The sequence below is a fragment of the Haemaphysalis longicornis genome, unplaced genomic scaffold (genome assembly GCF_048455015.1).
Source record: "Haemaphysalis longicornis isolate Haplotype H1 unplaced genomic scaffold, Haemaphysalis longicornis Haplotype H1 scaffold_14, whole genome shotgun sequence".
In the NCBI taxonomy this organism is placed as follows: Eukaryota; Metazoa; Arthropoda; class Arachnida; order Ixodida; family Ixodidae; genus Haemaphysalis; species Haemaphysalis longicornis.
This window is the reverse complement of record NW_027526245.1, coordinates 46,425,980-46,498,068: the sequence shown is the minus strand read 5'-3', so window position 1 is coordinate 46,498,068 and position 72,089 is coordinate 46,425,980.

Below are 72,089 nucleotides of genomic sequence, written 5' to 3'. Positions count from 1 at the left end.
GATAATGAACGCCATCAGCAATCCTCAACGCGCACGGGTTCGGGCGCATGCGCCCACCCGTGCTCGCCGCTCGCGGATCCGCCTATCAGTTCGTCACCCAGGAGCGCGGCAGCCAAAGGGCACGGCGGCACCTTGGCCATGCGGATCCCTAACCACTTCGTATTCCTTGTGCAAGTAAGGAAACGTTTCGGTAAATGCATCCGCTCTACTGACTGATACCTGTTGGTGCTGCCGTGCCCGCGGCTGTGTGATCTGTTGTTTCAATTCTCATTGTTCGTGAGAAAATTGTTGTTGCTTGGTGGTGATGTTGAGACCAATCCCGGTCCTGAGCTCGCTCAAATCATCAAGCAATTCAATGTAATTTCCGCAGACAAAAAAAAATAAAGGAACAGAGACTAGCGGATATTGGAAACAAAGTGGACGCTCTAGGATCACTCGAAGAAAAACTTAACGCCTGCAACGATCAGGTTTTTTCCATGAATAGCACAATTCAGACGCTTGAGCAAAGAGTTGAGAAGCTTAAGAACCGCAGCCGTCGGTCAAACTAAATTATTTGTGGCCTGGAAGAAATGAAAGACGAAACAGGTGATTAACTGGAGCAAGCAGTTAACAAAGATATCATAGCAAGTGTTCTTGAGCTGGAGCTGGTTCAAATCGAAAGCATTCCTAGATTAGGCAGATATGCGCCAAACAAGACACGGCCAGTGATTTTGAAGCTTCTTGACTCGAGACAGAAAGGGAGTATTCTGAAGAAGGGCTTCAAGGTCAAAAATACTAAGCTCTCTATACGGGAGCATTTCGCTCGCAAAACGTGTGAGACAAGAAGAACGCTTTGGGACAGCGCCAAAACTAATCCCAAAAAAAGACAAAGTTGCACTATCATACACCAAGCTTTATATAAACGACGTCGCTTTTGTCTGGGACGATGAAAGAGTGCAAGGGTACCAGTAGAAAAAAACGGCACAGTAAACCGCCGAAATACCCAAAAACACGCTCAATCGAAAAAATAACGTTACTAACCGTAAACGCACGCAGTATACTAAATCAAATAGCAAGCCTTGAACAACTACTGCCTGATCTAGAGCCACACATAGTCGCAATCACGGAAACGTGGTTTACTCCTGGTATCTCAAACGACGAATTCGCTCCCCCGGATTACGCTGTAATCCGGAAAGATCGTCCCACACGTGGTGGGGGTGTGGCCCTGCTGATATGCAAATCAATTCCTTTTGTCGTGCTTCCTAATATTATGGGCGCAGAGGCGGTATTCTGTAAAATTCATTGCGATAGAATTACCATAGTGACCGGGTGCGCTTACAGAAGCCCCTCATCAGGAAACGAATGTAACATTGAGATCCAAGAACATCTTCAAAGTCATGCCCACAATTCCCGACAAATCATCTTGGGTGAATTTAACCTTCCAGGCATAAATTAGAACAACATGCAGTGCACGTCACAATCATCGGAGACACTTATTGATTTACTTTAGATTTCAACCTACAACAAATAGTGCTAGACCCAGCACGTGTGAAAGATCAAACAAAAAGCATACTCGAACTTATATTGATTCGTGGCCAGTTCCCGCTAAATAAAACAGTTGTCAATGTCATTCCAGGGATCTCAGATCACCGCATACGACTCTGTCAGCTCCAACAAGGATATGACTTAACACCACGTTCATCAGTAACTGCCGTACAAAATTTCCCTAAAGGTGATGATGCTTGCATTGTAACCTACTTATCTCACGAATTTGAAAACTTTTCCAGCTTTGCTATCCCTCCAATGACTGATTTATATCATCTATGGTCGTGCTTCAAGACTGTTGTTGTGTTATGCGTTACCCACTTTGTGCCACTGAAAACAAAAAGGCAAAAAAACAATCCTTGGAAAACCCACGAAGTTTTACACGCAAAGCGAAAAGTTAAGAGGCTACGTCAAGCAATCAAAAAGAAAGACAACATTCGAGTAAGCGCATCTAACCAAGCACGTGCTATTACAGAATTCAAACAAAAAGCAAACATCGCCAAAAAGCAATATTTTACTTGAATGCTTCCGGGTTAATACAAATCAACCCTCACCGATCCTGGAAACCCTTCCGCCCTGCCACTGAAACAAAGTCGTGTTTAAGCGATAGCGATAAAACAAACCAGGCTAATATCTTCAACGAATATTTTCAACCTGTCTTTACTGATGACAATGGCACCACTCCTGCGGTCATGTCTACAGCCCGAATGCCCATTGAACAATTAGTTATAAGCGACTCCGGGAATCTTAACCTCCTTTGTAACCTAGACCCGAAGAAAGCCAGTAGCCACGATGATATTGCAAATGCATTTCTTTTCCGATTCGCAAACTTGTGCAGTCAATACCTCGGCATAATTTATCGCAAATCTATAGAAACAGCTAAACTGCCATCGGAACAGACAGTAGCAAATGTGATACCCATGCACAAAAACCGGAGATACCACAGTTCCTTCTAATTTTAGACCTATATTTCTCACCAGTACGTCATGCAAGATACTCGAGCATATATTCTTAAAGCATTTAACTATTTTTCTAGAAAACAACAATCTTCTGTCCCACCATCAACATGGCTTCCGGAAAGGATTATCAACAATAACGCAGCCTGCCGAGCTTGTCCACGACCTTGCACTTGGTGTAAACAACTGTGGCCAAACTGACATAATTCCGCTTGCTTTATCAAAAGCGTTCGATCGAGTGTGTCATACCAAACTGATTTCGAAATTGCAGAACAATATTGGGTATGGGGAAGTTACGAATTGGGTAAGAGGCTTTCTCATAAACCGGTCACAGTTCGTGGTTTTCGAAGGGCCATCGTCGTGAACGGCTCCAGTTAAGTCAAGTGTTCCCCAAAGCTCCGTCCTAGGGCCGTTATTATTTCTAATTTATATAAATGACATCACTGATAACATAGGCTGCAAAATTTAACTTTTCGCAGATAACTGCATTAAATACAGTGATTAACCGTTCGGATGACCATTTAGCTTTAAATCTTTCCTTGAGTAAGATTGCTCACTGGTGTGAGCAGTGGCAAATGTCAATTAACCTAACAAAAACAGTTTCCATGAGCGTAACAAGAAAAAAAGAACCCGCCGAATTTACCTATACAATTAACGGTGCACCTTTACAAAGTGTTGCGCAGCAGAAATATCTCGGTGTTATCTTGACTTCCGAATTGATATGGGATGCGTACATTAACAATGTTACAGCATCGGCTTTGCGTAAACTGTTTTTTCTACGAAGGCGTTTATCCTTTGCGCCGACTGATACTAGGCTCCTAACTTACACAACGTTGATGCGACCAATCTTGGAGTACGTTAACATGGTGTGGCTCCCGCAATCTGTTACTAATAGAGAAAAAGTTCAACGGGTTCAAAGGAAGGCCATTAGGTTTTTACATAACAAGTATAAACACACCGACTCTCCCACAAACCTTTTGGAAACCTCCGCTCTACCCACGCTTGCGAAAAGAGCAAATATCGCGCGTCTCGAATTTCTGCACCCCTTTCTGCGTAACCACATCCGGGTCCATGCGTCGAGATACATATCTTTGGCAGACTCAAGAACAGTACGACATAAACATGCATACACTATTAAAGAATACGCTTTTAACAAGGACTGTTTCAAGCATTCCTTTTTCCACCTGTCAATAAGCGAATAGAATAGTTTAGATCCGTCCATTACTAACGCTCACTCACTGGCAGAATTCACTTCAAAAATTGAGACTCTACCTAGTATATAACAACGGCTTATTTTAACCATGAACTTCATCATTGTTTTCCAGTTGTATTTATGTGGATGTATAAGTGTACACGACGCCTTCTCTGTATAAAAGTGTATTGATTCTTTTTTTTGCAGCAAAGATTCAGCTCGCTGCTTCCGAAGTGTATGTATTTGGGGTGCATAAATACCTATGTCTATTGTTTCTATGTAACTTGCATTGTGATTATAAATTTTAAAATAACCAGAGTCTTGTATGCCGCCTGTCAGAATGTACTTTGTATTCAATGCATTATGAAACTCATGCCCTCCTGCTTTGGTCTCGTAAGAGATTGGCAGTATTGTAAATAAAATAAATAAATAAATACGAAGACTTACACATACGACAAACTCACTGATGCAGTTGTCATGTCAGATAGATAGCCAGACCTGAGCACGCGCCCGGGGCAAATGCTAATCTGAAGCTACCAATATCCGGGACGTTGTTGGCCGTTTCTTTTGCTAACATTCGTAGTATTCTGCCTAAACGTGGCGTAGTCTGTTCTCTACTTGACGATAACGAATCTAATACTCTGGTTTTCACAAAAAATGCCTTAATCCTGACAGAACTGACGATGAAATTGTACCCCTTAAAGAGTCTTACAATATCTATCACATAGATGGAAGTGGGAAAAGAATTCCCGGCGTCCCTATCGGCATAAGGAAATCTTTACATCATTTCTGGTCGACTCTAACTGACCCCCTGAAGTTCTATGAGTGTGAGTAATAATAAATACAACCAAACTAATCGGTGTTCGCTACCCTCCGTCTGAAGGTGCAGCATTCGTTTCCGAACTACGCAGTAGTTTGGGACGGCTCTCCACCTCTGTCCAACGCATTCTATTTATGTTTTCGGTGATTTCAACTTTCCGCTCAATAATAAGGATAACCTATCGTCGGCGTGACAAACATCAGTTGAATTTATAAACCTCGCGTTTTATTTTGACTTGTTTCATGTTATTCACGAACCTCCCAGTGGTAGTAAATTATCGACCGTTTAGTCGCCGGCGCCCCCGAAAAAATCGTAGCCGTACCAAGAAGGCTTTAGTGATCACAATTTACTTCAAGGCGACACAAATGTACATTACCTGTTACAGGCGTCTCAAAAGAATAATACGCGACTATAATAAAGTTAACTCTCTAAAAATGAACCCAGACATTCAAACATATTTAAAGATACGCTGCATCCCTCTTTTAGTAATCGCGCTTTGGAAGATAACTGGGTTTCTTTCAAGAAAACAAAATATGCTTTAATTACCCACATATTCCATTGATCTCGGTAAATAAAGGAAAATCCTATCCTTGGTAAGCTTAGGAACAAAAACAAACGGCTGTAAAATACAGTAAACGTATAAAAAGTGCTCTTGCCTTTGAAATGTACAATCTATTCTTAAAAACCTACTGTTCTGCCTTACTCAAGCTAAACAATTTTTGCTGAAGATTTAGCTTCTCTTTTCAAACGAATCCAAAAACGTTCTAGGAAGTAATATCCCAAAACAGCAACTCAAAGCAGTCTTGTACGGAACGGCATTACAAGGAACGGCGTTTCTGGAACTAGTTCCTTTTTGAAGGAATAGAGGAACGCCACCGTTTCATTCAGGGTCGGTGGAACTGTAACGGCAACTCGTTAGGTTTTTTAAGGAACGGCAGGAACGGCGTTCCTGCCGTTACATCGCTAGAATTTGGCTGTTTTTGACGCCAAGGCTCGACTACAAATATCAACAAGTCGCTACTGCGTTGCGTTTTCTATAAGCTGGTCAATTTGCCCGCCCTTCAGCCGTAAGTGCTTCTTCGAAGTTCAAAGGCAGAAGAATAACCCGCAGCAGGCCGCAGCTTGTGGTTTCTTTCATGCTGATTGAACTTACGCGGCGTTCTACGGGTGAATGCGTAGCCGCGAGAATGCTTTTCACCTTTCATCGTTTGCCAGGGGAGGCCAGGACGCGCGTCTGGCCGATCGGTGCAGGACGTTTAGTGCAGGACGTTTCGGTGCGGACATTTCTGTGCACGGACGTTTTGGTGCACGACGTCTTGGACCAGACATTTTGAGTCACGGATGTCCCAGGCATTCTTTGAACATTTTAGCGTTAATATTGTAATTTTGTGACTTGATATGATTTTACTTTCGAGACTAGTGCTTTTGCCGCCGTGCATGGAAACTAACGCTAAACCCTCGCGGAGCATTGCCGCGTAAAACCCAATTTCTGTAGTAGATGGTAAAAATTAACGTTGTTAATTTTGCATGCGTTCAACCTTTTTTTATTTTACATTCATGTGAACAACCCTACCACTTTAAGTGTTACCGAAGCGCTTTGCTTTCACTTCACCCAACGGTGCAAGACGCTGCTGCTTTTAGTCCCCCCCCCCTTCCACACACAAGCACAGCAAAACATCCGCGAAAAAAAAGCAACACAAAAACGGGGTAGATTGAGCCCGTGTGCATTTCGTTTTAATTATTTTCTCCATCAATGTCGTATTCGTTGCATTCGGTGTCGGTTCTACTTAAAACTAACAAACCAACGATCGCACTTACGGTGGCGTTACTTAGGGGAAGGGAAGGCTGAGCCCCACGGGCTACAAGCCCCCTTGGTAGAGAGAGAGGGGTGTCACTTGTGGTTCACCATTGCGTCAACTGGACTTCGAAAACGTGAACACGACTGTTGCCGCTCTCGTCACACTATCATATTCAATATTTTCGCTCCTTATAATGGGAGAAAGCAATGTATGCCTGGGGTGTCCATGATATGCGCGACTTGAAGAGTTGATTCCCAATGGGGAGACTGAAGGCGAAGACAGAGTGATTCCTGGAGTGGGGGTGCCATCGGTATGACCGCTACGCGCGGTAGGGCGTAGCCAGCAAAATATAGTGGCCATTGTGTTCTCAGCGGCTTTTTGGTGGCTTTCTGTTGCAGATTATAGAGGTTTCGTGAGCTCCTGGTGAATGTAAAGCTTTTTCCTGTAGCACTGTGGTGAGGCTTCGGAGACCGTGACCTCCGCCACGCCTGTAGGATTTTCAGGGGAAACCAAAAATAATATGACTGAAAAAGAAATGTGGTCGAGATTCGAGCGTGCAGGAGGGAAGGGAGGAGGGCTAGGACATAGAATTAAGATGTTGTTTGAGGAATTAGAGGTCATTAAATGGGATGTAATAGGGCTTAGCGAGGTTAGGAGGACGGGTGAAGCCTTTACGGTGCTGAAAAATGGACACGTCCTATGTTACCGTGGTCTAGGGGACAGAAGAGAACTGGGAGTGGGATTTCTAGTCAATAAAAGCATAGCTGGCAACATAGACGAATACTATAGCATTAACGAAAGGGCCGCAGGTCTTGTAATTAGGCTCAATAAGAGGTACAAGCTCAAGGTGGTGCAGGCCTACGCGCCCACATCCAGCCACGACGACCAAGTAGTGGAACGCTTCTATGAAGATGTGGAATCGGCAATGGCTAAAGTAAAAACACAGTATACCGTAGTTATGGGGGACTTCAATGCTAAAGTAGGCAAGAATCAGGCTGGAGACAAGGCAGTTGGGAACTATGGTCTGGGCTGTAGAAATAGCAGGGGGGACCTACTAGTTGAGTTTGCAGAACGGAATAACCTACGGATAATGAATACCTTCTTCTGTAAACGGGAGAGTTGGAAGTGGACCTGGAGGAGCCCGAATGGGGAGCACAAAAATGAAATAGACTTCATATTATGCGATTACCCTGGCGTTGTGCAGGATGTGGAAGTGCTCGGAAAGGTAAGGTGTAGTGACCACCGTATGGTAAGATCTCGAGTTAGGCTAGATTTGAGGAGGGACCGCAACAAGCTAGTACGAAAGAAGCCAATAAATGAGCTAACAGTAAGACATAAAGTAGAAGAATTCAGGATCGCGCTGCAGAACCGATATTCCGCCCTTAACATGGAAGCCGAGCTTACGACACAGGAAGCCAGCGACAACCTTACACGCATTATCACGGAATGTGCAGTAGAAGTCGGGGGCACTATGGCTAGACAGGATACTGGTAAACTTTCACAGGAGACGAAAGATCTAATCAGGAAACGGCAAACCATGAGAATCTCTACCGCAGCTGACAGAATAGAACTAGCCGAGCTCTCGAAGTTAATCAATAAGCGGAAGACAGCTGACATACGGAAGTATAATATGGAGAGGATCGAATACGTTGTAAAAAACGGAGGTAGCCTGAAAGCAGCGAAGAGACGTCTTGGCGTGGGGAAAAATCAGCTGTATGCACTTAAGGATAAGCAAGGCAATGTCATCACAAATAGGAATAAAGTAGTCATAGTGACCGAGGAGTTCTATAGAGATCTGTACAGTAGCCGGGACATACAGGATTATGCCGAACGAAACAGTAGTTCAGAGGAGATAGACATCCCACCAGTAACGACCGAAGAAGTAAAGAAGGCTTTGAAAGAAATGAAAGGGGGCAAAGCACCTGGTGAGGATCAGATAACAGCAGACCTCTTGAAGGATGGCGGAGAAATTGTACTTGAAAAACTGGCAAACCTGTATACGCAATGCCTAATGACCGCAATGGTACCGGAATCTTGGAAGAACGCGAACATCATCCTAATCCATAAGAAAGGCGACATGATGGACTTGAAAAATTACAGGCCGATCAGCTTACTGTCAGTCGTCTACAAGGTATTTACCAAGGTAATCGCTAACCGAATCTCTGCAACCTTAGATTTCAGTCAACCTAAAGAACAAGCAGGGTTCCGTAAAGGTTACTCAACAATGGACCATATTCACACGATCAATCAGGTGATAGAGAAGTGCGCTGAGTATAATGAACCCCTATATTTAGCCTTCATAGATTATGAGAAAGCATTTGACTCGGTCGAAACCTTAGCAGTCATTCAGGCAATACGGAACCAGGGGGTAGATGAGCAATACGTAAGAATACTAGAGGATATCTACAATGGGTCTACAGCTACCATCATCCTCCATAGGGAGAGCAGTAAAATACCTATAAGGAAGGGTGTCAGACAAGGAGACGCAATCTCTCCAATGTTATTCACAGCATGCTTACAAGAAATATTCAGAACGCTGGATTGGGAACAGGTGGGAGTAAGGGTTAATGGAGAATACCTCAGTAACCTCAGATTTGCTGACGACGTTGCGTTGCTAAGTAACTCGGGGGACGAATTGCAAAGCATGCTTTCTGCACTGGGCGAACAGAGTAGAACCGTGGGCCTGAAAATTAATATGCAGAAAACTAAAGTAATGATCAATAACCTCGGGACAGCACAGCAGTTTGAGATAGGTGGTGAGGCAGTGGAAGTGGTAAGCGAATATATCTACTTAGGCCAAGTTGTGACCCCAGATCCCAACCATGAGGCAGAGATAATTAGAAGAATCAGAATGGGGTGGGGTGCATATGGCAGACATTCCCAGATAATGAACAGCAGCCCACCATTGTCGCTGAAGAAGAAAGTGTATGACAGCTGCATATTACCGGTACTCACCTACGGGGCAGAAACTTGGAGGCTGACTAAGAGGGTTCAACTTAAATTGAGAACGACTCAACGGGCAATGGAGCGGAAAATGCTAGGTGTAACATTAAGGGACAAGAAGAGAGCGGAGTGGGTCAGGGAGCAAACTTGTGTTAAAGACATATTGGTAGAAATTAAGAAGAGGAAATGGACGTGGGCAGGGCATGTAATGCGAAGGCAAGATAACCGCTGGTCGTTAAGGGTAACAGAGTGGATACCTAGAGAAGGCAAGCGCTGCAGGGGGCGGCAGAAAATTAGATGGGCAGATGAGATCAAGAAGTTTGCGGGGATAAATTGGTCACGGTTGGCACAGGACCGAGGTAATTGGAGAAGACTTGGAAAGGCCTTTGCCCGGCAGTGGGCGTAGATAGGCTGGTGGTGATGATGATGATGATGATGTAGGCATGTAAACAAAAAATCAAGTTCGGTTTTCCCGAACAGGATGGGTGGAATTTGTATGCACAACCCGTACGCCCTTAATCAATATTTAGGACATTAGAAGCTGCGGCTGTTTTCAAGAAGGCCCGTTCTTACTCCACAACAATATCCTAGACCAGTGTTCACCAGTTCATTTTAGCAACGCAGCCCAGCCTACGTAATTCCCTTCATTGGGTTTTCTGCATTCTGGGGGCTAGCTAATGTTTACGTTTTAGATATTGAGAGTTTGCATGTAATTTATGTAATGTTGGGGGCGTGTAAATTAAAAAAATTCCGCCGCATTTCCCCGAAGGGGAGTATGAGGAAGTGCGAAGCACGTGGTGATGCTATGAGGGGGAGTTTGCTGAAGTTTGGTGCCATTTTGCCCGTTAGTTACATTAACACCCCCTCGTGATCACGTTCGGCTTAACACGCCTCGTTTGTCCCTCTGCGGAAATCTTGGTGAATTAACGTGTATGTTCGAGAGATGTTCGAGAGGGAATGTAATCACGCACACACACACACACACAGACGCAAAGTAAAGTGAAACGACAGTATTTATTTCAGCACTTGTTTGTGTTGTCGTTGTATGCGACGGTCATTACGACCGCCTTGTGATCGCTAAAGTGGACCGTTAAGGGTTGTTGCCGCCGCTATAACGTCGCTGAGCCGCCAACGCACGCCGGTGACGACGTAGTTTGAATGCGTTAAAGATATAAGGCGCGTTACTAACACTGATATCAGCGTCGCGTCCGTGGCTTAGTCGGTAGAGCGTTGCGTTGCGGCCGCAAAGTCCTCGGATCGAAACCTGGCGCCGGATACTGTTTTTTTTTATATATATAGTGTAGTGGCCTGGCTGGCGCGCCGAGAGAGGGTGTTGCGAGCTGGAGAGTAGTAAAGGTGCTTTAGGAGAGTAGGCGAGGGGGGAGAGGAGGCGCTATGCGAGCGCCCTCACGCGTCGGAAATCTGGCGCCGTTGCTAGGCACGGTAGCTAGCTCCGTTGCTAGGCTGCGGACGGAGGACGGCGGTGGAAGCAGGAGTAGGCCCGACTAAGAAGTGCTTCGCACTTTAAAAATACATACAAAAAAGGACTTTGGACCATCGTAAACACCGGTCTTAGCTAAAAAAGAGCGAATATAAATTAACAGCCAATCGCAAATGAAAAAAAAAACGTGTTAAAGAATTCTATCGGCTGCATAACAGGTGTCCCCAGGAATAGGTATAAAATAAAAATATATAAATTTACAATTTCTAAAAATACCTATCAAAAATCAAGCATGGCATCAATCAATAAATAAATTCACTGCTCCAGATTGTTGTCCATAACCCACGATAAGCGAAAATAAAAATAGAACGACTCTCGCAAACAGGCAAGCACCGGATAATTTGGTCGCCGAAAGGTTTTCGCACCGAATTGTCCGTACACCGAAATGTCCGAGCACCGAAACGCCCGTACACCGATATGTCTGTACACCAGAATGTTCGCACACCAAAATTTCCGCACCGAAACAGCCTGCACCGAAATGTCCTAGCGCCGCCTGGAGTTTGTCCGGTGCTCCCTGAAAAAAATTCTCCTAGGAGATTTTCTTTTGATTATTTTTATCTCCAGATAATGTGCTGCTGGTGGTGTTATTATTCGTATAATATACGTAGTTCGATGTGAGTTTTAAACTTCTCACCTAATTTCGCCCAGGAAATATCCGAAACTAAATTGTAATTTAAAAACCTAATTGTAACGTTATAGTAACGACACGTTCCAGTTTTTGAAGTGGAACTGGAACGCGTTCCTTTCGTAATAAAGAAACTTGTAACGGGAACTCGTTTCCAAAACTGGGAAGGAACGAGGAACGAGCTTTCGTTCCTATCTTAAAGGAACGTGTACAACACTGACTCAAACCACGTATCTTTACGCAGTGAATCCAACGCCTCCTCTCGGAGAACGAGTGTACCTCTGCCTTTAAGGCATTTTTCATCCGTTTTCACCAGAGAGGATTATGCCAATTTACCTAAAGTCAATGAATATGACAGGCAACACATGAAAAAATGTGGATGTACCAGTAAAGGGTGTAGCATGCCGCAAAAAATATCCAAAGTTATCTATTTCAGCTGGTGTTGATACCATATATTCTAAAATATAATAACACCATATCCTGGTCTAGTATAATTCTGTGTATGTTATTTAAGCAGTCTTTATCCTCTGGAAAGCTGCGCAGTGACTGGAAAATAGGTAAAGTGATGCACGTATTTAAATCTTGAAATAGAAATAACCCGGAAAATTACCGCCCATTTCATTTACCTGTGTTTGCTGCAAGATTATCTGACATATATTACCTACCGTGTTTTCAATTACCTAGATTGAAATCATTTTTTTCATATTCAACTAGGGTGTAGGAAAAGCTTATCATGGGAATCACAGTAACCTGAATTCATAACTTACCTGAACTTTGTCCTAAACAATAGCCTACAGACTGACGGTATTTTTCTAGACTTCTCCAAAGCTTTTGATCGTGTCGTCCATTGTCGCTTCATTACAAAATTACCCGCACTTCGCCTCGACTACTTCACGCTTTTATGGCTTCGAAATTTTCTTTACAATCGTCAACAGTTCGCAGAAGTTAACAATATTGGTTCATCTCCGACTTACGTTACGTCAGGTGTGCCTCAAGGCAGCGTTCTGGGCCCTATAAAATTGCTTATTTACATCAACGATTTGCCACTAAATATTTTCATTCGTATTGGCATCTTTTGTGACGACTGCATTATTTACAGATCAATTAACAGTACTGATGACCACCAAGCGCTTCAAAACAATCTCAGCCTAATTTCCCATTGGGATAAATCTTGGTTATTTTTTCTAAGTGATTCAAAATGTCAGGTAGTTTCATTAACCCGTTTGCGCGACAACTGACATTTTTCCTAGCATGTCAATTATAATTAATTGTTGCATACCGTTTCATGTAAATATTTAGGCGTTCACCTAAAAGTAAACCTTTCATGGCTTTCCCGCGTTACAGCCATATGAGCCAAAGAATCGAAGATATTAGGCTATTTACGTTGTAATTCACCTTTGAGTATTCGTAAATTTGCCTATCACACGTTTGTGCGCCCAAAACTCGATTACTCATCACCCATTTCATCTCCACATCCCATCTAATCGAGATGATCGAATCGGTCCAAAATTTATCTGTCAGTTTCACCTACCGTGATTACAGCCACCATTCAAGCGTTACACGAATGAAGCTATACTTTCCCTCCAGCCTCTATTTCTTTGCTGCGATATCGCGCTTTTATAATTTCGCCACAAATACGTTTATAACGGCACTCGTTACAGATTACCTGTCCAAATTGTAGCAAACACGTCCCGAATATTAAATAACCAATGAAGGTTTTCTCGTATGTATGCTTCCACACATGCGTTGAACTTCTCTATGCTTTCTCTGGCCATTCGCTTGTGTAATAGCTTTCCTGATAGCACTGCTGCAAGAAATAATTAGGATAAATTTCGTCATGTTCTATACGAACACCTGCAGAGGAGCACATAATATTAGGCATCACCTTGTTTCTTTCACTGGGCAAGGAATTTGAAGTGTTTGCGATGTTTTCAATCTCTTTTTTCAATATATTCAGTTTCTTTTGTGTGTCATGTGCCCGCTATTTGTCACAAATATGCTAATTCTTTTTTTCATTTCCTGTCATCAAACACTACTCAAAGAATTGTATCTCTTCATTTGATTTGGTTGTGTGTTCTTAACATTGTAGCACTTTTTGCGTTATTTTTCTGCAATGTTCATATGCGTTTTTGTTCTTTTTCTTGTTTTGCCTCGTGTGTATCGAAGTTCTTTATTTACATATTTTTTCTACTGTGTGATGGCTGCTTGCTCCTTTTGTAATGTTCATGTAACTCCCCTTACTTAATGCCACCGGGCCTGTAATGTATTTTAAATATATAAATAAAACGGAAGTCTAATAAAATCAGGTTGCACATAAAAAAAATTATTGCTTAACTGCGAAGAGTGGAATGGTTCGGAAAAAAGTTCGGTGCCACAAACCCTTGCAGTCGATTTAGTGCGAATTTCGTAAATTAATCTCGGCTGTTTAAATGAGCGGTTCAGCTCTCGAAACGACTACACAGCGTGACATTTGTTTAAGCAAGCTGATTGATTCTCGGTTTAACCCGCCAACGCTTCACAGTCGATGGGGTGCGCCTTCGGAGAGGGCTCCGGAATAAGTTTTACCACTTGGTGATCTTTAACACGCGCCAAAATCTCGAATACATGGGTGTTCTTGCTTTTCGCTTCCATCATAAAAGCAGTTGTCACGTCCGGGAATCGAACCCACGTCCTCATGCTTAGCAGTGCCCCGCTATTGCCACTGAGCCAACGCGGCGGGTGTCTACGGAAACTGCTTAAGACCGAGAAAGAGCACCTCCACTACGCCTAGTGCATGCAGGGTTAGCAGCCTCCACCGCCTCTCCCCTGAATCAACTTGAAGGGAGCAGGCGCAACGAAGCTGGCACGCGTTCCCATACCACGTAAACAAAATTAACTGCGGCAGTCAATAGGTGCCACAGGAGCAGAGCAACCGTGGCCGTAATGCCCACCCGGCCATCACCCCCTCTTTTTTTTCCTTTTCACCGTGACCCGTTTGCTAGCGGTCGCCCAAATACTCTGAAAGCCCCAAACAGGAACCGAACAAGGAGAGAGGCAGAGTTTTCATCGTTGATTTTACATTCCTTGATAGTTAAGTGGCACAGTGGCACCGTTAAACGTTTACGACTAGTACACGCCCTTCCGGACTCGAGTTCGTGATAAACCTTGTTCGCACTACTGTACTCACGATTGCAAGGACTCGTAAATGCAGGACTAATGAGTATTGTACTCATGAGTACTATGTAATCATGAGTACTGAACTGATGAGTACTGTGTACGAATGAGTAACATGTACTCATAGGTAACGTGTTCTCATGAGCACTATGTACTAATGAATACTGTGTGTACTAACGAGTATTCATACTCTTGAGTATCCATACTCATAAGTACTCACAGGACTGCACTTTTGCGTCTGCACACTTGTCATCATACGTTTTTATTCTAGGTGTATACTCACTCGTCATTGCAAAGACTCGTGAGTTTGAGTACAGTTGAGTACAAATAAGTATAAATGAGTGAGTACTCCGAACTCTGCATGTGAATCGGTCATATGCAAGGGAGGCGCACACGTATGCAGGGTATGTGCACTGTTCGAGCAGATTTTAAAATATGAGCGTGCATTCGTGGGTCTCTGTGCCTTTGCGCTTTCTTGTAAAGTACGGTTCGTAGTTTAAGCCAAGGCTGGTATAGGGTCGAATAAGGGTGTGATGATGGTGGCCCTAAATATTGAGTTCGTGACAGTCAGATGGATCGTCACGCGCCGCTTCTAGTGTTGCGTCGATAGGTGTAAGTGAGGAAAAAGTATAAAGGTCATTCAGCCTGCTGTGTAGAGGGAGTCAGATAATAATTAGAAGTAGTTTGTGATGTAGCGTTAGAGCTTTCTTTTATGTTAGTGAAAAAATTAACAATTATAAGAAACGGTTCACTGCTTGGAAGATGATTTTTCTTAACTAGAGTATTCCCCTCAATATTAGGCAAAAGATATTCGCAAATGGGATCTGATTATGAGGTTTAACGTTAGTGCATCGGGCATAAATACGGGGATGCCCCTGAGCGCAGCATTCATTCGTTTTGGAGCCTCGAATGCATGCTGTCGTTCTCTTTTAGTCCTTAAGTGTATCTACATGGCTGTAGTCTACCTACATATGGTACACAGGTTCATAGCGCATTAACGCAAGCATTCCTAAAATGACGCTATTATTTGTTGCTACCACCGTTTTGTCAATGCATCGCAGCCTAAATTCATACAAGGTAGTCACTGTAATATCGTTAGGTTGCCTGAAGTAATATTGAGAGTGCGTATTTTACGGTACATTTGTTATCAACCTTAGTCTCGTTTTTGTCCTAAAAAAAGTGCCTAGGTCTGCGTTCGGAAGATGATACAAAACACCAACAATATTATTCTTACCACAGTCAATAGTTCAACATCAGGTACCCACGTAAATTCCAAGTTTTGCTCAACGCTAATTGCATCATGAACATTCATTGACACGCCGCCTGATTTGGGGCATCTGTCAAGGAAAGCATGCAATATTTATTCAGACCAACCAGCGTCTGTCGCTCTGTCTCCACGTGTAGGCGTAGCTTAGTCGCTAAGGCGACTCGCTCTCACTCCGCTTCAATTCAGGCCCAGGTTTTAATGGTGTTTCACCGAGGGGGGGGGGGGGGCGGCGGTGGCGGGGCAGCGCCGCTTCTATAGCCCGGCCATGCGCCGGCGGAAAGAAAACAGAGAGGAAAGTGTTTTTAGGGGAAGCTGGAGGGTGGCACACGCTGCTTCTGCGTCATTTATCTCACTCCCTCCCGCTCAGTCTTGTTTTATTTGTCGCCTAGAAAAGCGGCCTGCCCCTCCACAACAATTGAATCAAAACTACCGTCTGTCTTCCACGTCTCCACGTGTGGGCGTAGCTTATTCAATAAGACGACGGGCTCTCGATCCGCTTCTATACGACCCCGGGTTCGATCTCTGACGGTGCCGGCAGTTTTAGGTAGCCTGGTTGGGAGTTTCTTGTGGCGCACACGACGAAACCGATGGCCAGCAGAGGTGCAAAGCTTTCCTTCAAAGCTTCTCGTCATCCCGAGTTGCTTTCGTAACAAAGTATTGGAAGCGTGTCCCGATGAGCAGCCATTATATCCCTAGCACATCAATATACGTCCGTATATATTACCCTGGATATTCGTGGCACAACCTGCATGGCAAAAAAGATCAAAGAGAAGTACTACTGGCCGCGCTTTAGATCCGACGCGTCGGCCACTTCGTTTGAAGCTGCCGTTACTGCCCGAGGCGGCAAACGCTTCGTATGAGGCTCTCCCTTCTGTTTTGGCCATTTCCCGTGCAGCAGCGGCCCCGACAATAGATCGGAATGGACCTTCTAGGACCGTTCTCGAAGTCAGGAACCGTGAAAAGGTGGAATGAATGAAAAGGTTACATGACAAGCTACGCAAAGACAGCTTCCCTTTCAGGGAGACTGTTGAAGAAGTCGCAAAGTTCTTCATCACACCGTTGTGTGTGCAAAAGTGATCCCCTAAAATCCTCATCATGGACCGGGGAACGGCTGACAGATACCATCTCTCTAAAACTATTCACAGCATGTCTAAGGGGCTATTTAGAAAGCTTGCCTTGGAAAACATGGGATTAGGGATGAACGGGGAATATTTGATGCATTTCAGGTTAGTGGATGACATATATTTGCTGAATTAGACTGCAGGACACACGCCAGCACAGCTTGAGGAACTACAATGAAAAAGCACGGCTGTGGTGCCAAAAATAAATATGAAATAATAAAGTACTGAGATATAAGCACGATGAACTTTTTCTTTCGCTTAGAAAACGCAACGCCAAGAGAAATAAAAGAAATAACTAACTCGGACCGATGGTTGGTGCTGACTCAACCACGAGAGAAAAATACGGCGCCGATTAGGTATGGGTTGTGGAGCATTTTTCAAGCACTCCCCAATAATGGAAGATAGCTACCTCTGCGCCTCAAAAGAACCATCTACAACCACTGCATAGTGCCGGTTATGACGTAAGAAACTTAAACTTGCTGCTTTAGTAAAGAACTAGAAAGCAAACTCAGGTCTTCTCAAAGGGCCATGGAAAAAATATTGTGAGTAATAACACTCAGGGGCAAGAAATAAACAACCGTAATCAGAGAGCAAATTGGAGTTGACAATATACTAGTTCATAGAAAAAAATGTACTTGGGGTCGCCATGTAGTGCGGCAAACGGACGGCCGGTGGACAATTAATGAAAAAGAGTGGATGCCAAGAGAAAGGTAGAGAAAAAATGGTATGCCAGTAACACGATGGAGGGATAAAATACAGATCTTCTGGGTGTACTGTGAACCCGAGCTGCGCAGTACAGGAGCGGTTGGAGATGAATAGGAGAGGCCTTCGTCATGCAGTGAACCTGAGAATGCTGACGACGATGATGATGATTGGGGTATTGAGTTATGATAAGTTTACCCTTACAGGTGACTACCTTCGAACGCACTACGTTCTTTTTCAGGGAGGAGTTGGTCATAGTTTATTCCCGTCCTCACAGCGCTCATCAAGGCAACAAAAAAACTCCGTACAATAAATTTACGTTGGTAGAAAATGCTTCAGGCAGGAGAATGTGTAATCTGGAGACTCGGCATGCAGTTCCTAATCATGGCGCGTGTATTTTTGCAAACGCTTTTCTCAGTATACAAAAGTGGTTATTGTGGGCTAAGACGGCTAGCCAAGCACGCAGAGACAATAAAAGAATAAAGAGCTGGTCCGTAATTGAGAAGCGAAGAGAGCTCCCAAGCCAATCACAAATGCGCTTAGGATTATGCACCATCACTTTTTCGTTGGGAGATGGCGGGCTACCGTTCAGTAACCATGCTCGGTTTCAACTGTTCCTTGTCGTTATTCGCTCTCTTTGTTAAGGTATGTATTCAAAGAACACCGAATTGGTCTCCCATTATTGCCCTGCCGAGCGGCTAGCGAGTACTTTTTCAATTATTTCACTGGCCCCAAATTTCAAATATTTTGTCCTCAAGGAATACAAAGGCTTATCTTTGGAAAGTGTGTGCAAAATTCTGCGAAAGAGGGCTTGTTTTCAGTCGACACGTGTCGACATGCTGTAGGCGCTCAAAATGCAGGCCTGAAGAGTAAGAAGGATTTCTTTGCAGGCGCAAAGTAGACCACCTCTCGTACCATCCTCGAACGTAAGGTTCTGTTATGTTGCAATCATACTCTGCTAACTTGGAGGCTACAATGTGTACTGAATACATAACTACTTCCGAAGAATCCAGCGATACAGTTCAGTGCTAGTGCGGTCGTTTTCCCCTACTCTACAGCCTGTTGTGGTACTGTTTGGTTCGTAACATTTTTCTACTCCTTCCTTTCTTATTTGGTAACAAAACTATAAACGGCTGTTTCTGTGCTTTTTAGCATGTTGTTCTGTTCTTTTTTTTCATTTTAGTCAAATAATCAATTAGGCGGTCCCTTTCGCTACGACAACTGGCATCAAATGCGGGAAAACGGGCTGAGTTTGCGACACAGGCATGAAGAAAAACTGCAGAATAACTCGAAATTCTCAATGGCCAAACTGAACCAGATAACGTACTTCCAATGCAGATATAACAAGACTGAGGCATCTTGTAGGGGCAAGCCATTGCGACTCGTTTGATTGCATTGCATAGGTGTTGATGCTTATCCACGCCGTACTCCATTGCCAATACGAAAGCTATTTTACATCGCAGAGAAAAGAGAACAGAGTGTACTCCATGAAATGCATCATGTGTCTTTGAAGAAGTGCCACCCAGATTTTCCTACGTGGCCTTTAACTCAAGAGACTTTCAGGGAGCGGCATCAATATTACCGTGGCTATCGAACTATAGCTTGTAACAAACCTGACCAGCCCGAGGGAAACCCTAGCACACCTAATAATACCACGCGACGAAGTTACAGTGTTGGAATTCCGCGACCGAATGGAAACATTGCTGCCGTACCTCAGGCCGATCGTAGTGCGTCATGACATAGACTTCTATGTCGTATTTCATACGCGCACAAATTCTATTCCTACAGTGTTTTTGTGCTTGGCGAAGTGGTGATACTTTTTTATTACGACAAACCAGTTGAATAGCCGGTTGCCAAGAGCTGAGGGTATTATCGATGAACCGTCTTATCAAACGATAAGACTGGTCTGTTTCCATCATTTCAGTACTTTGAGATTCGGATTGAAAGATTGTCTATGGGATCATTGTGTATGCCTTGTACGTTTCTACAACTGGGTAAGCTGCACGCCGTACAAGGGGTTTTCTAGGTGGTCCAACTGCTTCAGTATAGTTCAAGAGGTTAAGCCAACAGGTACGTAAGATAATTTTGTGAGGCAGGACTTGCGGTGTGAATTCGTGGTTTTATTGTTCAATCGAGAGTAATACTTTCTCCCTCCCAGTAATCACAAGGAAAATGGGCGTAGTATGGGGACGTGACTTCGTGTGAAAAGGAGGAGTAGAAGTCGTGTTTCTTATTTGCTTCTAGTTTTGTATAGCTCCTCTATTTGTGTTTTCGATGTCTGCAAGAAATGTCAGCACGAGAGTTCTCGTGTCCAGCGGTTATTAGAGTTGTTTGGAGTGACGGGCTCTTTGGATACAAATAGAAGAACCGAGGAATGGCGAGCAAGTTGACTGATGTTCTTACCCAGTCGCTTGAGTTTTGTGGTTGAGCGACTACAGCCATCGCTAACGAAAAGGCTAAGAGTTCAAGAGGACTGTGATTTGGGCGAGTTGGTGAATGTTCATGATTGACAACCCAGAGAGCAAAAACACGGCACAAAAAAGAACGAGAGTTAGAGAGGACAGCGCTGCACTCACAACTGATTTATTTTGAAGAAAACATTGGTCATATATACAGATCAGTCTCCCACGTGGCGGTAAATTATTGCACCCGATAACCACAAACAAAAAAACGCAATCATTATTCGGTTTGCACATGTGTAGTCTTTGGTTTACTTGGTCATGCAAAGGTGTCACTCAGATACGCGTATTCCCGGTCATGCAGCACTATTGAGGGCATACTTATACAACGGTCAGCAGCTCGTCTGATTTGAAAAGCCTCGATAATTTCCCGTGTTGTTTTATCTTTGTGTCTCGACAACACAGTGGTTTCATTAAAAAGCGGCTCACAATCGTGTTTGCAGCTGTGTTTTGCCAGGTGGCTGTGTGGATTTGTTTTAAATAGTTTCAATTCGTTTCAATAGTGCTGCATGACCCGGAATACGCGTATCGGAGTGACACCTTTGCATGACCAAGTAAACCAAAGACTACACATGTGCAAACCGATTAATGATTGCGTTCTTTTGTTTGTGGTTATCGGGTGCAATAATTTACCGCCACGTGGGAGACTGATCTGTATATATGACCAATGTTTTCTTCAAAATAAATCAGTTTTGAGTGCAGCGCTGTCCTGTTTAACTCTCGTTCTTTTTTGTGCCATGTTTTTGCGCGCTGGATTGTCAATCATGAACATTCACCAACTCGCCCAAATCACAGTCCTCTTGAACTATATTTCTGCTACATCGGGCTCTTTTCCATGTTGTAACTTATTCAACCAGTCTAACCCCAGCACCTTTGCAACGTTAATTGGGGTACGCATCTGCAAGGCGAGAGTGGCCAGCTGGCATGCAAGGTATGCACTCTGTCCCCAAGAAGTGCGATCCTGGTGTGGGTTCTTGGATCCGTCAACGAGGCACAGCAAGCGGATCAACACGATTCTGCGCGACGAGTGGTCGCGTCAAGCACGGCACTTCAAAGATTGTCTCCGGATAGCTTGCGCAGCCCATCCAGTTCCTGCACAGCGACGAAGGGTGTTCCTTGAGTGGAGCAAAACGGCGGCACAACATACCGAATGGCTTTGGAACAACGTCAGACCGACTCTACCAACAAGACAGCAACCAATGGCCTCAAAGGGAAGGGTCGTACTTCTGGGAGATGCGTCACTACCCAAACAGCATGCAGAAACCCTTGGTCTTGGCCCGAAGTTTTGTGGTGAGCCAGTTTTCAATCCTCCGGAGAAGGTGGCCCTCTCCAGGCTCGTCTCCCGACGGGTTCCAGACGAGGACCGTTCCCGCTGTATTTCTGAGTGCATTGACGTGCTTGGCCGAATCGGTGAAACGCGGGAACACCACTTTGGTGTTGAAAAAAAAGTCGAGTATGCAGTTGAAAACAGGCTACATATACTGACGGCAGACAAGGAAGGCTGTTTTGTGGTTGCTCCAGAAAGTGTTTTCGGTGAGAAGGCCCTGATGGCGATTGAAAAGAATTTCAAACCGATTGACGTAAAGGCCAACAAGGTAAAAGAGCGCGCTGTGTCGTTGCTAAGAAGTCACAATCTTGAACAATTAGACATGTCAGTAAAGAAAGCAAATGGTGCTCACTTGGAGCCATTTTTCGTGGTCAAAATGCATAAGCCTGAAGCCCCTTTCCGCACAATAGTTACAGAAAGAAATACTTGGCAGTTGGCGGTGTCCACATTTTTAGAACAGCAACTCCGGTCCCTGCACCTGAATGACCCATATATAATTCCAAATTCAGATACCATAGTAAAGTATCTTGAATCCTCGAACCCAGGAACATGCAAGGCTATGAGCATTGATGTGCAAGATTTGTTCTACACGATCCCTCACGATGAATTAATGAGATCAGTTAAATTGTATATCACTGAAGAAAACGATGAAGTAGGTTTCATTCAAAAGTGCGGCGTGTCAGTCAACAGTTTTATGGAGATCCTAGAATTCTATCTGAAATCAACATTTATCGAGACAAAAAATGAATTCTTCGTTCAAAAACGAGGGGTGTGTATTGGCTCAAAGGTGGCTCCAATGCTTAGTAATATTTTCGTAGGTAGGGTTGATGGAAATATCGAAAAAACGTGTGCGGCTTGGCAAAGAAATTTTTTTTTGTTATGTAGTTGATTTTCTAATAATTGTTGAAAATAGAGATCTGAATGTAGAGGGCCTTTTAAATGTGTTCAATGAGTGCGGTCTCGGATTGCAGTTCACATTTGAGCTGCCAAAACTGAACAAACTGCAGTTTTTGGATTTAGAATAACTTTTAATACAGGTCATGTATGCTGGTGTTACCGTCCCAGATCTCAAAAACCAGTGCTAAACTTCAAATCGGGTCATTCGAAGGTAATAAAAAATGGGATCGCATTTTCTTCATTACGCTCAGCCCTTTCAAAGTCATGTGACCATCAGCTGAATGACAGCTTCTCGAACCAGATAAGTAGAATGCAGACGGCTGGCTACCCTGACAATGTTCTCCTCATGGTCGTGCAGAAGTTAGTCAACTGGATAAAAGGAAAAGATACGGCAGGTTCTGTGACGCAGCCACCAAGGCAAAGAAAAAGATACCCCGTTGTGATACCGTATAAGCACCGGCTCTCTCATAACTTAAACAACGTGGCAAAAAGATACGCTGTCGACATGGTATTCTCGGCTCCAAATAAATTAGGAAAATTTTGCAGTAGGGTTGACCGAAGATTAGCTTCCCGGAATACAAAAAAAGTGTGCCCGATAAATCACTCAGACCCATTTGTGAAATGTGCAATGGGTGTCGTGTATGTGTTGCCACTTCGGTGTGGACATATATACGTAGGACAAACCGGGAGGTGTCTGAACACCAGGTTGTCCGAGCACCAGCGTTCATTTAAAACGAATCCACACAGCCACCTGGCAAAACACAGCGGCAAACACGATTGTGAGCCGCTTTTTAATGAAACCACTGTGTTTTAATGAAAAACAACGCGGGAAATTATCGAGGCTTTTCAAATCAGACGAGCTGCTGACCGCTGTATAAGTATGCCCTCAATAGTACTGCATGACCGGGAATACGCGTATCTGAGTGACACCTTTGCATGACCAAGTATACCAAAGACTACACATGTGCAAACCGATTAATGATTGCGTTTTTTTGTTTGTGGTTATCGGGTGCAATAATTTACCGCCACGTGGGCGACTGATCTGTATATAAGACCAATGTTTTCTTTAAAATAAATCAGTTGTGACTGCAGCGCTGTCCTGTCTAACTCTCGTTCTTTTTTGTCCCGTGTTTTTGCGCGCTGGACTGTCAATCATGAAAAGGCTAAGAGACTTGCGTTTTGAAGTTTACAGAGTTCTGCGGAAGAACGCTGGCTTTTGAAGTGTGTATGAAAAAAATGCTGGAATGAAGCCAAAATGGAGACAAAGTGACGTGCGTTGGCATCAACAAAAGCCGACTGAGCTTTTCCAAGAATAAGAAAAGAGGCGAAAACTGGCAAAATAAGAAGAACCCGGAAAAGCTGGCATCAGAACAGGATTTTCGTTCGCATGAGCTCCTCTTTATTCTCAAATTCCCATTCACTGCGGTACCTAAAATTGGTAGATTGGCGAATTGTCCCTGTCAAATAAATATAAATGAAGCCCAAGCAATAAATAATGCAATAACGAATATTGAAAAATATTGCGTTAGAAGTGCGTGATTGGTAGTAGGCCGAATAAAGCGGCAACTTCAAAAACTACATCTTTTCCATGGAAATGTAGCTGCTGCTACTCTGCGTAATTGCAATCCACCTTTCTTTGTCATTGTTTTATTGTTTCACCTATGAATATTTTTCAGGTTTTTTAGTGTCGTGAAGGCAAATGTCCTCAGTTGCCTAAGGGATTTTTAAATTATTTTTTGAGACGGCGTTGTTTTGATTAGTATTCCATGTTCTGAATAGTTCGCCATACAATAAACAGTCTGCGTTTGTGGGAAAGCGAATCGTCCGGGTAGCATAAACTTAGGCAGGTGGGGTGTGCATGTAGTCACATAGCAACTGCGCAAAAACCAGCTAAACTCCTTTTACTGAGAGGGGCGGGTTTTTAAAAACCGACACGTGATTTTATAGAGCGCATTGTGTCCGGTGCCGTGCGTTGTGTTTAATTGGACGACAGATGTCCATCTAACATTCGTCGTACATCAGGTGTTGGACATCAGGGGTCGGGCATTTGGCAGTACATCGGACATCTGCAGAAAGCCGGCAAACGTATTCCTGATATTCCTGGGATGGTCATGGGCAAAGGCCTTGCTCACCCGAGGAAGCTCTGACAGATGTCCGGGCCGGCCTTTCACACATCTGGTAGATGTTCAAAATTAGACATTTTCTGACAGAAACATACAGGGGATACAGTGGATAGCAAAATACACATTTTTTTTATTTTCGCAGGACGTTTGGTTATTGAGCTAAATTTTTCTATTCAGGTACACCCTGTAGATGATTTATTCTTGAGTGCTTTTTGAATACCATGGTTTGAAGCAGTACTTTTAAGTTCAACGTTGCAAGCATACTATTATATTCAACTTTGCAGCTAAGACCATGTATACGTGACGGGCTGTTATGTCAGCATTCACTAGGATAGTATCTGGCTATTTTTAATTATAAATATTTAATTTGACACAACAGTTACTGCGATTTAGCCGTAGATATTCTTACATCTCCGATACGTTTGCACCGACAGATTTAACGCGGAATTTCCATGAAAGAGTTTCGGTTAGGTGGAGGCCCAAATATCAGTAGGATACTCCACGCAACAATTCTTTACGACTGGGGTCGTATGAAAAATGTGAGTTGACGGGCTTCAGGCTAAAGAAAATTACCTGACATTCTCATAGATTTAAAGACAGTAACTAAGTGTTACACTAATGCAAATTAGGATGAGGTCGTTTTCTTTTGTAACGTTCTTTTATTGAAATTTTCAACATGTGACACAAAAATTTCGGAAAGAAATATTTATGGTCCCATAGCCAGGCTGGCTGGGTCGAGACCAATGGTTAGACGTACCGCATTATACCTATTGTAGTAACAGGGACTAACAGAACCGATAAAATACATAAATTGATTACACAATGCCCTTTGGGAACAGAGATAAGCACATAGAGTATTTATCAACTGCACCGCTATCCTCTAACATAAAATGTTGCATGGCCGCAGAAACGTTGTGCCCTACTTTCACATCAGACGCTTTAGCGTTCCAAATAAGTGCCCAATGAAATTCTATTACTGCCGCAGACTGCGTTTTAGTAACTCGTAACTTAAAGCAATTGTTCGTCGGAGCTCTTGTAAAGAGCTTAGGTAAATTAACAATGCTTAGTGGTAGAGGGTGGTCATGTTTTTTTATTGCGTATAATATATCCGCATCGCCTATTACGTGACCAGTACCCAGCAGAACTACGCGCATGCGTTGGAGCGGCGGATTACTGCTATCAGTCCTATTTGATAATGCAATGTAACTCATGGCTTCTTTTGCAAGCGACTGAGTTGTTTCAAATATGTTTTGCATGTTCTGCCACACGAGGCTATAATGTACCGCAGATGGCTGTGGACAAATACAAAACAAACGGTGCGCAAAGTGGCTGCGCTGAAACACTGACGACCTTTTAGTAACGTGTGGCAGCCGTACGGTATCATCGAGGAAGTTTTATCTAAATGAGATTTGCAGTTCATATCTGAACCAAACATGACGCCTAGAAATCTGAACATGGTTACTCTGTGCAACGGTGTAGACGCTAACTGTAAATCCAAGTTATCAAAATCGGGCCGTATCTTCGCAGAGTGGAAAACCATGTATTTACTTTTGTCTATTAATAATTTGGAGGTTTTACTTTATTTAACTTAATTCTTTGAAGCTCCGCGTTGATTTGGAAGTTGATTTCATTGAGGCTGTCTCCATCAAAACATATTGCCGTGTTGTCTGCATGCATTAGAGCTTCCAAGGTCAGCAACACATAAGGAAAGTGGTTGTCATAGAGTGAAAAATTGGTAAGTCCAATACCCGACTCCTGTGGTACTCCTTAGAACGTCCACTGCTTAGAGGACAGAATGCCATCTATCACTACTCGTTGCTGTAGGTCGCAAAAGTACCATTTAGGACGTTGATGAATGCTTCCTCGAAAGCCAAAAACTTGAAGCTTGATTACATTCTGTTGTGGTTAATAGAATAAAAGCCCTTCCTTATGTCTAACAAAACAACTACGGCTTACTTGGTAATGTTTAAAGCCCTATTAACCTGTTTGGTTAATAGCTGAACCGGCAAAGAGGGTATTCTTTCCGATCAGAAACCGTGGTGAATTCAGAAAACTATTTCATGTTTGGAAGCGAACGATGTAATTTGGACTGAGTCTATCTTTTCCAATTTTCTAGTATTCGCGCTTAACACGTGTATAGGCCTGTACCTCGAGGGACTTCAACCGTCACCATCTCTGTATATAGGGATGAGTTTGCCCAATGTAAGCTCATTTCGGTGCATACCACAGTCTTGCCAGTAGAGAAACATATTTACCAGGTCGACTGCCGAAATGACAATGGAATTTCTTAACAATGTAACTGTAATAGTGTCACGCCCAGCCTCTTTACTCCCATCTGCATTCTTTACCGCTCAGAAGAGGTGTGGAAGTTCTATTTCAGACATGCCAAAACTACCAGAGCATAGTCCCGAAGGTCACGTATCACCCCAGGTGTCCAAACTGTGCAGCCAAAGACTGCCCGACGTCTGCAAAATTACTTAACACTATCCCAAGTGTCATGTCGTTTGACATCAGCTAACACGCATTTATTGTGCTATCAGCTAACTGCGTCTTTAACGATCTCCAAAAGTCTTCTGGTGTTGCCTTCCACTTCTTCAGTGAGCTTTGTGAAGTATTCTTATCTCCGCTTCCTCATAGAAACTGGTTTGTTTCTATAAAGGTTGCGTTTTTTTTTGTTGAATTCGTTTTTCCTAAGTAAATTCTATTTTGTGGAACCTCCCGCTATTTGTTTCAGTACCTCTAAAATAGTGGGTGTTACCCAAGGGCAGAGTAGTAGATGTAGGTTGTAGCTGTGCTTAGTGACACAGCGTTTATATGCAAGCATGTGCAATTCCCGTGCTCAGTAATAAAATCCCTATCATACATAGCATAATATTTAACTTTTTTTCAATCAATCAATCAATCAATCAATCCTTTATTGAAAGAAACCAAAATACATACTTGACTGATTTTGTCCCGCAATAACTTGGGATTGAAATTTTAGACTCTTTCGCCATGGATGGTTTCGCGTAAAGAGGTTCAGTTTTCAAAGGCAACAAAAATAGGCGAGTGGTCAGCTGCCAGAAGAGCAAGCACGCCAGAAGACACATCATTGTCAACGTTTCAAATGGGGTGGTCAATATTAGTATTATTACATTAAGCATGCTAAACGATTTTAGGTTAAATGTGTATTAATTAGAGGTATTCCTAGACAAGCCAATGTTGAAGTCCCCGACAATTATTGTATGTTCGCCGCACACGCTTGTGGTTCTCATAAGCAAACGCTCAAATTTTTCGAAAAATCACTGATAACAGAGCGCGCGGTACACAACACCCGTGGATGGCCCTCTTTCAGTCTTGATAAACAGTTTTCCGATATTTTTAGTTGAGACAGTAGCAGCATGCATACCAGTGCACGCAATATTATCCCGCAAAAACAAAGCTCTCCACCACCCCTGCACTCGAGTTCCGTCGTTGCGATAACAGGCTGAATCCATGCGTACGAACTAATTTCTCAGCTTTCAACCATGTTGCACTCACGGAGACAATGTCGAAAGCAGATTCTGAGCGTTGAATAGAGGTAACCAGAGAGTTGATTGATTGATTGATTGATTGTAGGGTTTAACGCACCGACGCAACGCTGGCGATGAGGCGCGCCGTAGTGGAGGGCTCCGGATTAATTTAGACCACCTGGGGTTATTTACGTGCGCTGAAATCTCGTACAAACGGGCGTTTTCGCTTTTCGCCTCCATCAGAAAAGCGGCCGCCGCGGCCGGGAATGGAACCCGCGACCTCGTGCTCAGCAGTGCATATAACCAGAGAGTTGAAATTCTCACGCAAAGCTCGCACATTGCAATACCAGGCAGAAAATGTGGCGCTGTTTTGTTTTTTGAAATGAATAAGATTAGCTATATTGACAAAAAACAAGATCTATTCATCAGGAAGGCTTACACAATTTTCCCCAGATCATCTTCAAAGTGAATGTGTCAAACCGTTGAGTTTCCCGCTTTCCGCAACAAAATCCGGCACAGGTAGCCGCACGCAAATTTACGCCTCACTCCTGTACCTCCGAGCCTTGAGGTACAATATCTTTGTTCAAAAGAAGAGGTCTTCATTGACGCATATTGAGAGTTTGTCCATCAAAGGCAGGTGACACGTGTTTAGTCTTGTTTTCGCTTAGCAGGAAACTATCACTGGAAACAGACAGAAAACTATCACTGGATGTACTTTTGGCGAATCTTAACACTACATTTGGCTTATCCTTGTGGCTTGATCGGACACGATGGGGCACGCTAACGTCTCCATCACCCAGTTCGGGTTCTAGACAATTTAGTTAAAGTATGCATAATTCGTGAGTTATAGACAATTTTACCCACGGTCTCCCTAAAGTTTTCGTCTTCAGCACATCGCATTCCTAGTATTTACGTTTATTTTCCTGCTGTACTGCTTGAGTTTAAATATCGCCCTCTTTGAGTCCGCCAGTTGCCTTGATATCTCTCGGTTTTGTTTCGCGTGCTCTTTTTTATCCCTCTATCTCCGTTAGCTCCAGAGAAATTGGTGAAAATCTTCTTTTAAAACTTTGCAGAGGTCGTAGAGATGACATCTTCCGATTCCCACACCTAAACGACTTCGGGTTCTATTTTTAACTATTTTACAACCATTAACGTAGCGAAGTTAGTGGCTGGTTAAATTATGACCTTGAGGACTTCCTTGAAACTATTAGGAGAGTATTCGGCCAGTTGCTTCCCAACTGCAATAACAGGGCCAGGATGTGCGCCTGCCACGCCGTTATCAAAGCCTATATGTAGCGCTGTAGCAGAGGACTACACATCAATGTAGCACTTTGCAAAAACCAGTATACTCGCAGCACGTATGGCAGTGGCAGCATCGGCAATTACATAAGAAGAAACAAAAAGTGCAACCAACCTGAAAATCGATGAGCTCTGTTACTCTGTGTCCGTAAACCACCGCTGCCTCTGAAAACCGAACAGTATTACGCCAACCAGGTACCGACGATAAGATTGGGTACTGAGTCCGTTGTTCAGGGATGGCGGGTGAACGAGTGACGTCCGCGTGGGAAGAAGTGGTTTGATTTCGAGGAATGGGTTTTCGCGTTGCACAAGACATCCTCAGTATGTCAGAAGTGCACCAGCCAGTTATGGCAGCTGAGCCTTAGTCCACCGCAGAACGACAAAGGCTTTTTCTGCGGCGTCGGGGTGAGATAACCCAGTGAAATACAGACGAGCGCCGGTGCTCTCTGTCTGTAGGCCGCTACTTCCGCTACCAAAGTTTTCAAGAGCTTCGCGGTCGTCAGTACTGTGAATTCGTAGATAATGCAGTCGTAAGTAAAGATGCACATGCGCGAAGAAATAATCAGATGCCGATTGCTGATGTACGTCAAAAAGAACAAGAGCCCCAGAACGCTGCCCTGTGGCACACTTGACGTAAAGTAAGCCGTAGATGAAGCTATATTCTTAGCTACTGGGAACTGTTGATGTTTGACAAGGAAATTTTAAAGCCATGTTTGTATAAAGGAGTTAATACTAAGAGCGAATTTTTGTTCTTATTTCGCAATAGGCAACACAACCGAAAGCTTTAGAGAATTCCAGAAACATGCAATCCGTCAGAAAGTTATTATTCATGTTAAAGTAAGCATGATTCATGAGTTCAAGTAACTGTATTTTTTCACGGGAAGCCATTCCTGAAACTACATTAATTGTGAAGAAAGAAATGATTTGACCATTAGTGATTGTGAACAAGAGAAGCTTTGATATGTATTGGATAGCTTGCCGCAAATTCAAGCCAGTAAAATGGGGTGGATATTTCCGGACTCTATCCTTTTTTATTTAGATGCGGGGACAACTACACCTAAGCTCCAGTCACTGGGCAGCTGTGATGATGACAAACACTGCTTGAATATCAGAAAAAAAATTACTGGACACAGATGCGTTATTTTGTTACTATCTTGGAACAAGTAATATCTACGCCAGCTGCAGTACACATAGTAGGATTTGATTGCTGGCTAGTTGAATCATGATGTACGAAGGAATAAGTTTCCCGTCTTGTCCTCTCGTCTCTTCGTCCTCGTCTTCTGCACAAACTTATTCCTTTGCAGTAGACAACACCATATTATTCGTGGAACATGCAACAACCTCCCCTGTGGCTTCACTTCTCATATATTTCAAGACTTTATCTTTGACGTTAGGTAAATTTGTATACTTGACTCCTGCGGGTAAAAACGAAAAAAAAGAGTTAAATGCAGTGGTACAATCATTATCTGAGAGTCATGTTCTTTGGTCGAAATATTTCCGATTTGTTTGAAGAAGAAAAAGAATCTGACTAAAAGTCTTTACCTTTATCTTCAGTTAAGAGAGAACAGCAGCTTCAAATTGATAAGTAAATTGATACACGTCTTCTCCTAGCACTATTCAGGATACTACTTTTGGGCAGAGAGAAAAAAAGGAAAAGGTAATTTTATAATGGTAATAGTCGTTTGTAGATGTTGAGCTTTCGCGAACACTTTTTCAACTGCTATGTTCCTTTTGCAGGCTAGAGGTTAGCCTAACTGCGGTGGCCACATGAATGGCCTGGTACAGTGCCAGAACGCGTTGTTTATTCTGCAGCGCACAGTATAATGTAGTGGTATGCCATTGGTAATATTTTGTCACTATCAATAAATCTCTTGAATCTCTGCTCTTCTTATGGTAGTGTTGTGCAGTTTACGAGATGTAATTTTAAGAATCGCATTTCGAATATTGCAGCTACAAACGCTTACCAGTGGTGCAACTTCCATACGGGCTGGCGCTCAGTAAACATATCAGAAATTTTATTTGTACATACTGCTAGCCTAACAAAGGCTTTGGCAAGAAAGCAAAGTATGACATTCACCACAATGCAGCCGTAGTGATACAAAACGAAGACATACAGTGTTCTCAGAAACTTCTCAGCTGAAAAAAAAATTGTTCTGGTCCAGGATTCAAACCCGGGACCCCCGCTTAACCGGATCAGTCGCTAGCTAACCAAGAAGCGTATTTATTCAATTTAGGTTCGTCAGTTTCGAGATAATTTATTGGTTTTTAGCTGAGAGGGTGAAATACTAAAGTCTACCGATAGTGCACTTCTCTAAGTCATGCATACTGCTGTAACATCAAGGAATGAGCCCAAAAAGGTCCTCATCCCATGTGCTTTTGTGTTTCTCCACCTTCATGATTGCTTTCACAGAAGATACGAGTACCGTTGTTTTTAATCTGCTTGTAACTACCTCCGCATAGGAGAACATATTCGTTGGTTCAAATCGTTCCACAAAAAAATATTTATTTATTCGCAAAACAAAGCTTTTTATTTTAATTACAAACTTGATGAATAGCAAAGTCTGGTGCACTTTTTGCGAACCTCACAGTTGGTCCTGGGAAAACGAGTCGCCACTTCAGTCTTTCATGCAAAAACCAATCTGCAGGGTGGGATACGTCTTACAAGGGCACTCGAAATGGCCTGGTCTTGACAAACCCTTGAAAAGACACTGAAATGGCATAATACGCAAAAAAGACGTTATTACGCGAGCTTTGATTTGGCAGTTTTTGAAGGGGCACAATTATTATAGCCCAGTTTCAAGAAATAAAGGGTGTTTCAGTGATTCATAGGCGCGGCGAATCGCTAACGAATATAAAAACATTTTTGCGGAGAAAAACGTATTGGTCTTTCCAACCAAACGTAAAACATTTTCGAGCAGTTTAGAGCTGTGGCCGAAAAATTAATGAACCCAAAGTCAATATCATGTGCACCGGTACTTAGGGCGATGTAGGACTCTAATAGTCGCGAAGTGCTTTATATACATTCCGAATTCTCCTGGCCTTCCTCGAGACCAACCGCATACAACGGCTGTAGCCCAAGTGCCGGCCGGCCAGCTTTACGCACTCCTTATCTTTTTCTTTCTCTCTCTTCCTCCTTCTCCCACCATTTGTTCTAATTTATCCCCCTTAATTCCTTTTCTCTCCTTCCCCCAGACTGGGTTGCATGCTGGTTGACTCCCAAATGAGTTCAGAATATCCGTTGTCCACATCTGTCCTACTTTCTATATCAATAAAGATGTCACAAGTGCTTTGTATAGGCACTCAAAACGGCGATATGTTGGCTGTATTCCGATCATTTCCTTCAGCCCAATGTTGTAACTTTCTGCATAATTGAATGCTGTGTAAATAAATCAAAAAAAGAGAACCCTTCGCTACGGTTCGATCAGTAGATGTGTATTTACTTCACTTACTGGGTTTCCGCATGTGCCCATACCTCCGATGATTTCCGTAGTTTTGGGACTCATGGTCACCCTGAAAAATTCAAAGATTTTTCTTATATTGAGCAAAAAGTACGAGGGGTTACAAATGGCAATGGTTCATATTTCAAATAAAAATCATCGTTGAAATCAAGATTCAACTTGAAGTTGCGGACTTTTTCTATGAAGCGTTTGATCGAGGCAGCTTAGCATGTTTCGGATTCACTGGAGGAACTACAGCAGAAGTCTTGTGTAATATTTAATCGTTGCGGGCTTTATAAAACTCAGCCTAGTGAGTGCAGTTATCACGAATATTTCCCATAGCGTCAATTCTATGTGGTGTCTTAAAAAACACTGAGAACCGCGCATTTTTTAAATTTGTTTAAATATTTTTCAATTGTGTTTTATAAAGTCATGTTGTTAGTGCAGTTTCACCACAGGATTAGGTTTGTTTAGGTTTTGAATTTTATTATTGTGCGATTATTGCTTCCGATTTGTCCGGACATTTTGAGAAACTCAACAAAAGTTAGTAATAAAACAATGAGTATTTGGCATTGGTACTCTTAGCCATCAAAATTCTTCTAAAACAATACTGGGCTGCAAGAAGCCCTGAAATAAGCTTTAGATTTCAAAAATAACAAGTTCAACCTGATTATTTCAATCAGTCAGGTCAGCGGATTGACATTAAGCTTGACAGGCATTGGCCTGTGAAGGCTATTGTTTGTCAAACTTAATACTTGTGAAATAAATGGTTAAAAAATTAGTGGTATGTTTATTATGTTGCTAACAAGTCTTCGATTACAAAACTCTTTCACAGTTATTTATGACTCTTAAGATAGACACACGTGTACTCATACTGCATAATATGTGGCAGAGAAATGTGTAATCATTTGTCCACGCTTGCAAAAAGCCATCGAGGCACGCACTCGTACATCTACATCAATACTCTTTAAAAATTATCGGTTGCGGCAATTTAGCAAACTTCAGGGACGATGCTTAGCGTTTACTGATGTGGTTGAAATCTGCGTTTTTGCTATCGTAACCGTAAGCACTGCCACACGTTACTTTACCTGATGTGTCATTATTCTCCTTTATCCTGTGTCAGACAAAATATAGTTTGAGGGGTGTTCTAAATGGTGTTATGCGTATTAAACAACTTTAAAAGCGACATCACGAACTGTGAAAGGCAAAACCATCCGGTCCAAGCTTGTATAGAAAGTTGTGTTATTTTTTTTTTGTTAGGCGTAACAGTTACAACTGAATAGTGTGATTTCTCTTCAGGAATAAATGTAAGGAAACCATTTACACTTTTATACCGCGGCTGAAATTTTACGCTGTTTCATTAGGCTAGAGTTACATATGGTCTTTTACAGTAAGCCCATGGATGTCTTGATGATTGCCAATTTACTCACGTTGGCAATTCTTGAGTTACGGCAATGACAAAAATTTGCTCGGTCCCTCTATCTGTTTCTTAATTCACCTGTCGGATCAGGTTCAGAATGCTTGCCCGCAAAATATACATTTACCCGGCGCTATTGAAAGCAAGTGATAGTGTTGGCAGAACTCATAGAACTCTACTTTATTTCCTCGCCGTCTTTTGAGTTGTGCACACATTCAGATCACACTCCTGACATAGAGACGTAGGTCACATTCCTTATATACATTCACGGCAAACAGGACTTATTACATACAGTCGGGTTGAAGTTGCGGAGCTACAGGAAAATGAGAAACACAACCATAAACAAAACTCCGATGAAAAAATGCGTTTGTGGCACTGCTTCTACTACAAAACGGCAATAAGCAAAAGAACCAAGAAGCATTCCGTAGATACACATAGGTGGTGAAAGCAAGCGCGGAAAGAAATTTTTTACGAAAAGTGCGCGACGAATTCTAAAAATTTTGGGCAATAATAAAATCATATAAGCTGTCCAAAGGCAATCTATGAGAGAAAGGAGAAAGGAGTAAGCGCCATTAAGTAAATGCGGAATTTGGGCGATGGACGGAGTAATATTCAGGGCCATAGATAGGATGTAGAGTTTACTGTAGTGCAACATAAATAGGTTATACAGGAGACGACTAATGACACATGATAATTTAGAAACATAAGAACACAAACATAACCTCATGGTTTGTGTCTTGTACCACCCACCTGGCACCGCTGTCGATCCAATATGCAATCTTACTAGTTATACTCAGAACCACAATATCAAGTCATCTAATACTACCTGTATAGGAGATTTCGATGCACCCAGCAATCATTTGGCTTCTCTGACGCCGTCTGATCTGAAACCTGGCATCGGCTCAGAGCTAATCAATTTTTCCCTGCCGCATGACTTGGTGCCACTGGTTAGTGAGGCCACCCGACTGGACGCACTTCTCAACATAATGTTTGTAAGTTCTAACATTGCTGAAGCACGATTTTTATGCGAAAATAGCGAAGGCATATCGAATCATAAGCCGGTGATAGTGACGCTCGCCTGTTTTGTGCTCAAAACGTACTCGTTCACAACTTTCCCGGATTTTAATTGTGCTAGTGATAATCCAATTTTGGACACCTTGGCTGATGTTTTTCTCTCGCTTGAATCCATGAGCAGCTACGGTGGCGTTCGTATTCCTGTGACGTCATAAGAAAACGCTGTAAAATCTTGCATTCATCATTTTGTTCCAATAAAAACTAAACAAAGAAATATACTTCCTTAGGTTAACAGATATATTCTTCACTTATCGCGTCGCATACACAGCCTGAGGCATTCCAAGAACCCTGATAAAACCGACAGTGTAAACGAGCTCAAGAAAGCTAATAAACAACTTGCCGCAATGACGGATTCTCCAAAGGATTTTTTTCTTCACATACATTTACAGTCTTTAGTAAAAAGCAATCCTCGTAAATTATGGGCATCCGTTCTGCCTAGTAGCTGCTCTTTTTTCTTATTCTTGATTACCGGTGAAATCATTATTGATGACTAGAAAATCTCCCATGCTTTTAATGCTTACTTCCACTTCGTATTTTCCATTGACAATCATGTTACTCCTGCCATTACTGTCTTTCCGATATCAGCCCTATTTCTGATGTAACTCTCACCCATGCAGGTGTTTTCAATGTTGTTGTGAACCTAGACGCAAAAAAGGAGGCGGTCCTGTTTAGACTCCAAATTGATTTTTATTTCGGTATGTGTTGGGGACATCTCGTCACCTTAGCACAACATTTCATAAGTCTTTGCGCTTGTGTATTTTTTCCCGTTGCCTGGAATTTGGCTCAGGTACGGCCGATTTATGTCTGGAGATAGGCAGCTTTTCCCGCGCTATCTCCCGCGCTATCTTACCGACATCACATTCCGGCAAGTTGTTGAAGCACATCATTTATAAACATAGGATCGACTTCTTTAAACTAACAGTAATTTATCCAATCTGCAGCAGAGTTTACGAAGTGTATTAGCACTTAGACTGAGCTGATGGGCATTTCCAGTGGTACTATTTATTGACTCCGCAAGAACGTTTGACGCTGTTTCCCACTCTAACGTACCTAATGATCTCGGTGCAATCATAAAAACTCCATTCTAGCAGATCTCATCACCAATTTTCAGCCCAATCACTCACAGTGGGTTTGCTTTCACTCGGGACAATTACCCTTAGTTAAATTCACATCGGGCGTACCACATAGGTCCTTTCTTGGTCCTCTGTTGTTTCTGGTTTTTATAATTGACTTGCCACAATCCATTATCTGCAGACTACTTCTCTATGGCAATGACTGTGTTGCGTACATCACGACCTCCGTTCAAGATCACCACCTTCTGTGTGACTCGTTAGTACCTTTTCCTCTTGGTATGATACAAGGCAGATGAATATCAATTTCCGTAAAACAGTCTCAATTTCCTTCCCCACCAAAACGCAGGCTTACGTTTTCAGCTATTCTTTCAGTGACCACATAATTGAAAGGTTTTCCGATTAGAAATACGTTGGCGTGAATTTTCACTGCTGACCTCTCCTGGTCTAAACATATGAATTGGGTCAGCACCAAATCTCTTAAAAACATTGGCTGCCCAATACGCACTCTCAAAACATCCACACAGGAAAGTAAATTACTAATGTTAAACACACTGATTCACCCACTTCTTGATTATGCCTCAATCGTTTGGTGTTTGTAAAATAGGAGAAATCAAAGAAAATCATCCCCTGAAAAAAAGCAAACCGCTTTATTTGTCGTCGCTATGACCGTAATTATTCGCCTACATCCGCCCTTAGAACTTTAAGCCTTGCGTCACTGTCTACGCGACGCGGTATCGATTTATTAAAATTCTTGCACGGTATCCTTCACTCAGTTAACCTCCTTTCCGATAACATGTACCTTTCGCATGGTATGCCTACCATAACTCAAAATAATCATATTCTAAACCTCCCACCATTTCATGCACACACCAATGCGTTGAAATGTATTTTTTTTTCAACGAATGACGGAAGAGTGGAACTTACTGTCGTGAGAGAATAGTACCGCATTAATAAACCACTGTAAGCTGTTTTTTGAAAGTCGTGCTAGATTAATAGTTCTTTGTTTTGTTGCCCCCCACGGGATACCTTGAGTAATCTTGGTGACGGTATTGGCGACACCACGGACCCCGAGCCCCCAAACATGAGCTCTATTTAACCGTGGCGATGTGTTTATATTTGGAGGGTGAAAAACCCCGAACGGCGACCGCAACAGTCACGTTAAAACTCCGCCGGATGGGCTCCCTGTCAGTTTTCCAGACAGGGAGCTCCATGACCTCTCAAGCTATCAGGGTAAGGTTTCAGAAGGAACTACTCCCGTCCCCTGCTTTTATACTATAGCATATGATATTTCACCCCCCCCCCCCCAAAACGTGATCGGTCTCTTAAAAGGGGCCGCCATGAAGTTTCTTTTCCGGCTTTGCCTCCCATCTCTCTTTCAAAGTCAGGTAATTTCTCACGCTGTTTGGTAGTAAAATCTCTAGATAAGTCGAACCCATCACCTCACAGTCTGCCTTTGTAATTTCCCAGTTTATCGAAAGCCTTATAGGAAAGTCATACAAGGCTATAAGACCCACAACAGAAGAAGTTGAAATTGAAGTAGAAAACAACGAACAATCCCGCATAATCCTCAAGCAAACGTGCATTATCGATGTTGACAGCTGGATCGCGACCCATTGCAGCATTAATAGCTTCCAGGGCGTGATCTGTGATCGGGATCTAATAAATGAGACAGAAGCAGGTCTGCTCGCTCGAGGGCCTTGAGGATCAGGGCGTGACAGCACTAAGGCGAATCACCATACGCTGAAGTGACCGCATAATAGCAACCAAACATATACTCTTCACGTTTGCCTGCTCAACACTTCCCGAGATGTCCCGTCTGACCCTACGTGCCAAACCAACGCCGCTACTTCAAGTGTCAGCGGTTTGAGCAAGGCACAACCTCTTTACGTGGAAAACTGGCGTGTACAAAATGTGCACCACATGATCACTTCACCGAAAATTGTGAACCCGAGAGGTTCATCTGTGCGAACAGCCAGGGAACGGAGGCTGCCTATTCTAGGAGTCGTGAAAAGTTTAAGTGAGAAGAACAAATACTCACCTTAAAATTCAACGACAACATCACCTTCCCAGAGGCGCGAAGGCGTTCGCGTCTTTCCCTCTGGGGGAGTACGCCGACGCAGCTCGCCGGGGGCGGAGCGGCGTCTGTTTTCGGCAAGGACCCAGTACGGAGAGTCGGACTTGGTCCTGCCCTCGCGCCCCCGGCCTTCTCTCTTCTGCCACCCCCCCCCCCCCCCCTGTGTTGCCGCAGGCAGCCCAACCCGCCTCCGCAACGCTCGCTGAGCAGTCAGTGGCTGTGGTGGCACCCACGTTTGTTGGGCATGCTGCTGCCTCTGCTGCTGCACGTAGGCTCAGTGCGGCAGCTCCCAACCCCGCCGCACCACCTGTGCCACCCGGGGCGCTCCTGACGCCCGCTGTCGTCGCGGGGCGAACGAAGGGCTCCTGAAATGGAGCCAAATTCAGGAGGCACGGTCCTCCAGTTAACCCCCCTGCCCCGCCCTCCCTAAAAAAAAAACCTGATGATGAGATGGATGTGGCACCTTTCCTGTCTTCTGCGCAGCGGAAGGAGCGGGTCCTTTCATCCACACCTCCAGAGAAGATAAAAAAAAAACCCTTAACAGGGTGCAAGCCCCGGAAGGCCTTACGTAAAAGGTCACACTTGAGTAGCTCTAATCACTTCATAATGGGGAGAGAAAATATCATTCAATAGAACTCCAGAGGCCTTTTTAATAATCTTGACGATGTGTATGAGACCTGCGCGTTAATTAGGCAATTGTAATGTGTGTCCAGGAAACACATTTAAATTACAATCACGCAAACTTCTTGAATTGTTCTGTGGTATTCAGAAGGGACGGGGACGGCTGCACACTGGCTTCGGGAGGTGTGGCAATAATTGCCCGGAAATCTTTAGCACGCCACCCTATCACTTTGCCATTCACTTTTATATACTAAGAAATAATGTAGACATTTTCACTTGGGAAATAAATGCTCATGCAGAGCTGCAGCCAGGTGAATTGACGGAAATGTTAGAGTAGTTGATGTTGAGGCCACTGCTTGGCCATAATTATCTCCACTATTTTCATTTTAGAGGGAAGCTGTTTATGGATAGAATCCACCTGACCATCACCGCTGACAGTGTGAACGTAGGCCAACAATTTTCAGTGCATGTAAATAATTAAAACTTAAAATTACCTTGGAGAAGACATTTTCATTTCGCCTATATTTTCTCAAAAAATGTTTTCTTATACACGCTTGTGTGTTGAAAGGTTAGGCTCACTTCGGAGGATTTTATGTAGTATTGGTATTTCAAAGCGGGCTTTGCCACATTCTGTGCTAGACAGAAAATATAAATGACCTACAGCGGGATTAGGTTATAGCCGCTTTTTATATACCCGACACTACCACCTGCTTTTACCGGGGAAGCTCCTCTTGGTCGGGCCCTGTCCCGTCCCTCGTTGCTGCTGTATACGGCACGGCACATATTGATGATTGTGGCAGGATCCCCCTAGGGAGTGGCCAACCAAAGATTTGCCCAAGAGGACAAAACGTTCAACGCATTCGTTGAACACGTACCGGGGGGGGGGGGGGGGTCGGGGGTATACGACGCAAGCCGTTCTGCAGAAGGCGACGGGCAAGGTGGCTAAAATGGTACACACCGAATTCGCCAAATTACCCATGGAGATTCTCATCGTCCAAAACAACCCCTACATACCCACCACAAACATCGACGTCGCGACGGGCTTGTCAACGGAGCGGTGGGAAGCTTGACGTGTCGAGTCTTCATATGATGTGCGGGCGAATGTCTCACGGTTTTACCGATAAGCATTTTTGCTTCGCCCCTCTCATCATCATTCACTTCGTGGAGATGGCGGAATTTTTTTCCAAGTTATCTATACTCCTCGAAATGCGCAGCGTCTCCCTGCTGATGTTACGACGCAATGTGCACGCAGTTTTATATCAAAATTCTGTCACGCTTCCTTGAACTTCATCTAGGAAGCAATAGAAAAGTTTGTATCAGCACACCTAAATTTTTCAAGCATTATATTGCATGAACAGGAATAAATTCAACTGTGCTGCTGTTAAAAAGAGCCTGCATTTCAATTAATGTAGTTTTAATAGAATAAGTTCTATTGTTTCACTTTGCTCTGGTGTGTATAAATTAAAATACCGGGCCTTTACGAATGCGAGCCACGCGGACATTTCTTACGGCATTACTTGCAAGAGTAAGGAAGGTGTGAGAGGACTTGTTGTTGTGAACGAAAGAGAAGCAAAGAATAAGTAGAGACCTGATCTTGCGTCGCCACAGGATTATTGTTGACCATGTCATAAATATACACCTAAAAAAATTATGACTCCGATAAAAATTTGAAAAAAAAACTATTTTCAAAATAACATTTATGCCACAAGTACGCAAAAACGTCCTTGTATAACTCCATGCCTACAACGTCATGCACGAAACTTATAACTTCATCAGCAAGACTGTCCCCACAGTTTGTGAAGTGAAAATTTTTTTGATATATTGCCTAAACGCGCAATAAAACATTTAAATATTTCTTTTCACCACCTTTTTGAGAACTAAGTAGGGCGGCTAAGTTTATGGTTGCCGGGAAAGGTTGTTGAGCTTAGTGATATCATACCATCTCGCTATATTTAAATATGGCCCGTAAAGCATCACCCGACCATGTTCAAAGGGCGAAAGTTTTTAATTCTTCTGATGATGCAGCTATTGCTCCGAGGCCAGGTCCCCCCAAGAGTACGTTGACTGGAACTCTGCTCGCCCTAGCAGCTTCATGATCCTTTGCAGCATGCTAAAATTAAGGTGCTATTTCCTAGCGACACGTTTCTGACTACCGCAGATTTTCGACAACTAGGGCCTACATATTGTTACCGGACCCCGATTGCGTGCTGCTTTTTAAAAGCACAGCAGTGGACGCTTGAGTTCGCGTCAACGGCATCAGCAAAAAAAAGTTCCAAGAAGAGCTCACCCTGCGCCCGGCACCCGGCACGAGTTTCGCGCAGTAGCTTTCCGGCAAATAGGTAAGCGAACGTCACCATGCGCCCCTTGAGGAGCGCCGGCCTCGTCCAGAATTTCGCCACGTGAGCTTGCGCCAAGTGAGGTGTAACGCTTTTTGCGCCGTAGTCCTCGTGTTCAGCTCGGTGGATACCTGGCGAGGTAGCCCCTATAGGGTTACCACTGTGCAGTCGGAGGCCATGGTGTTCCCCCCGTGATGTTTTTCGGTGGTTCAACTAGGGAATTCAGAGGTGGGGTCATTCAGACGGGGAATTCTTGAGTGGGACGGAGAGTGGGTGATGTTGGCTGGCCTAATTCAGCCGTTGGCAACAGCGTCTCGGCGGCGGTTAATGTCGACGGAGAATCTCCGTTAGCCACTCGCCGGAAGAGCAGCGCCCATGGACTTTTTCCTCCCACTCCTTCCGTCCTAAATTCCGCTATCACTGTGGGGGGGGGGGGGGGGGGGGATGATATGTCAACCGCCATCCCTGCTGTTTCTCAGCTTTGAGCCTCTAGTGCCACTGCGCAATTTTTTCTGGTAAAAAATTTAACATTTTTGACACGTTTGTTTACAGGTAAACGCTAGAAGGAACGGGGCTGACTGCTTGCATCATGCACCTTTCGACAATTATACAGGTGAAACAAGGTGCTTATTAAGACATTCCTTGTAGCCTGCTGTCGCATTTATATCTCTTGTAATTAGATCTGTAACACGAGGTTACCAAGAAAGCTTGACGTGTTCTCAAGTCACTGCACAATGTGTTTGCTCCTTTTTTCACCAGTAGAACGACACAAGCGGGGGCCTCACCGTGTTTGAAGCCTTGGCACAGCATATTCAAAGCTGCAGTATCCGAATACGCTTCCGTTTTCACAAACCCGGCAGGGGCAGGATTTGTGGCAAGGCCTCCCAATGCCATTCATGCACTTCCAAGAACATGAAACAAGAAAAAGTGGCAGGTAGAACTTGTAAAAATAAAGGCGTAACACCAAAACACATACCTACTGAGGTATGTTTTTAAGTACCAATTGCGCTTTTGGCGCGAAGGAACTATTCAGTTCAGTGCGTTTGCACATTACGCTTCGTAGATACAATGTACACTCTATTAAACTTCATTATCAGTAATAAAGAAGTTTGGATAATCCAGATCACATAAAAAGCAGGAAATCTCAACGAATATATGCATTTTTATACCTGCGTGTAGGATAACTCCAGAGTAAACAATATTGGAAGTTTGAAGTTGGACGTTGAAGTTTATTTTTATTTTCACGTTTTAAAAGAGCGTACAAATAGTAATACCGAGGAGGTCTCGTAGTTAAAAAACTGTCGGGGGGACCTCCTGTGACAGATTGCACAACGGAACAGCTTAGATTAGTCAAAAAGTAAAAAACACATGAAACGAAAATGAGCAAAAACAGACAGAAAGCAATGCATATATGCATGTACATACATACGCACACATATATACATTCATTTGTAGCAATACAAACATATGCACATAAAAATTGCAGTAAAAACGATTCGACGTAAGAACAGAAGCACTGGAAAAAAAACGCGCTTCAACAAAAACACGTTTATACATTAGGCCAAGGTTGATAATACAAAACTTTTTAATTGGTTTCGGAAAAAATTGGGAGAGTGAATTGATTTGAGGGGGGTCGGTAGTTCATTCCACATTGAAATGGCGGCGAATGCGGCAGTTTGTTTGCCGTAGTTAGAGCGAATATTTGGTAGAATTAGGTTATTGTGTACTGAAAAGCGGGTGTTGTTGGCGTTGAAAAGTAACGACTGGTCGATGCAGGTGTGCATGGATTCATTATTTCTAGCGCGAAGGAGGAAAATGCACATTTTTATTTTATATTCAAATAGAAGTGGTAGGATTCGAAGGTCAAAATATAAATTCGGAGCAATGACTCTTGGATGGCTGTAACTAATGATTCGGATGGCTCGGTTTTGCAAAGAAAGAAGCGGTGATAGATGAACATCATAGGTGCTTCCCCACGAACCTAAACAATATGTTAAATGACTGTGTACAAAACAGTTGTAAAGAGAACGCAGAACAGGCAGTGGAAAATATGCGCGAGTTCTAATTAGCACATGAATACCGAACGCAACTTTACTAATAAGTGACTTGATGTGCATGTGAAATTTTAAATGTTTATCGAGGAGCACTCTTAGTAATGTGGTGTAATCTGAAGGGTAGATAAACTGCGTGCCAAGGCAGAGATGCGGGATTGGGGTAATTTGCTTATGATGGGAGTGAAAAATTATGAAACTGGTTTTGCTAGGGTTTATATTTAACCTATTGTTTCGGCACCAATCGGAACCGCTTAATTAATTGTCGTTTAATGTTTTAGTTAAGTTGGAGAGGTCAGAATCAGCCAAATAAACCGTGGTGTCATCTGCGGAAAACATGCATTTTGTAAAATTTAAACAAGAATGGAGATCATTATAAATAACAAGAACAACAGTGGTCCCAAAATGGACCCCTGGGGGACGCCTTTATTTACTGTCTTGTATTCGGAAAGTATGCCACTGCATTCCACAGTCTGAAGCCCGTCAGCCAGATATGACTGTAGTAAGGCTAATGTTGTTCCACAGACACCCAATGATTCTAATTTTGAAAAAAGAATATCGTGAGTAATGGAATGAAATGCCTTTGTGAGGTCGACAAAGATAGCTGCTGCAAATAGGCCGCAATCAATTGATTGTTTTATGAAATCAGTTATCTCGATAACAGCATCCTCAGTAGAAAAAGTAGGCCGAAAACCAAACTGACAGGGGGTCAGTAGTTGAAATATGGAGATATATTTCCACAGCCTAGTTACAATAAGTTTTTATATTAACTTGCTGAAAAAGGGCAGTATGGTTATGGGGCGATAGTTATTTAACACACCATGATCACCTTTCTTAGCAAGGGGTACTACGCTTCCTTTCTTAAGTTCAGACGGAAAAAACCTAGACCTTAAAATATTGTTAATGACATGGGCGATTACAATGGAAAGTTCGTTGGCGACAAGTGCTACCCTTGCAGCATGGGTACCATCCAATCCAGCCCCACAACTTTTTAGGGCTTTGGTCACTTGCACTATTTGCTCGGGTGATGTGGGCTGCAAGTGAAATGAATGGGGACAGCGAGAACAAGGTGCAAAATTTGATGTTGTGGTAGACCTGTAATTACAGAAACGGTCGTTAAAAACAGCTATTTCAGCAGGGTTACTAAAAACATTTGTGCCATCACTAACCTGTTTTATTTCAGGTGTGTGGTGCGACATATTTAGAAATTCCTTTATGACTTCCAGTTCTTATAGGTATTGTTGCCATTTTTATTTATTCGGTCTAGATAGTACTTTTCCTTGCTACTTTTAATAGCATGATCAGCTTATTTGAATAAAGCTTGTACCTATTCAAGAGAGGCATATTAAATGGTTGGCGCCTAACTTTCTTTCCTAAGTTAAACCGCTTGCGTATGGAGCGTAAAAGCCGTCGGTTAACCAGGGATTTCTAGGAACATAAATGCTTTTTGGTAGCAGCTAAAAGTCGTACATGCAGTAATCGCATCAAATATTTTCTCAGACAAGCTGTTATAGGCAGCATTGGGATCATTGTTACTTAAAACATCACTGCAGTCGGCACAACTGATTAATCGGCACAATTTAATTTTATCAAAGGATTTCTTGTGAAACATTTTTGGCGTAATTTCCATCGGGCTTCCAATTAACATAAAAACGGCACAATTATCTGTTATGTCACAGTCTACGACTCCAGCGCTGTGAGAGAAGGAAACGTTGGAGAGAATAGGATCAATTACTGTGCCCAGTCCATGACCGGAAGAACGAGTCGGCAAAATGACTAACGACTGCAAACCATGACCAAGAATGCAGTTAATATATTCCGAGCATGAACTGTCAGTAAGGTTTATTATGTTTATGTGAACATCGCCAGTTAACATTGTGTTTTTGTTTTGGTAGGTAAGACAGTTTAAAATGTTTCCAAGTTCATTGCAGAAGTCAGAATAAGACGAGGCGGGGGAGCGATAGATTGAACCAGCAACCGTTTGCCTATTTGGCAGGAAAGACAGGTCAAACTCAAGCAAGACAGATTCACACTTAACAGTAGAAAATTTTAAGTCATAGCGGCGAGAGTACCTCAGTGAGTTAGAAACATACATCGCACATCCGCCATGACGGCTGTCTGGGCGATGGGAAAATTTGGATATATAACCAGCTAAGCCGAACAGTTCGTCATTAGTAGGTTATAGCCAAGTTTCGGAAAGGCAGATAAGAGAGAAGCTTTTCTCCGGGAGGGTTAGGAAAATAACTAATTCGTAATAATGCTTAGAAAGGCTTCGTATGTTGAAATGAATGAGCGAAATATGTGTTAAACAGGTGCTTTGGAGAAGCAGCTTTAGTTGGTCAGCCGAGTAATAATCCATATCTTGCACGCAAAGCTAGGAACTTAAAACGATTTACGAGAAAATGGCCAGGTCACTGACTTTCGAGATGCGTTTTATGCGATCGCCCTGCGCTTTTCTGGCCTTTATGCGGCAGTTCTCAACCCAACGAAACTGCCAGTTCATCTTGTTCTTTTTGGCCAAAGCTTGAGCGAACAAGCGTTTGTTTTCCGGCGTCAGGTGATCATTCACGTACAGAGGCTGTTCCGAATGGCATTGAAAGCCGATAGCACCAGCCGCTAGTTGAGCCTTCTTCGCTTTGCCGGCGAATTCAGTTTTCTTAGTACGTGAGCCAAACCTTGCTATGATGTGCTGCTCATTATTTTTGGCCAGAACACGATGAACCACGTTTATATCGGCAGCGCTTATCGGGCACTCGACTTTGTCACCGATCTGCTGCAGTATGGCCAGGCAGTCCTTAGCCTGCGTCACAGGCACGCCTTTTAATTCGATGTTATTCTGTCTCGAATGTTGTTCCAGCTCAGACATTGGTTGGGTCAGCTGCTCATTTTTTTCGTGAGATCTTTGTTCTCCTTTTGCAGCAACTCTTGGTTCTTTTTTACTTCCTCATAAAGCCCATTCCAAAGTTTAAGGCTCTCATGCATTTCTCCTAGTTCCTTGCGAAGTACTTCAACTTCCTTGGAATTCAGCGTTGGTAGGCATTAGGGTAGGCATAAGTATTTACCAGGGTTTAGCAAAGTTAGAAATCTCCCTTATATTGTTTTAACACGCATCGCATCTAATTCTCCAATAATGTTTGACTTGCAACTTCAGGTATAGTCAAGTTATGTTTGTACGTTTTTACTTTAAAAGAAAAGCTCCAAAATATTTTAAGGAAATTTCAGTGCCTTAAAAATCAATCTTGCATTTCACACAACTAATACAGTGACCGGGCAGTTGATAACCATAACTCTTCCTTAGTGATATACGCGCACTTTGCGTTACACACACTGCAAGAAATTTTATAATTGCGTCAGCACGTAAGGTCTCCTATTGAGGGCTCTCCGTACTAAGCGTACGGTTTTCTTAAACAAGAACAAGTTAGTCTTTAACAGACATATTTTCGCTCAATGCATATGTAATTATATAGCTCAGCAATCGACATAAAAACAGTATTGCTGAAGCAGGGAACACTAACAATCTGAGGTGCATTCACCTGGAACTCGCTAACGAGCACTATTCAGCAAGAACTAAGGATATAAATATTTCGGAGAACTTTGTAATCACGCTTCTACAATTAGCTGAGAATATTGCTTGCTACCATGTTTGGCCAAAAAAATGCCCAATGAATGCAAACTATTTTACATGGGTAGAAAATTAACAGAATAAATTTGCCGAACTTTGTGAAAGTTCTTACTATAATACCATTATATGTACCATTCATTTAACGGTCAACTATTTACAACAAAAGGTATGGCGGCTGTAATTGGTAGTACACTAGCAATGCCAAAAGATCTCAGAAACGTTTCTACTGTTCTTGAAAATATACAAAAATCTGTGCTTTGATTGTGCCTAAAAGATCTTTTACCTAAATAACTGCCTATTTGGAAACATCCATTCATTTAGGAAGCATATATTTTGCATAATATCTTCTTAGTTTTATTCAACAAAAATGCTTGTATGTTCTATTAATACACGTTTCTTGATATTACAAGGAAGAAATGATGGACGAAAACGTCCGATTTCAGCCAGAAAAACGGACGATTAACAAAGCATATTTCTCACAATCAATGTGATAAAGGCTTATTTGTGCGTATATATACGTATGCATGTTAGTGTGTATGTAAGTATATATATATATAAATATATAGATATGTATATGTATGTATATATATATATATATATATATATATATATATATATATATATATATATATATATATATATATATATTGCCGCGAACCGTACATTGGGTTTGTTTATTTGTATTTTGCTTTTACCGCCCGGCTGTGCCGGTCTGTGTTATCTCTGCGCCAAGGAAAGCGCGTGTTCAATTCTTTCTTTCTGTGCCGCATGCGTTATCTGTTGTGATAGGGAGAGCATTCCGATCTAACGTGAACAGCCCAGAATAATCTTCTTGGGTCTACTATGTTCTCGATGCGAATCGACGTTTCGAGAACCACGCGCGCCAAAAGATAAAAAGCCTGCAGTGCGGACGCCGGGGCATTCGATTCTGCGACGCTCGCTGACGCAAGTCACTTTGTTGACCGCTGCTTCGCCGCCTCTGTATTCTTTTGAGTTGTTAGGGGAGCACAAGTTCGCTCCAATAAACTTGTTTCTCCTGCAAGACAACTGCGTCGTCCTTGGCTTCGTGACATCTGGTGGAGGGGCCGGGTACGCACCCTTCATGCCCACTACAACCTCGAGAAGCCGCCAAGCCAGTCCAACAAGAGCCAGCCCCCGCCTGCAAGATTTACCGCCCGAGTTCGGTTTGATGCCAGAAGGGCCCAAGAAAAAGAACGCTGCAACCAACACCATGGTGCAAGAAACAACATCGCCAATCGTCCTGCAGCAGCCCCGGGAACCGCCATCGTTCCGGGGAGCCCCCGCTGAAGACCCCGAAGAATGGTTGGAGAAGCTGGAGCGCGTCCGCATCTTCAACAGGTGGGACGACGAAGAAACTTTCCGGCATGTCTTCTTTTACTTAGAAGATGCTGCTCGAACTTGGTTCGAGAACCATGAGAGTTCTTTGACCGACTGGACTCACTTCAAAAGGGAGTTCCTGAAGACATTCACTACCGTTGTGAGAAAAGAGCGAGCTGCGCTTTTGCTTGAAACTCGGACACAACACCCCAACGAAGGGGTCGTGATCTTCGTTGAGGAGATGAAGCAATTATTTCGCCGCGCGGACCCCGAAATGACGGAAGAAAAGAAGTTACGCTTCTTGATGCGCGGTGTGAAGGAGGAGCTGTTTGCTGGACTTGTCCGCAACCCGCCCAAAACCATCGCTGAATTCGTGACCGAAGCCAGCACGATTGAGAAGGCTCTCGAAATGCGTGCTGAGCAGTATGACCGGAACTTTGTTGGCGCGGCCAGTGCGAACTACATCGACAACATGCGGGTTCCGGCTGATAGCATACGCGAGGCTATCCGCGAAATAGTGAGGGAGGAGCTGCGGAAACTGCTCCCGACGACGCCGCAACCACAAGTCGCTTCTCTTACCGACGTCATTAGAGAAGAAGTGCAGCAAGCGCTGGGAACTTCAACGACGCCAGTAGCACCTCGCGAGCCGCAAGCCATGACCTACGCGGCTGCTGTACATCGCCCTCGCCCACCTGCACCCTATCGTCACGAGGCTCCGTACCGTCGTCCCCTCTCGCCGGCCCGACCACCTGCGGCGCAACCCCCTGCCCCAAGGAAGACCGACGTGTGGCGAACGTCCGACAATCGTCCGCTGTGCTACCACTGCGGAGAGGCCGACCACGTCTACCGTCGCTGCCCCTACAGGAGGCTCGGTTTGCGAGGGTTCTCCGTCGACGCACCCCGCCCCCGAACTGGCCAGCACCCATCGGAGATCGAAGAGTACCTGTCCAACACCAGCCGTCGACCAGCCCGTTTCAACCGTTCGCCGTCACCCTACCCATACCAGTCGCCGAACCGCCGTAGCAATGCTGAGTTCTCACGTGGAAGGTCCCCCAGCCCACGCGGGGGAAACTAAAAGCAGCAACTTCTGGAGGTAAAGTTGCACGATCGCGGAAAAATGAAAACCCTCCAACGACGCAACGACTCGCGGAAGACAGTGACTCACAACATGCCCTCATCCCGACGACCCGACCCAGACCTGACGAGACTCCCGTACACGACGAGACGTCCGCTGAGAAGACGATGACAACGACGACGCACAGTGCCCGACCGTCAACACGCACAAGCCGAGATGCGACGCCCCGACGCACCCGGAACTCGAGGAAGGCGGCATCCGACGTCAAGGTGTCCATCGACGGCTTTGACGTAGTCGCCCTCGTAGACACGGGAGCCGACTATTCGGTAATGAGCGGACCATTTGCGTCTAAACTGAAGAAAGTTATGACCAGATGGGACGGTCCGCACATACGCACAGCAGGAGGCCACCTCGTGACGCCAAGTGGAATGTGCACATCGCGCGTCACCATAGACGGCACAACGTACCCTGCGCGTTCGTCGTTCTGCCTAACTGCTCCCGCGACGTGATTCTCGGAATTGACTTTTTGACGGACAACGGCGCAATAATTGATCTGCAGACCAAGTCGATAACATTTTCCTCCGATCACTCCACGACGCCGCAACCGAACCCCGATCACCGTGCTGCTGTCAGGATCGCCGACGATCACATCACCCTGCCACCCCGCGCAAGCTTGATGATCGCCGTCTACTGTGAGGATGCTGCTTCTGACATCGACGCTATCGTAGAGAGTGATCGAAGGTTGCTTCTCGACCGCGGCGTCTCCGTCGCAAGAGGCATTGCGCACTTTAAGCAACGCCAATCTCACGTTTTGGTCACTAATTTCACCGAAGAGTACCAGCATTTAAACAAGGGAGCTGCAATTGCGTTCCTCGAAGAAACGCAAGAAGCAAGTGATGTGATCGCAGTCGCCGACTTTGAACGCACACCCGTAGAAACCTTCAAGCTCCCGCAGCCATTCGACGTGAATCCGGCGCTACCGCAAGAACAACGGAAAAAATTATTGGCTTTGCTGCGTCGCTACAGCGAATGTTTTTCGTCGAGCGCAAAACTACGTCAGACCCCTCTAGCGAAGCACCGAATAATAACCGAAGATGGAGCCCGACCTACCAGACAGTCACCGTACCGCGTCTCTTCACACGAACGGGAAGCCATCCGGACTCAAGTCGACGACATGCTGAGCGATGACATTATACAGCCATCGAAAAGCCCCTGGGCTGCGCCCGTCGTACTCGTAAAGAACAAAGATGGCACATTAAGGTTTTGCGTTGACTACCGGCGACTGAACAAAATCACGAAAAAGGACGTGTACCCCCTTCCCCGAATCGACGACGCCCTCGACCACCTCTGCCACGCGAAGTACTTCTCATCGATGGACCTGAAGACCGGCTACTGGCAAATCGAAGTGGACGAGAGAGACCGAGAGAAGACTGCATTTATAACCCCAGACGGCCTATACGAGTTCAAGGTGATGCCGTTTGGGCTGTGCACAGCACCAGCGACGTTTCAAAGAGTCATGGACACTGTGCTAGCTGGCCTTAAGTGGCACACCTGCCTCGTATACCTCGACGACGTAGTGGTATTCGCCCGGACTTTCGACGAACACCTTGCAAGGTTGGAGTCTGTACTCGAGGCCATTCGTACGTCGGGGTTGACGCTAAAGCCTGAAAAGTGCCGTTTCGCATACGGGGAACTCAAGTTCTTGGGCCACGTCGTCAACGCCGCGGGAGTCCTACCTGACCCGGCAAAAACTTCAGCGATTGCGAACTTCCCAAGGCCGAAAGACAAGAAGGGCGTGCGAAGATTTCTCGGGCTGTGCGCATACTACCGGCGCTTCGTGGCAAACTTCGCACGCATTGCAGAGCCACTCACGCGCTTGACGAAAGATAGCACCCCTTTCAGCTGGGAAAACGACCAAGAAAAAGCATTCTGCGAGCTGCAAATACGCCTGCAAAGCCCGCCCGTGCTCGCTCATTTCGACGAAAATGCCGAAACGGAAATGCACACGGACGCCAGTGATATCGGCTTGGGTGCCGTCCTTGTCCAAAAGCAAAGCGGCTGCGAAAGGGTAATCGCCTATGCCAGCCGTGGTCTGTCGAAGGAGGAGAAAAACTATTCTGCCTCTGAGAAAGAATGCCTGGCTATTATATGGGCGATTTCAAAATTTCGCCCATACGTGTATGGAAGGCCATTCAAGGTTGTAACAGACCACCATGCGCTGTGTTGGCTCGCCAATTTGAAGGACCCCTCTGGCCGTCTTGGGCGGTGGAGCTTGCGCCTGCAGGAGTTCGACGTTACCGTCGTTTATAAATCCGGCAGGAAACACTCCGACGCCGACTGCCTGTCCCGCGCCCCCGTCGACCCACCACAAGACTCTGATGAAGACAGCGCGTTCTTCGGGATCGTGACGGAGAGCGACCTAGCCGCCCAGCAGCGTGCCGACCCCGACTTACGCGTCATAATCGAGTACCTCGAGGGATGCAACGTTGCCGTTCCTAGGACCTTCAAACGCAGCTTACCAGCATTCAGCCTGAGAAACTCCGTCCTTGTGAAGAAGAATTTCTGCCCCGGAACAAGAGCGAATTACCTCCTCGTCATCCCCGCGGACCTTCGTGACGAAATTTTGGAAGCGTGCCACGACGACCCGTCTTCCGGACATCTGGGCACAGCCCGCACTATTGGAAAAATCAAGGCGAGGTACTACTGGCCCGGCCTTACCTCTGACGTCACCCACTACGTCCGGAGCTGCCGTGACTGCCAGCGACGAAAAACCCCGCCGACAAGACCCGCCGGACTTCTGCAACCGATCGCCGTCCCATCGAGACCATTTCAACAGATTGGAATGAACCTTTTAGGCCCGTTCCCTACGTCACGATCACAGAACAAGTGGATTGTCGTAGCGACAGACTACATGACGCGCTACGCAGAGACCGCCGCTCTTCCGAGGGGGACTGCACAAGAAGTGGCGAAGTTCTTTATAAGCCAAGTTGTGCTACGACATGGAGCCCCGGAAGTCCTAATCACAGACCGCGGAACGGCATTTACTGCAGAGCTGATGCAAGGAGTATTACGCTACAGCAACACGGATCACCGAAGAACGACCGCGTACCACCCCCAAACGAACGGACTAACAGAACGTCTGAACAAGACAATCGCAGATATGCTGTCAATGTACGTTGACGTTGAACATAAGACTTGGGACGAAGTTCTCCCGTATGTCACGTTTGCGTACAACACGGCTATCCAGGAGACGACGCAGCTGACGCCGTTCGAGCTTGTCTACGGTAGAAGGCCGACTACGATGCTCGATGCCATGCTTCCGCACGTAGAAGACGACGACCTCAACGCCGACGTCCACGGATATCTTCAACGTGCGGAGGAGGCCCGCCAGCTCGCTCGAGTTCGTATAACGGGCCAGCAGCTGGTGGATGCGGGCCGCTACAACCTCCGACGCCGAGACGCCGAGTACCAAACAGGGGATCGTGTGTGGGTTTGGACTCCCATCCGACGACGCGGACTCAGTGAGAAGCTCCTGCGACGGTATTTCGGACCCTACCAGATTCTACGACGTGTTGGCCAACTTACCTACGAAGTGATCCCCGATGGTGACTCCGGCACATCACGACGACGCACGCGGCCTGAAGTCGTCCACGTGGTTCGCTTAAAACCTTTCTACGCACGATGACGAACTTTTATTTTCATTTGTTCGGACTGTCGCTTATGTTAGCATCGGGTCGATGCACTCTTAGAGGGGGGTAATGCCGCGAACCGTACATTGGGTTTGTTTATTTGTATTTTGCTTTTACCGCCCGGCTGTGCCGGTCTGTGTTATCTCTGCGTCAAGGAAAGCGCGTGTTCAATTCTTTCTTTCTGTGCCGCATGTGTTATCTGTTGTGATAGGGAGAGCATTCCGATCTAACGTGAACAGCCCAGAATAATCTTCTTGGGTCTACTATGTTCTCGATGCGAATCGACGTTTCGAGAACCACGCGCGCCAAAAGATAAAAAGCCTGCAGTGCGGACGCCGGGGCATTCGATTCTGCGACGCTCGCTGACGCAAGTCACTTTGTTGACCGCTGCTTCGCCGCCTCTGTATTCTTTTGAGTTGTTAGGGGAGCACAAGTTCGCTCCAATAAACTTGTTTCTCCTGCAAGACAACTGCGTCGTCCTTGGCTTCGTGACAATATATATATATATATATATATATATATATATATATATATATATATATATTTATAGATATATATATGTGTGTGTGTGTGTGTATATGGTTAGTAGAGACAGAGACAAATGAGAAAGACGGGGAAAATAGAAATAAGTTTACTGACGTTTCAGGGAGAGGACTCCCTTTCTGCAGAGTACAAAATAAGTTCGTTTCAGAGTTATATATATACAGAAAATGTAGCATGGGCGAGGGCAAGGTAAGAGGGGGGAGAGTTTGTACAAATGGATCATGGTTGGTGGCTAGCAAAAGAATTAAGAGAGAGCGGGAAAATTAATTATAAAAAGGATAATAAGAACACACAGTCACGCGGCACGAACATGGGAAAAAAAAGAGAGAGAAGAACCAAACACTGAGAAAAAATAAATAATTAAAAAATAAAAAATAAAAATAAACACACTTGTAATTTTCCCCTCCCCCGGCGCAACGGGTGTGAAAGATGGGTCAAAACAAGATATGCCCATGCACGTGGTCAAACACGTGCATGGGCATATCTTGTTACACATGAAGCCCTCCCTTCCCCCTTTTCGGTTTTTTTCTTTCACAAAAGAATACAGTACTAAACACCTTGAGCTGACCTAAAGAGAAGAAAACCCCGAGAATCTTGCTTATACTGCACTATTTTTTTCGTAAATACAAATTAGGCGTGAGGAGAACGAATATTTCACCGGAGCTCTTTTTCAAAAAAAAAGCTGCTCCTTGCGGACATAAGCTTTCTTCATGTGACTGCTCGCCAGAAACGCATGCCCTATATTTCGATGTCAAAGAGTACGTGTTTGTTTCGACAGCATGAGAAGAACGTGGATATAGGCTCCAAGGTGCTTATAGATAGCGGCACACCTTTCGGCTTCGCACTGTGTATCGAAGGCAAATGCGAGTACGTTGGATTTGCTGTTACTAGTTTAGGGTAACCAAATGTGTGCTATCCTTGGATAATTGCAACCTTAATATGATGACTCTAAGAAATGGTTATCTTGGATGCCTAGTTTCTCACCAGGTACAGCATAGCTCTATCAACTCACGTTTTAATGAACTCTGCGTACCGAATAGTTCACGTTATGATCTTAATAAACGCGCGATATTTATTGGAAGCAACGGCTTTTTGTTTATTAGCATAAGGAAAGGTTTTTGGGTACTCACAAATTCTCCGCACCGTAGAGGTTTATGAGGCCTCGATGTGTCTCGGAGGTGGCTGGCGCTGGAGAAATTGTGCCGTACGTGCGTTCGCTTAAAAAGTTGCATTGACTCACTACAGCTGCACAATAAGGGCATGCGAGGCAAACAAAAGAAATGCTACAGAATTTTGTTTGTAAAATTTTTGCAACGTTCTGCATTCTGAAAGTGTGCTATTTTGCACAAATCGATCGAGTGTAAAAGTTCAACATAATGTATGAATAATTATTGGCAGAAAAAATTATTTGATTGAAACTGTAAAACCCACGTCGATTCAATAATCGGCCTTGTGTCTACAGGCATTTGTGGAAACTTTTATTTGTACGACAGTACGTTAACACACCGTTCACTCTTTATTTTTTACCAACCAATAAGAATATAACCTTACTTTTGTAGCAGTTTTGTTACGTTGCAGCAATGCAATATTACGGAAAGCGCAAGTGGGGGCTGGCGCATAGCTTCTTGGGAGCCATCACCGACTATGACAAAACAGTGAATGGCACAGACTCGCGGCTCGAGTAACCATGGTCGCTCTTAAATAAATCGCATGACTCTGCTGCACCATCATGCAAATATAACGCTCACATCTTCCATGCTTCGTCTCATATGCCTTGCTGCCACGTAACATCTTTTGGGTAAGGTTGCAGTCTTCATCCAGTTCCTTGTCCCCGGCTTCGCCCTGCCTCGGCTCCTGAACAGAGCGCCTGAAAGCTCTTGGGTCGCGTCGGTTGCCCCAGCGCTGGTGAGCCAGATACGCGCCCATTCCCAGCCCCGTCTCCCCCGCTATGGCCTGTTGAGATCAGCAAAGACGTGATCTACCGTGACTTGACCAGACGCCGATGCCGTTCCCCTGCCCTTTTTCCTGGCATGTCTCCAGTTGGTTCGGGCGTTTCTCCATGGCTTCGATGGGCACAGCTGTTCCGAGGCCACTTCTCATCAAGCTCACCACCGTCCGTGGCGGCAAGGCCTTCACTGTATATTCTCATCTCACTTCATCGTCACTGTAACTATCCAAGTGCTGTGACCTCGATCGGGACGGCCGCCTTCGAGGAGACGGTATTGTTACGGGAAGGGCATGTGGGCGCTGGCGCACAGCTCCTTAGGACCCATGACAGACGACGATAAAAAATTTGAAGGCGTGCACTCGTGGCTAGAGCAATCATGGCCGCTTGTAAATACATCGTATCGCTCTGCGGCACCATCATGTAGATATATCGCTGACATATTTTATGCTTCGTCTCATTTGCCTTGCTGCCACGTTGTTAACAGTATTATAATACTCAGAATAACTGATTGCTTGGAAGGTTATGTTTTCTCTTATAAAAAGCTAGCAACCTATTCTCTTTATAAGGCCATTTGAGGAGAATATTTGCCAATATCTAAGAAGGAATGGTTCCTTCAAATGTCTGAAGTACCCTCGTCGAACTTACCTAATATCAAGAAAAGCGAAGCCTCTTTTGTATAGGCATTGCTGTAACCTCTGTCTAATGGCGTTTTGTAGAGTTCCCGCTACCAAAGTTTATAGCCAAATACAAATCATGCCGTTCTATGAAAACATTTTCCAAGTATCTGGTACAACACCACTAGTCAGGCTGTAACCCGATTGTTTGCCTAATTCGGGAGAATCAACTAATGTATTTATACCCACGCATTGTCTTTTACATCGCCGTGAATGCTGTTGTTGGTTTAATTTCATCTCCTTTTATTTGCTTGTGATTTGCCCCTTGCACTGTTGTTACTGTTGGACAAACTATATTGGTAGCTCGTTCTTCTGACGTAAATCAACGGGCCTTGGTCCTGTGTTCCGTCCTGTTGCAGGATTGAAATATGTGTTTGTTTTGCCACATATATTATAGCGGCAATCTAATGCTGTATATCCCATGCGAATTTATAGGAAAGATTGCGTGTTGGCTGATACGATGCCATTTTGATTTTGGCGGGCTTTCATTGAATGGACGCTGCCCAAGAGGTTCATGTGTTGTGTTACCCGAATTTTTCAGCCCATTGCCTTCATTAATTCGTTCTTTGACGCGGCCATGTCAGCGATGTGTGGAGCCGCATTCCGATTAAAAACACGACAAAATTGGGGTTGCAGCAGTTCCAGAATTGCTCCACGATAAATTCGTTTACAATCGACACGTAGGGTTTTGCGGTGCCAGAGAGCTCCATTCAGCTCCTTCAGCTGACCATTTGAAGCCGCGCTTCACAATGTCAGCCAGTCAGTGCAGCTTCAGTCTTTCACTGCCTGAACGTTTTCCTAAACCGTTTTCCGGTTATGCAAAATGTCTCAGGAAGACCAATCTTTGGAGCTGTAACTGCCATTCGATCGGAGACGCTCCATGACTCACCATCCCAGTACAATCTCAAGCCTGTAGCCCATTTACACATTTCCTAGGCCTGAATCGTGGCTATTCTTCTCTATTGTTCCACGCATGCTTATATGTCGTCACGTTTTTCATCCCACGTAGCCGTGCGATTTTGGGGGAAACTCTTCAGATATCGAGCTAGTGCGGAACCCGATGTCTCACTAGTTTAATGATTGCAGATTGGGCAGCAAATTCAGCAATAAGAAATTTCCGTTCTAACAGCTTCTGCTCGATTTCAGCTTTCTTATTCTTTTTTTGGGCTGCACTTTCGTATATCTCAAACGCCTTCTACCTGCATAATCTTAGCTTCTCCGTCAATGGTAATAGTTTCAATGGAATCATTCTCCATTTTTATGGATGCCGGATCGCAGCCTTCAACATGTGGAGTGTCCAAAGTCTTGCCAGACTCTTGCCATAGCCAGACGGGCGCCGTTTCAGGCTCATAGCCTGGTAAGCCTCGTTATCTTCATTGTCTTCCTCCCATTGTGTACCACGCGATTCTTCGCACGCCCAGCCCCTGGGACTGTACCTCACTGCGTGGTTCTCCAACTTGGTTTGTCTTTGAAACGGGCACCTCCTCTGTAGGGGGTTGCTCACGACTCCGCTTTGTTCGTCTTCGGCAATAGAGCATGCGCATGCCAGAATTATACGTTAATATCCTCGATGAATCCCCAAGGAAATGTTTGGACGCCGCCTACAAATCTAGCGCCCCCGTTGATCCCCCCACAGAGTTCCCCGATGACAACAGCGAGGCTTTTAGGAAACGTTAATCAGAGCTAGTTGCCTCCACGGCGGGGCGTGGACCGCGATTTACGCGTCGTGATTGACTGCCTCGAATAACTCAACGTCGCCATGCCGGGGAGCTTTAGGCGCAACTTGCCTGCTTTCAGCCTAAAAACTGTGTCATTGTGAAAAAATTCTTCCAACCTGGAACGAGAAAAATCCCCTTCTTGTTATCCTCGGATACCTTCGAGGCAAAAGGTCAGAAGCGGGTTACGACTACCTGTCTTTGGACTATCTCCGCACAGCTCATACAATTTAATAAATAGAGTCAAGGCACGAATGGCCCCACCTTACGTTAGCTGCTTCCAATTACGTTCAGAGCTGCCATGACTGCCTGCGTCAAACTACGCCACCGACGAGACCCGCCCAACTTCTGGAGCGGATCCCCTTGCCATAAAGGTCCTTCCGACAGATCAGAGAGGAGCTTCTGGGCAATTTCTCCCCGACACGAGCCGAGAAGAAACGGATTCACTTAGCGACAGGCTACATGACGCCCAATGGAATGATCGCCGCTCTTACGAACGAAAAGGCCCAAACAGTCGTAAAGTTCTTTATCGAAAAATTGTACTTCAACTAGGAGCCGCAGAATTCCTAATCACAGACCGCGGATCGGCCTTACTACATAGTTCGTGCAAGGAATGTCACGCTACAGCAACACGAATGACTGAATAACGACGGGGAACCACACCCAAACTAACCGACTATCTAACGACTTCAGAGGATTATGGTTACGTTGCGTATGTAGGGTGACCTAAACAAAAAGCGTTGCACGATGTCCTTCCTTATACGAGCTTGAGCACACCGCAGCTATCCAGGCAACAACGCAGATGACACCGTTCGAGGCTGCCGAGGAAGACTGCCTACTTCGACTCTCGACGCTATGCTGCCGTATATAAAAGACGACGACCTCAAGGAAAACGGCCAAAAATACCTACAGCGTGCGGGGAAGGGCTGCCAGATTGCATGAGTGTGTGCAACGGGCCAGCAGCTGATGGATGACGAAAGCTACAACCTCCCACGCCAAGACGCCGCTAACCTCCCACTGATCTTGTATGCGTTCTCTCCATTATTGGACGGTAGCACTCAGTGATAAGCTCCTACGACTGCATTTTAAACTCTGCAAAAGTTAGCGGTGTGTTGGGAAACTTAATTACGAAGCTTTTCCCTAAGGTAACAAGGGCGCATCATAACACCGCAGAGTGCCAATGAGAGATCACGTGGGGCTCCTGATGCATTACTAGGCCAGATGAAGGGTGTTTTTCTTCATACGTTACATTTTATCATCAGAATGATGCACTGTTAGAGGGGAGTATTGTCAGGAAGCATGACTTCAGCTTACTTAGAGCTGTTTTCTGCTACCAGCCTATCACCGCGCCTGATTGTAACCACAGAGTAAAAAAAAGCGTATTCGCATACGAAAAAGGACGATGGTGGTGCAAGGATAATCACATCACTGTGCATGTTTTTGTATGTCGCTGTCGTTTCTTCTACGATGCACTTCTAAGCGCATAACGTAAATTAAACAGAGTTCTAAAACCTGGTCAACTACGCAAGTGCACATCAAGAGAGCACTAAAAGGAAATAACAACATCCAAATGCTAGCCAAGAAGCCGGATATCGTCAAAAGCTCAAACTACCACTTGCCAGCCCTACCTCCACAGTTGATACCAGCACAGTACACTACAGATAAATTGTCGTGGCAAATTCATTACGCAAGAGAAATAAAGAAAGACAGAATTTATTTGTCCTGAGTCCTACAGGGACGGGGAGACGCTATAGGCTTTCAAGCCAGACTGGGGCCTCTGCACCTAATTAGAGTTGGCAAACAGGGCACTTGTTAGCAATGATCATATATATTATATCGCAGACGTTCACTCAATAACACACACATTAAAAATTCCCACAACTACAGAGTAGAGCTTAGAACACAGTTTTTCACTTAAAAAGTAAAAAGTCACTCATGTATCTTTGAAAAATCGCACAATTGCATAGTAGAATTTCACAACAAACAACATAGCCATTCACTTACCAGTTTTATCACACAATAAACATTAATAAGTAAAGCATTTTAAGCACATATACTTTATTATATATATATATTCGATGTCATGGTACCAAAAGATGGAGTTCATTTGGGTTTTGGAATGAATATGATATGTGTCTTAAGACTGTTAAAGGATTTAATAAGGCAGGTGCTTGATACTCAATGTGCTGTTTACCGTGATTTGCCCTCACTGTTGGGGTTTTCCTGCACAAATGACGCATGTTGTACTTAAATGCTTATTTTCTGGAATTTCTGTTATGTTCTGAAATCTCTGAGGATAATACTGCTGAACCCGTTGTAAAAGCCTAAAAATATATATTAGTGTTATTTTCAGCAACGAGTATTTTTTGAAAAGTGGCTTAGTTTTCATGTCCCTGATGAGGTCACTATATTGTTCGAATGCACGGCGGACGTTTTTTTGCATAATTATTACTTTTTCACAGTTTGCTTATGTCGTAGTATCCCATACCATAATACAATATATCATTTTCGCAGAAAAACGCGCACAATACAACTCCATTTGCAGCCATTTTGGTACAACTGGGCTGAGTTTGTATAAAAACCCAGCCGTTCTACTAAGCTCAAAAGTTAGTTTTTAAGTGCGAATGCACTTCTTAAGCGAGCCTGAAGCGTCCGCCGCCGTCCGCATAGCAACAGCTGCTGCGGGTGCGCGCGCTCCTCGTCTTCCTTGGCAACGGGGGGAGATGGGCGCGCGCTGCCTGGCCGCTGACATGGCACATACCCACGTGGGGGATTCGCCAGGAATCTCCTCGTCTTCCTTGGCAACGGGGGGAGATGGGCGCGCGCTGCCTGGCCGCTGACATGGCACATACCCACGTGGGAGATTGGCCAGGAATCGGGCGTGAGAAGGGCTAATGCACCCGCCTAAAGGAGTACTGACACGAAATTTCAAAGCTGAGATCCGCTCTAGCAATCAAGTACAACGACAACACAAATAGGTGTCTGTGAATAAATGCATCTTTCTTTCTTTGTAGTTGTGTGTGTGCGTGTGTGTGTGTGATCTCTCTTTCGCGAACATTACCGAACCGCGCAAATTCAACTCGTGCATTCGCGCTTTCACATTCTTCCCCTCGGGGAAATGCGGGGAACTTTTTCTATATGTGTGTTCAATATCAAGCCTTCGATTAACCGTACGCCTAAAACCTTCTGACTGGTTACGTGTTCTTTTTATGCAGAAATGCATTATAGTCGGGGGTTGTCGTGCGTCCCTTGGCCGGCGTGCGCAACGCGTCTGATGATGATTGTGGCATGATGCCCCTAGGGATTGGCCAACCAAACAATCCATCACGAGATAGCTTCGCGTTCAACCACCATCGTCATCGTCCCGTAGGGGAACCGCTGAAGAAGAAGAAGGAGAAGAAGACAAAGCTGCGAAGAGGAGGGCTGCGTGAATTTTGGCTACTATTATCCTCCTCGGCCGGCGCATCTTCCCGATCTGAACCCGGTCGAAGAGCGGCTCATCGCGCCTCGACTCCCCTTCATGAGCATCAGGCGGCTGACTCGAGGCAACGGGCAGTTTGGAATCAAGGGACAGGCGGTGAACGTGCCCATCGACGTATCGAAGGTTGTGCGGTGCCTTCCTCGCATGGTACCCGAGGACGTTGCGTTCGACGCTCGCATTTCTGCATCCTCACAATCCCCCTCGGGGAAGTGCGGGGGAATTTTGTCTGCCCTTAAATAAAATGCTTCAATTACATAAACGCGGCCTATTAATTGGAACACATAAAATGTATTTGGTTTTACTGACGCTTAGTTGGAGTTTTTGTAGACAAAGCCATACAGACAGCAGCTGGAGGTAGTTAGTAACCCGGTGTTGAAGTTCTAGAGTAGATGTACTGCTAAAGAAAATGTTTAAATTGTCTGCGTACATACTTAGCTTGGGAGAACGTGGGATGTCACAGAGATCATTTATATCAATTATAAATAGCAGGGTACCGAGTAATAATCCCTGCGGTACTCCTGTAGTTATCCTTGCATAAGCCGATGCACTGTTGTTTATGCGAACATATGAACGGCAGTTTATTCAGTAGTTTTTTATTGGCTCAAGAACCACGTCACGTACGCCGTACTTCTTAAGTTTATGCGTTAAGACTTCATGATATACAGAATCAAATGCCTTTCTAAAATCCGTGAACAAACGAAGGTAGTGTTAAGAAATAAAGATACGCAGGCAGGGTGCGACAGTAGGAGAAGAGGAAGATGAGGATCGGAGGTGGTGCACTGCCTCGCTAATCGACTGAATCACCACATCGGAAGCCAGACGTTGGTCTTCTTTCATTACACATTTTCTGGTGCCGTGAAACCCGGGAACCGGCGCACGAGCGAATCTACGTTCGACGGCGGAGCGGCTTCAAGGCACGCGAGGCTTGGATACCTTCGTACTGCTTTATCCTGGAAGCCTTGCCCTCGGCCGCCGCCCCTTTCGGCTCGTGCCCGAGCCCGCCCTTGTCACCTTGGTATTCGTAACCCCAGCGTCTTGCTTCATCGACTGGTGCCATGGACGCTCTTCGTATTGGTCAAGATGTCCTGCGAGCGACCATCTCCGGGACCATGACAGTCCTCGACGCCTTGCTGCGGAGCCAGGCAGCAACAGCCCTTGACAGACAAAATGTACTCGACCTCATCTTGCATGACCAGGTGAGCCTTCACAAACTCGACGCTCAAGTTCAGGAGAACCTGAAGGATGAAGAATTTGATGGCGACGTTTTGGAGGCGATTGATTACGACGAGCGTATCTGCGCCCTGCGAACGCGCGTACGCTTCTCTAAGAGCCATGACTCTTCCGGAAGCCCCGTCCCTAAACCTCAGGCGGCGCTGTTTACCACCCTCATCGCAACTTCGAATATTCACTCGCTTCCCGAGGAGGCTTGGCGGACAGTGGTCCTGGGTGACGTGCCGCCCGTCCGGGAAATAACTGGTGCGGCGGTAGAAGAACAGGGCAACGACGACGGAGGCGCTGCAGCCTTTCAGAACGCCAAGCAAGACCCCGATGGTCTCAGCCCGGGAGACTGGCTCCAGCGACCGCCCAACCCTGGTGTTGCCGAGATTTCCGAGTTGGAGAACTCTGAGGGAGCCTGCCCAGACCTCGCCGTCGCTGACACAACCATCGTTTCCGAGAAGTCTGACCGGCCTTGTTGCAGCGCTGGCGTCGCCGACACGGCTCTCACTTCAGAGACGTCACAACGCCCCTTCCGGAATCATGACATTGCTAATTTGACTACTCGTTTGGACACAACCGACCGGCCCTGCAGCGAACTTGGCGTCATCGATGCAACCCCCCTTTTGGAGTCGTCCATGCGACACTGTGGCGACCCTGGCATTGACGACTTGACTACCGCTCTGAAGACGTCGGACCCGTTCTGCCATGGCCCCAGCGTAGACGATGCGACTCTTGTTTTGGAGTCCTCCGAGCTTCTCTGTTGCGACCCTTACGTCGCCGACGCATCTCTCGTTTCGCAAGAAATTCAGCAACGCGGTTTCAAGTCAAATATATTTTCATTGGGTTCAGCAACAAAAACGCGGTTCGTGCAGAAGATGGACTCGCGTCAGGGGATAACGAAGCGCCTGCTCCTCCGATGCTCCGTGAGCGAGCTTCGACGCCGGAAGCGAGCTTCGTCCGCGCTCGTCCAGGCCCCGTGGGGAGGCATCCTGGTGTAGAAGGAGAACAAATGCTTCAATGGTGACGACCCCTACTTCAGCAAGCGCAACTCGATTCGGGACGATTCGGAACGGCGAAAGTGAAGTCCTATGGTTCACAGAGATAACAGACAGGCCGATGGAACACACATATTTCCTCATGAAAGCAGTATCAGACGTGGAGGCGACGGCAATGCCATCACGCTATCGTGATGCTCTCTGGAAATTTGGCAGTCTACATCAACTGTTCCCGCTTGACCCTGGCGGCTGCCTCGCTACCGAAAACCAGGAGCATGGTCTCTCTTTCCGGTTGACCATATGAACGTTCGCGATCTTTGCTTTATCACCTAAGTCACTTTGATCCAGGAACTCCGGAAGCGCTCGTTGCCCGTGACGCTGGCTATAGACATGTACCGAGATTGACGGCACCAAGACATCCAGCCAAATGCGCCACTGAATCCCCCAGCCAGCCTACAAGCATCGCTACTGTGGAATTATGCGCCTTCGGAAGTCGAACAACTGATCGTAGTGAGGCCCGGACTTGGCCACTTCCCGTGCAGCTGCCAGCTAGTTCCCAACCAACTTGGCGGTGGCGGGAGTATGTTAAGAAATAAAGATACGCAGGTAGGGTGCGACAGTAGGAGACGAGGAAGATGAGGATCGGAGGTGGCGCACTGCCTCGCTAATCGACTCGATCAGCACATCGGAAGCCAGACGCTGGTCTTCTTTCGTTACAGGTAGTATAGGCTATGTTCGATGATTTTAATTAGTTCATGTTTGATATTTAGCAGACTTTTCTCGCGAGATTTATTTTTCTGAAAGTATACAACCTAAATATTCACCCCTTCAAATACCATGTAACAATTTTGCAACCACACAGTTTATTTTGCTCGAAATTTTTTGCACCTAATACTACGTAGGGAGACTACGCAAGATTTATAGCGCCGCTAGATAGTACAAATCCTAAAATACGAGACCATACCAGGAAATATTTCTTAGGGGCCACACTTCTTTGCTGCTTTGTCTGTTTGCAGAGCTGTTTTATGATTTTTTTGGAACAGCAACTTGAACGCTTTTAGTTCCGGAGAGACGTGGGCATGCTAATTTAGAATATGTGGTTAAAGCAACTGCCAGATTTGCAGAAACAACCAGAAAACTACCTGCCTATATAATAGACGCGCTGCCAGCTATCGGGGGTAGACTGGTTTGTACTAATAAGTAGGTCGGTTTTTACCTGCTTTGTTTTAAGAGTGATGTACCTCCAGGAGAAACGCTTTCATCCGAACGCGTAACACATTCCCAAAATGACTCCAAAAACCGCCGCGCGCATTAGGTGAAACTCTGGGAATTTAGAGGGAAAAGGTAATCTTCTCTCGAGAGAAGATTACGGTGTTCACAGCCTAAAGGCGCCATTCTCTCGATCTGCAAAGGTTTGTTTAAAAAAGCCAGAAATTCCAGAAATATAAAAACAGGTGTTGACGCCATTTGCGCTTTTGTGTACGATGGTTTGTAACATCCCAAAAGTTCGGAACGGAGAGAGCCCATTGGAGAAGCACGTACAAATGTATCGCTGAAAGAAACAGTGTCAACCTTGGGCATTGGAAGTACGTGTAGGTGAAAGCTTTCAGACAGCTCATAATTTTTTATAAAACACCAATTACAGCTCTTATAGATTCTGAGGCAGGCTGCTTTCCTGACTATCCAGTCAATGACGATGCGTTCACTTTCGTTTTGGAAAATCATTAATGTACAATTAGCGAATTAGACAACTTCGACTGTGAACGCCCGACCATGCAGAAGCATTATTCCCGACAGAAATTGGTACAAGCAACGGGATAAACACCAGGTAGTATTGGGTAGATAAACCATATCGTCCGTGAAAGGTGCTCACTACAGGCAGTTGACCGATCAGAGATTGGGCTCTTCAGTTCGCCGCGAGCAGCTGTTGATCATCCATAGAGCGTGCGTCGCTCTGCCTGTGTTGTTGTATAGGGTCTGCGCTCAGTTTATTTTTATATTCAGCGCTAAGATGATGCTACAAACCTTGGTATTTGTTTTATTGTGCAATAGGGCCGGGCCGGTGTTTTTGGATGCCTCCTGAACTTGGGGCAGATGTCGAGGTAAAAGCGCTGGTTTCGGTGCGCAAACACGGGAATTTCGCGCGGAGTGCACGATGTGTTACATTCTGATTTGTGCGAAAAATTACAAATATTTTCACTGGAAACCAAACTCTTGCTATTGTCTGCACGACCATTCCTTCATAACCAGCAAACACGTAGGACACGCAGTGTGCGTCTTCTAAGGAGGTCTTCTTTTATATCCCTTAATGTGTCCGTGTCAAAAAGACGGATATCAGTTGTTTTTATATAGTGGCAAGAAAATGTAATTTATTCGGAGAAGTCAATCAGAATAGGCAGCGCTCTCTTTTTCCGGGTACACCATCTAAGAATCCAAGATATCTTACATGCGCGCCAATGATTTTCCCACCCCCTACGGGTAGAGGACTTCCATAGCTGAAGAAATTGACACCGAAAGTAAAGTCCCGTATATGTCCTAAATTTCGTGTTTATTACTCAATTGTTAGAGCAAGACTGTGTGCAAAGGCGGGCGTAAGAAGCGAAGCACGTAACATCCTGTTGTCGTTCTTTGGCCCCAGCTTCTTGTCCATCATTCTGTCAGTGTTATCATCGGAGCCAAGTAATAAAAAAACCGAGACAGCTTCGTGGAACTTTAGAAAAAGCATTGCTCCCCTTATTTTTTCTCTCTGTTTCTTGCTGTTTTTCTTTTCCTTCAACCACTGCACAAAGTGCGCAACACTTGGGTGTGTTGCTGAGAATTCCATACTGCCACCTAAACAGATTGCAATTACGATAGCCTTCCGCGGCTAATAAACGGAATTTGGTTCTGCCTGTTTTTATTGATTTTATAGATTGTGGGGTGTAACACGCAAAGGATATACAGGAGATGAGGCCCCTCTTAGTGGGTGGCTCGGAATAATGTTGACCACCTGGTGATCTTTTACGTGCGCTGAAATCTCTAACACATGGTAGTTCACGCTTTTCGCCTTCGACTGCGGGGCAGGAATTCGAACCCGCGTCATTTGGCTCAGCAGCGCAACGACATATCCACTGAGGTGTCTGTCTTTCGGTCCATCGATCCAGCCTTCCGGCCTAGGGGTGCGGGAGTGGTTGAGCGAGAGTCCATATAGCAAAACTTTTCGGACCCACTGAATGAAGAAACACACCTAAAAGTTGTCAACATTCTTCCGCAAAATAAAAACCTTACTAATAGTTGAATCAAGAGAGCAATACACAGGTGGCAGTTCCAGTGTTCTTTTATTTAAGGTTAAATGGCTGCGTGATTTTTCGATAACAAATAAAAAAATATGAGCTGAAAACTAATATTTAGCCAAGGGTACACAGAGAGGAGGCAACAAACCTGGACCACGTCTCAGCATAAACTGTTGAACAGTAACGAAAGGTTGCTTCAAGCAGTTGCTCTAACATAGTAAACTGCCCTAACGTGAATCAAATTGGCTGAAACCCTGATTTTAAGATGGCATAGACTGGTTGCCAGGCGGTTTCACGTAATCTTGCCTGATGCAGCTAACTGTGGCAGTGCAGTTCTTTTCTTAGCCGCATTGCTCATACCAGTCGATAACGTGCTCGCTCTTGGGAATTTTTATCGCCTTTTCCTTACTTGTTCCAGCTAAAAAACTGAGGTGAATTGGGCGAAATTATGCTGGATGGAATATATTATTCGCAACAGCGAACACCTGTCAAGTAGCAAGGGTCGGCACCCATGTTCCGCCTCGTGACGACGATACGGCGGGTGCAGTGCTGCCACGGCAGAACACCGCGCCCTTTTTAAGAGTCGGACGATGTACTATAGGGGCATTTAATCATATTGGACAGCAGAACGGATGCATGGTGGGCTGTAATGCCGGTCTTGTCTAAAATTTCTTTTTGCTGATGATACGATGTTTTATCAGTGATCAACCCCAGTGGTGCCATTTTTCGCATTCCAGGTATTGAATTTATAGGCGAATTTAACGTGCCAAATCTACGGGAATAATAATAAAAAATTTAAAATGGCTTACTCACATTAACGTAGTACAGGTGCAAAAAAGGAGGAATGTCGGCAGAGCGTCCATGGTTCCATTCACAAGTATGACAGCAGCTGAAGGTTTGTTCTGAAAACCGAACTACAGCATATGATACCATCGAGGAGATATAAGAACAGCGAAAGTAATAAGCACACCAATGCCCACCTTTCCAAACTTTTTGGATCCGTAAATTACTTTTCATATTTTAATAAAGTACCCATTAAAATCAGGAATTACTGCATCAACTAATGTAACAATTGTAAATTTTTAAATAAAAGATGTGGCACTGAAATATCTATTGATAACCTATTTGTTAACTGAAAATTCCGCTTGTGACTTCCGAAACATAAAGATCGCGGTGCATATGAATTCCTTGCTCTTGAATCCATTTATTGTAGGTTTTAACGCATCGTGTGTTCATTTCGGTTACGAGGCCCGGCGCAATTACCGGCTCCGGATTTTTTTGACCACGCTGGTACCTTTAACATTTCCATTAATCTCGATGCACGTGCGTTCTCACTTTCCGCTTCCCTAAGGAAAAGCGACACCGCGGCCACCGTCAAATCAGCGTCCTTGGATATTCCTGTGACTTCACGGCAGCATTTATCCAGTTAGTGTCATTTATTTATTTATTTATTTATTTTTTTATTTATTAATTATTTTTTTATTTATTTATTTATATTTTTATTTATATTTTTGTTTATTCGTTATTTATTTATCTTTTTGTTTGTTTATTTATTTATAAAGAGTACCCTCTGGGCATAACCACCGTACAAAGGAGTGGGTACACTGCATTGAACAGGTAACAGCGTAGAATTACAGGCAGTGGGTGGGTATAAATTTTCACAAGCCTGTTACTGCAATACATATAAAGTGCATTTTTGAATGACGCAAGATCTTCAATGGACACAATGTAACGGGGATCTTTGTGGTGGGGAGGTCAAACGTTCGTCATCTTTAGAAATGTGGTGGCACTGATTCGTTGTTCGGAAGAACAGCCGTGTAGGAATCATATATAAATTTTATTGATGTTCACAGAAGAAATTAGTCTTGAGGTTTACGCATTCACAATTACAAATCTCCATTATAGGAAAAGGCAAAGCTGGTGTAACGCCCGCAAGCTGTTGAGAGGCCGCATAATATATTTGCAATTCTTTCACGCTAATACCACGAGCAATCTAGCAAAAATAACAAATTTTTCTTTGTACGAGTACACAAAAGTATGGTGTAAAATAATAATATGTTGACTGTATGGCTTATTAATCCTAAGTAAGAGATATTTGTGTAACTTTGACCAAGAACAGTGCGGTATGAGGAAGAAGCGGAGAACTCCAACACGGTTCTTTACGAACATCGCGGCCCAGAATATTGACTTGGAATGGCTGGAATGAAGCTGCTTTGGAATGAAAGGCAGCTTCGACAGGCAAATTAAGTGTTCGCGGTCGGCAGATTATACTTAGCAGTTGAGTTTATTTTATTCGCGAGGCATTCCTGACAAAGCTGCACTCCATTAACGAAAATGGCCTGCGGCTGAGCTGAGCTTTCCTTACATAAGCAAAGCGATAGCTTGGTTTAACCTGGGTAAATCTTAGTTTGTCTTGGTTAACCTCTGATTTAGGTGTTATGATTACACGTGCGTATGCACTCACCATTAGCCAGGTATGACAGCTGTGCTTAGATTGGAGGCTAGATATGAGTGTGAGTGGGTTTGGGTAGCCGCAATCCCTCAGTCTCCGAAGCTAGCGTCGCCCACTTAGCATTCCCGATCCTCTTTGGTAAAGCAAGTCGCCGGGTCATATCCGCGGTGTGGTCCGACACCACTTCCCGACCATGGATCAAAACCTACCGCTCTCACGCAACGTCCAGAAAAGACGGCCCGGTCTCTCTGTCATTCATGCCCAATCATGCCCACTGACTATGTTAGCACTTCGCTCCTCCTATTCAGGCCCGGGGGTGTCACGTGGTAAGGGGGCAAACCCTTTCGCGCAGAGCGCCCAGCCACGCCGCCGGTGGTGCGGTGGCTGCCGCACGTGGCTGCGGTGGAACTTGGCGCAGCTAGTCAGATAATGCGTTGCCAAGGCTGCGGTGGAGCTGCTATCAAATAAAAGTGAAATTGTTCTTGACGGCGAAAACCCGCTGCCTTAGGGTAATAGAGCTTGGCTATAAAAACGAGAGGCAAGAAGAAATGCGGAACAAGCCCTTGAGTGTCACTCTCTGGACTGAGAGCGTTCACAGCCAAATCAAAATGTGGCTGCCAAAGCAGACTGGCGGGCCTATTTTCGGCTCCTATTTTTAGTGAGGAGCCGGCCAATTCGGCCTATTTTTAGTGAGACGGTAGAGCACATAGAACAGGTAAACCACATGGAAGCTCAAAAGTGCAATGCACGACAAACCGAGCGAAACGGTTTTGACCACATCATGATAGCATTGTGTCAAAGGTGCCCCGGTCTAGCTGTCGTTCGTGTGGGCTCGACGACATTAGCGCAAACACGATTATAGCTGTCTCTGACCTTCTTGCCGGCGTACTGTGTCAGATAGCCAATTTAGTTCTGTTCGCTGGCATTTTGCCTGATAAAATGAAGATTGCAAAAGTCTGCATTTTGTATAAAGGAAGCACCGTTGACTGCTTCAGCAATTACAGGCCTATACCCATTCTCCAGCTCTTTTGAAAAAAGTAAGAAAACTAATTAACGTGTGATCTATAAATCCTTTCACCAAGCATCAACTGATATCTCAACATCTATATGGATTTCTAATATGTAAATCTAGAGAAAGTGCATTACTTAATATGAAGGGTATATAACTACAAACCTAGAAAACCACTTTTACACAGTGGGAATCTGAGCTTTCAGTAAAGAATTTCATTCCCATCAGCACGACATACTTTTACCAAAATTTCTCACTATGGCATACAAGGCATCTGCGTTGAGCTACTGCAAAACTACTTATCCAACCATTCTCGGTGTGTTTTTATTAAAAATGAAAAATGTGATTTCAATAAAACTTTCTTCGGTGTGCCAGAAGGACCTATTTTAGGTTTAATTTTATTTCTAGTGTATGTTAATGATATAGCAGCTATTGTTGGTACGCAAGACATTGTTCATATGCGGATTATAAAATGGTGTTCTTTACAGTGGATTACATACCATCTCTTAAAAGTACTGCTAACGTGTGGCTTCAAAACTTGTCCAATTGTCTCCATTGCATTGCAAATTGTCTCCCGGTTTGCCTTGACTGCCCTGGCCTTCTACACCACGCTACGCTGTATTGAGAGCCTGGCGCTGGCCTGGTGGCTCGAACACTGCTTGTACGTTTGGTGACATTTGTGGGCATAAGATGAAGATTTCTGACACTTCCATATGATGTGGTAAAAGGTGCCAGATAAAAAATATTGAAAATGTTTTGAGACCAAATTTTAACCACAGAATGTCCAGGGAAGCAGCTAATAAATACTGGAAAAAGATGAGAAAAGAAAGAGAATCAGACAAAAAGAAAAGGAGACCTGATGTAAAAAAACGGCAGTGCGCACATGGCACTGCACGTACATAGAAAAGCAAAGGGGCCACCAAAAATACATTGGTTATGTGTAGACAGTGCTGTAATGTATGTTTTTTTCTTAATTTCTCCATAGCCGGTAAAATACCTGATGTGCATTTCGGACGTTCCAAACGCAAAATGCTTGCCCCATTACTTAAATAAAAAAATTTGATTAGAGCAGGCATGTACTTTTTGTGCACCGCGTGGTTATTTCAATTCGGCTAATCTTGCCAGTGGAGCTTGTTTGCAATACAATTTGATGCAGTCGCAAATATTTGAACGTGTTAAATTTACCCCTTGCGCGAAAGACGGGTTTTTGTTTCTTCAGTCAGAGCCGACAATTTTATGTATGTGAACATTGAATGAACAATATGCGAGGCATACCACCAAACGTTTTCAATTTTGACAGAATAAAACGGAAGAACGTGCGTAGAGAGATTCGTCTTCGAGGCAAAAAAGGGTCACCTTATCAACAATGCCGACGTTTCCAACTTTTCCAACAGACTAAAACAAATCAATCAGCTTTATTTCAACTGGGGACGCTGACTCTGGTCAATTTTCTGGCTGTGTAATATTACCTCCGCAGGCAAGTTTATAATGCTGCTGAGCCCTGGCCACCCTATTTAGGAGTCAGACAAAACACATTTTATCTGTTTATTGACATTAATACCATGGTTTTGTATATTGTGCAGCTGCTCTAATTTCACACCGTTTATAATGTCGTGACCGAGGACAAAGGAAAGAAGGCGGTAAAGGAAATCTTGAAACATGATCTCCTACGAAGAGACTCCAGATGAGAGTCTCTTGTGCTGCGGCCTCTTGAAGATTTCTGCCTCAAAACGTGAGTGGGAGGCCCAGCTGGCCAGCGAAACAGCTTCCTCCTAA